Genomic DNA, 72,089 nt, shown 5'->3' on the forward strand with positions numbered 1-72,089 from the left:
TACTAGCAGTTTAGAGAGGATATTCCTTTTTAATCTAGGCTAAGTATCTGCTTGCTTGAGAAATATTTGAGGATTACGATTCAATTGGAGTCGCATCAAAGCTACCACCTAGATAAAATTGTTGTATCAATTTTCTAGATTTTCTAAAATTTAAAATCAGAAATATTTAATTAGTTTACCTAAGCTTGTTATTACTTATTAGTATGCATATTGACCCAAACTGAATAGTTTAGCTAGTTTGTTATCACATTGATATTCCGAAACATCTGATTGCTGAAATCTCTATCCCTCAAAATAAAATTGCAGAAATCTAGAATGAAATTGATAAAAGAAAATGTGTACAAAATAACAGAAGCAGATACATCAATCAAGCACTATTATTAGAAAACAATAAACCCATAATGCATATGGAGATTAATAAAGTTCACATTACCACATAATAAACCCTAATTGAAAAATCAATAAGTACAAATCTCGACATAAACCCTAATCGATCGAGCAAGTTGCTCGGTTCAATCAATGAACCAGAGAAGGCATCACCAGCCAAAATAATACTAAAATTTGTGAAATTCTTGCACAATTCAGAATTTCCCTAATTAATCAAACAATAAAATGAGATAAAAAATAAGAATCCTAGGATTCATTCATCTGTTAAAAAGCTGTCCAATTAATCTTTGAGCAATATCCACATCTCGTCCGAACGATCCTCACCAATCAAACATCTTGTAAATTAAATCAATATCTTCATCGGTAAAGCTTCCATACAAGCAGACAGAGGAGTGCAAACTGGCGGCAAATCATCCAAATTCGAAAAAAATATAATCCATATCGATTTCGGCAGGTTCCATAGAGACCAAGCAAGAAGAAGAGCTAGAAGCGTTATTAGATAATGCATCAATCTTTGTCTTCAAACCTTGTCGGAATAATTTTATCTTCTTTGCCAAACAATCCAATCCTCGACCGACTCAATATCTTCCAAATCCAAGTTTTCAAATTCAGTCCAAAATTCGCCACCTTCTTTCTCCTTCCTTTTCGTTTTCTCTGTTTCTAGGGTTTTGTTGTTTGTGACAGTCGGAAGTGGCGCCAGGACGCCATTATTAAGAAAAGCTTCCGATCTAGCTCATGTGCAATCCTCCCTCATTGAGCTAGTTTTTGGAGTTGAATTAAGACCATGAGACTTTATCAAAATTTCAAACATCATCGTGGTATCAAGTCGTGTTCTATTCTCGATGTGTGAAGATGTATTGAGTCCCTCATCGTGAATGATTCGCTCTAATTAATCATCATGGTATCTTTCTGGACTTCTTTGTGGAATTAATTACAAAAATAATTTTCGTTACGTAGACAGAATGTGTGGGAAAGAGGGGGTTGTGGAGAGAAATAAAGAGATCGGAATCTCAAAACCCGATCTTCATGTGATTAGGGGTGATTAGGGTTGACTAACGGGGTGATTAGGGAAAGAAAGTGTAAAATCGCGTTTCTATTACACGATCTCTATCATTAAGAAATGATTGTGTAATGATTAACCAAATTTTTAATCAAATTCGGGTTTTGGAGAAGAGAACTTGCGGGGAAATAAAAAAAGTAACAAAAACGCAACCCCAAAATGCGATCTTGCTTTTAAATAAAAACGCCATCCAAAAAACCCGGTCTTGCTTGCGTGTCATGGCGTGTCAGTGGGGTCGTGTCGTGTCGTGTCGTGTCGTGTCGTGTCATGGCGTGTCGTGTTAGTGGGCCACGGGGCTGCGAAGAAAGCATCCTCGCATTCTGAAAATGCGATCTTGCAATTAAAAAAATCACCCGATCTTGCATGTTGACATACGTGTCGCTCGGGGGTTTTAACAATCCAGTTTTTTGATTGCCTTTGGATAAGAAAATTCATCCTCGCATACATAAAAGCCGATCTTTGTTTGGCGGTGGTCCTCAAACACAATCTTAGTCAGTCTCCTAATTCTCTCCGTCTCTCACTGTCTCTCAAAACCTTGCTCATCTCTCTCTCCCAATTCTTTCCGTCTCTCATTGTCTCTCAAAACCTTTCTCCGAAAACTATCTCATTCAAAAAATTGGTGGTGATAATATGTAAGAAGTTTCTTTTATATTGTCCAAAAAATTTTTTCGTCTCGAAACTCAACGGATTACAAAATTTTTCGATTCTTCGTTCATCCCCGTACTATACTAATTAAGGTATATCTTTTTCTCTATTATATTTTTATTGTGATTCATATGTAGAAGTTACATGTTATATTGTTTAAGATAAGAAATGAAATTAATTTAGTTCTTATATATTTTTTTAACCGAATTTTTGGTTGATATTTATGTGTTATAATTCTATTACGGAAAATTTTGTATATGGTATTGTGTATACTGAATTTGAACAGTAATTTGATTAAATCATATTATGATTGTAATGTTGAGTGTTTGGAGTATTTAATTAATTGAGTACATAATATATTGTTTATGTAATTTTGCTCGAATGTTAAAAATCGATTCCTTATAGTTCGTAGAGTTTAAAATCAGACTTCTTATATTTTTTAAATGGTTTATGTTAATATTTCTTATTTATTATTTTGTTGTATTTTATAGACCTAATCAGAAATATTCATTCACGTTTAGGTTGTGGAGGCGTCTACGTCAGGTGGATCCCAGAGATCGTCGTGGATTTTGCAAGGACCTGAATTGCGCGATCTTCTGTGGATGTAGCCGCATCATCGCTCTGCGCATATTTTTCAAAATATATCGATGTACGACAAGGAGTTGGGAGTCAGAAGGTCGGACTGTTTGTCCCGACTACACAGTTTCAGGCGTTGCAGAGGGTGCGATGCTTCGTCGCACACTTGCTCGCCGGTGCTTGTTCTGCGATAAGAGAAGCACACATGTAGATCATTTCCTATTGACCCAGCTAGAAAACAAACATGTTTGTAGCAGGCTTAGTTGGGGTAGCACCCTTCTGGCACATACGTACCGCAGGTTGTCTGCTGCTGCTCATTTTGAGGCTAAAGATTTTGACGCATGTGGGCTCCTCATCCAGACATGGGCTTGGGAGAGGATCGGTAGGATTAGACCGTCATTTCGTCGTGAGCATGTAGCGCCAGTGGTCGGTCTTCCCATAGCTGCGAGGTAAGCTTACGATGATTTATCATTTCAATTCCATATTGAAATCATGTATTTGTTTAACGTTGTTCGTAATATAATGGATTGTCATTTTATTTCTTCATGCAGGTGCAGTCGACGCCTGAGGAAAACACAGGTGACAAGCCACAGTATTGTGGCATTCAGGGATCAGTTGTCATGGTTGGGCCCTGACGACGTAAGTTCCCAATGAATAAATCTTATATTCGTCATTTTACGTATTTCTACTTCCAAAATAATTGTTATCTTTAACTTCCATATTTAAATTACTATTCTTTCAGTTCGAGTGGACGCCCTACAACGAAAGGTACCACACACTTCCAGAGGGGTGTCGTGCGGGCCATGATATATGGGCGTCTGTCACATATCTCCACTACCACCATATCGTGGAGCCACACCAACCAGGCAGGGTAATGCGACAGTTCGGCTTGGTGCAACCTATTCTCCCGCCCCTCTTCTTGATAAAGAAACGCAAAATCGTCTCCACGCATTGAAGAGGTCATGGAAAAGTAAGAATTGGGCGGAGAAGCATGCCACATACCTTGATCATTGGAACATGCGGGCACAATACGTCGTACATGGTATTGCTACTGGGTACTTGACGATGGAGAACGACTACTACGATTGGTACAATAGGCGTACCGTCCATTTTGTTGAAGATCCCCATCGTCGACGCCATACGACGGGTTACCGTGGCCACACGTCTGTTGTACGGTCCATGGTGCATATATTCTAATTACATGAATACTATACTGATTTTGAACTGCATTCAATTATCAATAAATCTCATGTCTTGTTTTATAATTGTTTGCAGTTGGGGACGTTTGGTCGTATATTTGGAAGGAACCTCCGCCGGAATGATGACGAATCTAACTGGACTGCAAAACAAATAACAGAGACGTGTCTGGCTACTGGTACACAGATCTCCGACCCGACAGTCGGGTCGAGTCAGGGATACACACAGGTGGACCCGTCCCAAGGATACGACTTGCCCCATGCTCGGGTACGTGTGGCCCGCCGCAGGGGACAACGAGCCGTAGACGACGCTCCTCCACAGGCCGAAGCACCACCTCCAAAGGCGTTTCCTCAGTCACATGAGGAAATTCTCACCGAAATAGCAGGTAGTACATCCCAGGGGTTCTTCACAGGATTGTCATTTGATATTTTTGGAACCGGTTCAGCCACATCGGCCGCTCCATCATAATATCCGACAATTTTGAATTACCCCGCATCCCGAGATTTGTCTGTGCTCCTAGATGATCCACAATGTCTTTCACAACCAATTGAGCGGCGGTTTCTCGATATTGGGCGTCGTCATTCCACAAGCAGTGATTATCCTGGTCTAAACCTTTCTGGCCAGTTTCAATCTCCGATAATCGATGATATGAATCGTGTCAGTTTCGGTGCCCATACGAGTTCGCCTACTAGTTTAGATTTTGGAATGTATGCGGGATCATCTACACACGAGTGTTCTTCATCGCATGGGGCTCAGCCAGACGAGGATCCGATCGCTGAATTTCCTGGACACCATTATAACTTGCGTGAAAACAGAGGGAATCCCCCCATGTATCCTGGAAGTTGTAGTGGACCCATATTGGAAGGGGACATCGGAATCATTAGGTTTTTTTTAATCACAAATGTACTTGTTAACTTTTTAATAATAGCGTAACATTTTTTGTTTTAATTGAAGGAAGTTCATGGTTAGATAATCGTATTCCCAACCTACATTGGTAGAAAAAAAAATGAAGCAAAATGGAAAACCAAACAAGAACTACATGTACTACTGTAGTTATACATTGTATAAATAAAAGTGCGATCATCCATCGTTATCATGATCATCATCGGAGGATGGATTTCCATGGAGTCCGTATAGGTCGTAAACCATATTTATCGGCAATCTGTCCGATGGCGGGTGACTTTTCTTAGAGCAAGTGATGATATGATCGAAGCTGCCACATCGACTGCACGCCGGTGCTCTGCGGTCTTTCATGTTGGCGTATTCCATTGCTCTTTTTTGTCTTAGAAATCTCTTCCGACCAGGACCAGAATGGTGAATCATCCGACTGTCATCTGGTAAAAGCTGCCACTCTACATTTCGGGGCCACAAGGAATCGTCAATGGGGTTTAAATCACCACTGAATTGGTGCTTCCATCCCTCTATTTTGTAGCACGGAGCAACTAAATCCATCAGGTCGTACTCAATTGTCTCCGCAACGGCTATTGCATGCGAACATGGGATCCGATATGTCTCCCATTTTCCGCATGTGCATTTACACTGTCCGAAGCGAATCGTATGTTTATTTTCGCCGGATCCGAGACCACGTAATGTAGTTCTCACACTGTATTTAAATTCATCTGATCTGATCTTCTTCATCTTGTGCTTCCTGGCTTGCATCCTATACCTCTCAAACCGCTCCATTGTTTTCGGTGCAATGACTTTGCCCCAGTAATAACTTTTTGTTTGCTCTTCATCAAAAAATTTAATAGCTTTTTCGTGCGTTGCTTAGACGAAGGCCCTTATCGGCAAGAGACGGTCACACCACAGAACGTTGTTGTAACTCTCTGCATTATTCGATGTAGTTATGCCCCACCGGTAAAATCCGTCTTCGAATAATGTCCATTTCTCAATCGGAAGTTTATTAAGCCACGTACAAGCGGCTTCACTTTTATTTTGCAAAGCCTCCCATGCAGCACGATATTTACGCGGCTGAATCTCAGTACCGACGGCCCAACTACAAGATTTCACTCTTTTTATTTTTTTATCTTGGACAACAGATTTGCACGAATGTGCAATATATAGTACCTGTACGAATTTAGTAAATTAAAAATTACAAAATGAAATTGATAATGTAACCTAAAAATTAGGATTTTATTATTACCTGTGAACTCTCCAGCCTGGAAATTTTTCATCAAGCTTGTCGATTGCAGCCAGGATGCCCTTATGACGATCTGAAATAATACAAGTGACCCTCCGCTTCAAAACAAATTTCTTCAAGTAGTTGAGGAACTAGTACCAACTGTGTGTAGATTCCTCATCTATGATGGCATATGCGACGGGCACAATCCTTGTGTTGGCTGTCTGGACCATCGCAACAATCTCTTTTCCCTTGTATGCACCACGAAGTTGCATAGCATCGACAGTAACTACCGAGGGACTGTGGTTAAATGTCGGTCTTGTGGCTTCGAAAGACCAAAATACTTACCTGAATAAATATACATAAATAAAAAAGTATGATGTGTAAATTTCTTAGCATATAAAAAAAATATCAAAGCACGGTTCGTACTTGAAGATCTTTTTCGTCATATATACACGTCCGTCCACCTTATGGAACTTCCACTGAACCTTCGTCCCATCATTAGAGTCTTGAAGCGCTTTCATGTAATTGGATAACTCCCGAAAATTTGACTCCCAATCTCCGTACAACATATTTATCGCTATTCTCTTATCGTCCGGAGCTTTTTTCTTTCCAATTTGATCGCCGTATACTCTTTCGACGTCCTTCTGAATACTCTTTATATCGTAATTTGGACTATCTCGTATAGCGTCCGCTATGACATGGGCAACAAGACTTTGTGACACATTCATGTCGTTCCCTCTTGTATTTACTCCGTGACAATTGTGTTCAGGACACCATACAACCACTTTCTAGAAATCAGTTTCGCTATCCACCGAAATTCGGATCCTCCAGTTGCAATCAATATCGTGAGATCGCTCTTTCGAATAACCCGGCTTCCGTGTAATGCATTTTGCAACCCATATTTTCTTCTTGATCTCCATAACGTAGTGACCTCTTCTCCGTTGGGTTGACCACCTGGTTATCGCATCATCAATCTCTTTCTTGCCCTTACTAAAATTCGTTTTGATCGTTATGGAATTAGGGTCACCAGAATACTTAGTGGGTGCAGTTGTCATGCGGCGATTTGCTACGATGTACGGTCCTTCCATGTTGTTGTACACGTGATAATTAGGTGGTACATGCGTTCCAATAGGCTCGATGTAATCCTCGTCTTCAGAGGACACGTATTCTTCGTCGTCAAAAGTCTCGTATTCCTCGCAATCTTCTTCCGACTGGATCAACGGGAGTCCCGACAATTTTTCCTCGTCACTCTCTACCCCAATGTCGTCCTCATTATCACAAATGTCTACCTGAAACCGACTTGACTGTACTTCGGTATGGTATCCAAATATTTCAGCGAGATTTTGAGAGGGAGAGACAGAGATGAAGACTTCACGACTAATTGTCGGAATTCGATATATCCACGATAGTGAATCGTCGTCATGGATCACTATAGGAGCTTGCCTTTCGCTGTTGCCGTTCGTGTATACAAATTGGAGATACAACTGCACCAACTCTTCCAGACGAATACCGACATTATTATACATTAATTCTAAAAATTCATCATAACTCATGATACGATCAATTAAACATTGTGAGTCGGCCATACCGTAGCACGCTAATTTATTTCCGACCAACTGTGAATAATTCCTCCAATATAAATTTAAATAAAAAAAAGACATATTTGTGGACGAGTAATTGGAAAAAGAAACGCTTAGAAGAAAGAATGAAGAAGAAGTGAAGAAGAAATGGTTAGTGATATCGTTGTTAGAAGAAAATAAGTTTAAGAATAATTGATATAAATGATTTGTGCCGAAGATGGGAGTATTTATAGCGGTGCGATTCAACTCATTCAACGACGATTCAAGTCGTTCAACGAACATTCAACTCGCAACTACCACTATGATACTCGTAACTACCACTATCATGTGTCTATCTAAGTTTTTTTTAATATTTTTAAAACAAGATCGGTGTCATAGAACCCGAGCTTGTTAATTTTATTTTATTTTTTTCAAGATCGCATTTGGTTTACACGATCCTTGTAATTATTTTTAAGAAGATCAAGATCTCTTTCTCAGAACTCGAATTTGATAATTTTTATTTATATTTTTCAAGATCGCATTTGGTGTACACGATCCTTGTCCTTAATTTTTTAAAGATCGGGTTTGGTGTACACGATCTTATTATTTTCATGTTCGCATTTTAACTACACGAACTTCTAAATTACAATTAACATCTTCCCATTTTCAGAATCCGAAAACTCTATTCTCTCCACCTTCTCCGTTCAAACAATAAGACTGTAGCGCATTCCTTCTTTGTGGTTTCCATTATGAGAGTTCAAAAAATCAAAAACAAGCGGTTTTTTTGTTTGTTTGTAACTTGAAGACGACAACAAAACAAAGATGGAGGCAAAATAGATTTGGAGGGAACGATCAGGGTTAATATCAGTTTTGTTGTAGTTGCCATCTTTGTTGTTGCCATTGTGAGAGTTGAAAAACAAAAGCAGAGAGCTTTTTTGGAGGCAAAATAGAAATGGATGGAGGAACCTGAACTCTCGTGTATATATATAGAGAGAGATTTTTAGATTAGGGCGGCAGAAAAAATTGACTGTTGGAGACCCCATTTTCAAAATTTTAATTATACCATCATTTATTGCTACAGTTCACACGGCTCACACGACTAACTAATTACACTACAAACTAAAACTATACATATATACGGTATTTGGTGTAAAATATATAAATATGTATATGTTTTCTTCTTTTCCCCAAAATAATCATCGCAACTTTAAATACCTGTTTAGCTAAGAACCTTGATGTGAGCTTGTGAACTAGTAATCAATATGACTATTTTACAATTTTTTCTTAACAAGAAGAAATTTTTACTCAGAAGTTCAAATTTCGGAAGGATTGTAATATATTAATAGAGTGTTGAGCAGGTAAAGTCTTATTATGAAGGTACTAAGGTGGTATTTATTTATTTTATTTTATTTTAAATTAAAATATTTGAATCTTAATACATATATGAAAATTAAGATATCATTTTTGAATCTTAATTTTAATATATTAAGACTATTTGATTTTTGTAACATGTGAATACATCTAAATTATATTGTCTATTTTAAAAATATCAGTATTGAATAATTATATTATATAAAAAATAATAAAATTCTAGTAATATATGTATATAATATTATTTTCATATCAAAATACATGATGTTTATTATATATATTTTTATAAAAAATATATCATGTATTTTTGAGAAGAAGGGAGTATTTGTTAAACTACAGTATTACAGGTATATAATATTTGTTACATTACTTACGTCTTTACCTAATAATACCATTATTCAATGTTTATGTTAAACAATAAGTATTTTTTTTATACATCAATGACTAAAAAAATATTAACTTCAAAAAAGAAATTATTATTCAATGAATTTATTTTTAGTTTTAAAAAATAATTCAAAGTGAAAATACATATTGGAGTTGTTATTTAAAAATATTATTTCAAAAAAGAAAGTAAATTCATGCAGGAAAAGAAAAAGGAGTGCCCATATGGGGAATCGAAACCCACAGACTTGTGTTTGGAAGGATATGTGCTGCGCCAACATGCCACTAGCGCGCATAATTAATCTTAATTGTTTTCAGATTACTTTTAAACTCTAATTCGGTCAGAGGATTAAGAGGTATTAATAAGTGCCTAAATCTTAAATTAAACAAACACTCTTAATAGCATAAAATTTGACCCATTAAGTGCAAACAAATGACACCTAAGGAACATTTAACAGGCCAGGAAATGAAAGAAGACAGTTTACCAGCCCAGCGAGAGAGTTAAGACATAAAGACTCTTTAAAGACACACGAGAGCAAAGTTTAACAAATCAGATTCACATAACTTCAAGGAAGGAAACGACATAGAGTTCTCAAGTCATATCTATTGCATATGGTTTGTGAAAAACTAAATAACACTTGAATTCATGAAACTCGGAACACAATTCAACTAAATCTGTACTAGTATTTATTATTCTCTTTGTTGCGTGCTGCCTCACATCATGTACAAGAACAATCTATTGAAAAAGTTTACATCAATTTGCCAGGGAACTTTGTTCTACTGTGAGAGGCTCCATCGTCTCAGCTTTTCCATCTTCTTTAGGAATGATAACCCCATATCCACCAGCTTTCCTTTTGTAAATGATATTGATTTCACCTGGTGCCAAATACAGAGTGATTCAGTCAATCAAAAGACTGTAAAACATGTTACAGTTAATAAAAGGCTGGAGAACAAGTTTCAAGGAGAGCCAGTTTTTGTACCAGTTTCTTCATTTCGGAATCCATAGAAATCATGGTCCAGATTTTCCAGCTGCTCAATTGCTTCATTGACTGTCAATGGTGGCATGTCAAAGTATTTGGTTCGAACAATCTGAAAAAAGCAAGTTCAAGCAGTCAATACATTGTGCACCAGTATACCAGGAAGTTCTATATTTCTCAACAGGATTATATACGCAGCCCAATCATTTATTTTGATAACAATTTGATAAATGGAGAAAAACTTGGAAGGAAAATAATGAATCCTAAGAAATCAACCCAAGAATAAAACGCAATTAGTCAAAAGGGTATAGCAAATCTCAAAGTTCAAATGAGAACCTCCTTGATGACGACATCTTCCTCAATGGAACTATCTACATCCGGAACATCCTCTTGATCAGTATCATCCAATGGCACTAGTTCTGGTGTCACGGGCTCCCTGACCTTTGATCTGCTAAACCCTTTCATGTGACGACCATGATCAGACTCCTTCTCCTTGATCTTTCTAAGCTTCCTTTGGATGATTGAAGATACAAGATCAATACTCCCAATTGTTGTTTCTGAATCTTCCTCAGCTCGAATCACTCCATGCCTTTTTGTAAACAAAGTCACCTAGCCAAAGGAAACCCAACCATTCTTAAAACAATCACACAAACTTAAACAATCAGAAGTCATCAGTTCATCACTAGTCCTAAATGGAGTCAAAATATAACTGCATTCACTATATGGATTACTGACAACTTTGAATCAGCTGCTCATACAAACCAAAAGACTAACAATTTGGTACAACTGATCCTACAAATAATCTATCGTAACCGATTAAGTTAAGGAAAAAGCTAAAGCATTGATAGTTTCGAAAGGGCACACCTCACATCTCCGGATTTTAGCTCCTTTACCGAATTCTCCACCTCTAGCAGACAACTTAACATCAACCTCCCTCACAAGATGACTATGTTTCTGAACTGCCTTGCCTAATTTGTCTTCCACATGCTTCTTAATTGTATCAGTCAACTGTTAAACAAACAAAATTACACATACATCCACGACCAAATTGGTTTTTAATTGAATTTGAAGTAAACAAACAGGGAGCATACAATACAAGCATACCTCTAAGTTTTTGCCTTGAATAATCAATTTGACCGAAGAGAGGACGCCGTCCCATGACATTCGAACACCGCCATTTTTACGAGAAGATAAAACCAGCGGCATCAGCAAGTTGACATTGTTGTTGTTTGGTGTTAAAGGCTTCAAGAAGCTCGATTTCAGAGTCCACGAAGAAGAAGAAGACGAGGATGGTGATTTGGAGGCGAGTAAACACGTGGAAGTGTGAGATTTTTGAAAACAGGAATTCGCTAAAAGAGTAGCCGTCGCCGTCGCCGTCGCCGCCATTGATTCGAAGATTGATCGGAATCGAAGTATAGAGTAATCGGATTTTCTTCTGATGCGGATAATGGATAATAGTAGGAGAAGAGATATTTATTTATTTATTTTATACACATACATTCCCTATACTTTTCCTAAATATACGTTTTTTTCCCTGAACTGTTATTTTTGACGTTTGGTTGCCTGAAATTTAGTTCATCTATACAATTTATTTCCTGCCGTTATGGAAAGATGACGTGGAAGATAACTACAGGTAGTAACTACAGCGTCACATAAACGTCCGTCAATAACATTAACGACCCTTCTACGCCAAAATGTAATAGATGAAAGTTCAGGTGGCAATATGTAAATACGGAAATTTTTAAGGGAGTATCCGTGCAATAATCTCTATTTATTTTTATAAATGAAATTTTTTATTCTTTAGTTGATAATATAAAATGGATAAGGGCACGTGACCTGCCTGAGACTGCAAACGTGGCGCTGGATAAATGTTTGTAAGAAAATCAATAATAATGAAAAATAATTTAATGAATATAAGATATAGACTGGACAACGAGATCCACGACTTGAGGGCTTAGTCATAGAAAGCCCATTAGTGTTTTTTGTACAAGCCCATGTAGTTTTACCAAATGACGTTCAGGTCCAGTCAATTATGGACTTAGCTTAAAAACATTTCCCTAAAATTAGGTAAAAAAAGCAGTAATAACATGATTTCATGTGCAACAGACAGGTGTACGATCAGGTCTGTGTAATTTGATTAAATAACTAAAAGAATGAATGGGATGTGAAGACTTTTTTTCCATGTTTGGTTGAGTTGAGCTTCAAAAATTGGCCTCACATTCATTCAAAATGCAAGTTGGGCACATTATTAAATAGATAGATACCGATAATTCCACAACCACGCAAGTCGCCACTTTCTTTACTTTGATATTTTCTGTGAAAAAAATATCTTAGTTTCTTTAATATCTAGTACAACCATAGTTTTTTCCAGTGCGATAAAGTTACATACTCTTATCTATACACTCAAATTTGTTCCATTTTTTTTAGAGAACAACTTTCCTCCTCCAGACTTCATTGACTTGTAATTATTCTCTTATGTACAGCATGTTTACATGACAGGACACCTTCTAGGCTCTAGCAATGCTTCTGCTTTTCATTTTTCCTTTGGTATCTATCTAATTAAACTTTCTATATCAATCATGAAAGTCTCATCTTCATAACAAAAAATAACACAAATCTATTAAAAAAATTTATTTTCCATTTTTTACGTTCCTAATACAAATCTCCAAAATTTGTTCTTCGAGTGTAGAACCCTCAACCTCGAGAAGGACTAAATAACGAAACATTAAACCACTATCTCAGTATTTAAATAAACTCAAAGATAATTTTTGCCATTTTTTAAGAAATTTTATCTAATTCAACATCTCACAGTAAATCAGTATTGGTTGACCTAATGATTATTGAAGGTGAGCTTCCATGAGTATCCTTATATTGTCCAAATTGAATTAAAAGAAAAAGAAAAACACCTCACGATCAAAAATTCAAATAAATAGAGTTTACATTGAGCATCAAATAACGACTTACAAAAAAATATTTCATATCATTTCTTCTATTATTAAGATGCATATCAAGATACATTAACCCAAGACAACTTTCAATTATAACTTGTGAAAAATTGGAAAATCAACTTTCACTTGGTTTTTTTTTGGGTAACTTAACTTTCAATTATTCTTTAAATCGGTCATTTTTCGATAACAAAATTAATTTAAGTAGAGTCGCCAGGAAAAAAGATGTATTATGCTTTTCAAAGATGCCAATTACGACCACCAGCACAAGTACACTTGTTCTAATTGGATCCAATGGCGTAGAATAGCTACCCATGCCCAACCTTTCGATTTAAAAACCAACGCCATAAAATTAAATATCGCGCTACCACTACGCCACGTGTTTGGATATTATCCATTAGAGACCCACTTAAGCAGTCAGCACTACACAACACAATTTAAAAAATGTAAAAAAGTTTAAAAATATCTCTGGCACACAAAATATCTCCTCTCATGAGGGCCCCACCATCTTTGTGATCATGAAATGTCCACCACCAAAACCATCGACAACGTATTGGGCAAATGGGAATTTAGGCCTTTTTTCCGATATTTCTCAGCTGACGTGGCGTAAAAAAAACCACAGTGAGAGATATTTTTAAAGCAGGCCAAGGTATAACCCACCGTTGGATGAAGGGTCGGTAAATAGAGAAGAGAAGATCTCGACCGTCCAATTGATTTCGTGATATCTTTTTAGATATTTTTATTTGAACATAAAGGCACGATGGACAAATTTCTGAAGAGAATTAGATTTTTATTTTATTTTCTTTTCTTTTCTTTCAATCGTCTTCTTTGATTTGGGTTTTTGAGTTTTCGTCTTGCTAACGTGTCACCCTGATAGAGAGAAATCAAAAAATCGAAATGGGAGAGATGGCGTTGAGTAGTAGAGAACAAGAGCAGTTGGTTAAGACAACGGTAGAGGAGAATCGGAAAGATGACGGCGGTGGAGGCGGCGGGGATGACGGAGGAGGAGGAGGAAGAGGAGGGACTGTGAAGTGGGAGAGTTTATTCTCGAGGAAGTTTTTGAGGGTTTTGTTAGTTGAAGCTGATGATTCAACTAGGCAAATTATTGCTGCTCTTCTCAGGAAATGCAATTACAGAGGTTAGACTTGTACTTGAACTTGTTGATCTTCCTTCATTTAGTATTGTTTTGTTATCAATTTTGCTTCTTAGTGTGTGTTTATCCTTGTTAACCTAAGTTCAATCGAGTTTAATTTCATAGTTTAAGTCTCTTAGATGCATAGAACAATCAAAGATTAGTTTTTCCTCGACAAGTTAGGAGTAATACCTCGTGCAGTGGTCTCAATTTTCTTAACTTGATGTTATCAGAGGAAATTTTTTGATGGAAATTTCGATCTAGGTTTAAATTTCACTTCATTGATTGGCACGGCTAAATTTGCATTGCTCATAACATTGATTAAATAGTTGATCTAGTACTGAAAATGGTTTGTTTTATGATTAAATAGTTGTAGCTGTTACTGATGGATTGAAAGCATGGGAGTTACTGAAGGGAAAGCCTCATAACATCGATTTGATCTTGACGGAAGGGGATTTGCCAGCAATATCTGGTTTTGCTCTTCTTACGCTAATCATGGAGCACGAGATTTGCAAAAACATTCCTGTTATAAGTAAGCAATATTCTGGACTTATTTCTGGTAATTTGATTTTTCATTAAAATTGATAAACTCACTTTTTTCTTATTCCTGATGGTTTTGCAGTGATGTCTTCAGAAGATTCAATTAGCACAGTCTATAAATGCATGTTGAGAGGTGCCGCAGACTATCTTGTGAAGCCTATTAGGAGAAATGAGCTGCGGAATTTGTGGCAGCATGTATGGAGAAGACGATCTGTATGTTCCCAACTATTCTCAGATTGTATTTTGCTCTTTTAATCTCACAGTTTACCATTTTAACTGACTTATTCTTGTGTTCCTCTAGTTATCATTTGCTGGAAGTGCCCCCCAGGATGAAAGTATTGGACAACAAAAAGTTGAAGCCACGGCTGAAAATAATGCTGCTAGTGATCGTGCAAGTGGTTCAATGGATTGTATCCAGAGAAACAATGATTGCCTTGAGAAAGGGAGTGATGCTCAGGTAATTTTTTGCTCTTTGCACTTTCCAGAGCGACGTGTTATTTAAAATAATGAATTACCATTATCATCTTCAGTGAACCTAGATGCTAAATATTTAAAGTTATACTTATGCCTGTTTTTGTGTTTGCTAAGTGTAAAAAATGGATTTCTATTCTTTTTTGGGTTGGCTTCATGGATTTTGTGAAAAGACTGAGTATTCTGTCTCTTGCAGAGCTCTTGCACGAAGCCGGACATGGAAACTGAGAGTGCACCCATGGAAACCACCCAAGATTTATCTGAGACAACATGGGGCAAATCATCTCGAAATGAAACAAATTTGCAGAACTGTGAAGCAAATGCCAGTTTTCATGAAGGTGAAACTTCATTACATTTTAGAATAATTTTTTATATGTTTCGTTTTGTTAGGAGCCATCTAACATTTTGCAAATGCTTTTATTTTATAGGTTTTGCTGTGGGCTTCTCCACGGAAGTCAATAGAGCAACGAGTGAACCAAAAGTTCAAAGAAGGGACAATTTTACTGCAAATGAGGAGGCTTCTGATGTCAATTCTACTAAAACAGCTATTGACTTCATGGGCACATCAAATAACCACGTTGCTTCAAATGATGGCATGGATAAGTTTGATTTTTCCCCATCACTTGATCTTTCCCTGAGAAGATCTACCCTTACGCCTTCCGATTCATCAGCCTTCACAAGGTGAGTTTCTGTTTGGTCTTTTATAAGTGGCATAGGCATTTGCATATAGCATCTTTGGCATATATTTATTTTCAAGTGTTTCTTTGGCTAACTCATTGTAATTCCTACCATATGCAGGTATACTAATAGATCTCTTCTGCCCCAACACCCTACATTAGTTGGTAGCGATTTTGATCAACTAAAAGCATCTGGAAGCAATTCTGATAAAAATTACTCACAGTTTGTTACCGGTTACAAATCTGACGTTCCTGATCCATTGCTTAGCTCTCAAAGTGTTGTATCTTTCGTAACGGGCCATTCTGGGGTTGCAACATCATGCCCCCAACAGAAAGTACTTCCAGTTCAAGTGAAGGGTGTAAGGGTCAACGATGGCTATGGCTCTGTGCATCCAATTTTCTGTACACAATCAAATCCATCACCAACACCGACTCCAAGTCAACTTTGGCCCAGTATCCGAAAGAATACCTTTTATCAGAACAATTATGAGAACTCCGAGCTGCTGTACAATCAACTTGGTCAAAATACCGACAATTTGACCCAAAAACAGGATCATGTTATGGACTGTGTAGATCGAGGACATATATCTCCGACCACCGATCAAAGTACGAGCGGTAGTTTCTGTAATGGCGCTATAAGTCGTTTCAACAGCATAGGTGCTTATGGAAGTACTTGTGGAAGTAATGGAAATACTACTGATCAGGTTGCTGTCGGCAATAGTACTGTTGCAGAGAGCAAGAACGAAGATGGGTATTTCAGTACTAATGGGAATTCTCACAGATCAATCCAGAGAGAAGCTGCTCTGAACAAGTTCCGATTGAAACGGAAAGATAGATGCTTTGAGAAGAAGGTATACATATAATTGTTTTGTTCCCGCATTTATAAGTATATTAATTCACATTTGGATAATACTTATGCTGATTTGTTCGTTTTCCCTATCAGGTTCGATACGAGAGTAGGAAAAAGCTTGCAGAGCAGCGTCCAAGAATAAAAGGACAATTTGTTCGACAGGTACAGTCGGATGCTCCACATGTCGAAAATGGGAACAACTAGGGCAATTCATATGATAGTTAGGAGGTTAGACACTAGAATTAGTAAGTAACACAGAGGCTAGCTATTGACTGGTTTTAGCAGCGATTAGTGTTAATATCCACTTGTGACGTGTGAGAACCGATCAGAGGTTCGAAATTCGAGACAGACTGAAGATGTTTTTCTGACATTGACAGCAATAGTATTACACCTGTGGATATCAACAGGGCTGTAGTATTCTCTTGTATGTATTGTAAAATGGCATTGTAAGAGTTGACTGCTCATTTGTCTATGTATTTTCACACACTGTATCAACATAGGAGGGGGTTCCTTTGTTCCTTTGTTTATTATTAACATGTAGATTTGTTCACTCCAAAACTTTAACTCTATACATATTTTGTTAGTGGATGAAGTTTAGCAAAAGAAAGCTTGGGTTGTTCGATTTGTTAGTAAGGAAAGATTCTAGCATGCAGAAAAATACAAAAGGCTATGGTGTGCCTCGGATTTGTCTTTTTTCTCTCATCATTTTGTGAAATTCCCCATGATTAGTGCTGTGATTTGTGTCCCACTACCAGTTTTATGATCAGTATTGCTTATTTCTTACACTTATCTATCTGTAGAAAATGGGATCGTGTTGAAATTCTCTTCTGAACTTATCCTTTCCATGGTTACAACTTTTTAACCAAAAGATAAACGAGAAATTGATTCAATAATTAGGAAGAACAAAGAAATGGACAAGCATGCACTACAAATGAGAAAAATTTGTAAAAAATGACTTGGAGAGACGTATAAGACTAGAAACCAACATTAAAATTGGATAGTACCATGGAAAACAAGACCAATATTTGTCTTGGTTCTAGCTAAAAGAGAGAAACATGTCTTTGTTTTCACCTAATGATCGGTCTCGTTCAAACACTTGAATATCATCTTTATATATCACCTCGGTTTTTATTTTGATGTTTGACCGGGTCCAATACATCGCTCTGGCGATTTCACTTGAGATTTTTAACATAGAGAGCTCTTAAATAGAAGCTTCTGCAACAATTCCTTGCTCATTTTCATTTAGGAACTAGTCAGAACTTGAGGACTAGGGACTGAGTCTTTGTTGAATTGTTTTATTCCAATTACGGTCCTATACAATTTGCTAACAAAAAGCCGACCAATTAGTTTTTGGATAAAACTGATTTAAAGTCGGTTAGGTTCGGTTTTATAATTTTTGATAAACCTATAATTTTGGTCCATCCTCTCATTTTATTTTACGTAAAAATGTACATTAGTGGAATAAATTTGTACCTTACTCATAGCCACAACTATCGCTAGAAAAACGGGTTGTCCGGTCCGGCCCGGTTCAGGTCCGACCGAGTTAGGCTAGAAAACGAGTCGAGCCGAATTGAGCCTCAAAATTTTTCGATCTTTAAAATTGAGGTCCGAGTCCGGCCCGTTTTCGATATCGAGTCGAGCCGAACTGTCCATTTAAAATTAAAAAAAAAATAAAGGAAATTTTTTTTTACAAAAATCAAACAAATAAATACCAAACAATCCAAACCATGTATAAATAGTAAGCAAACTAGCAAAGTGCAAAGTAATGATCTCCCAACACTTCAAAATATGATCGAGGAGTCTATTGACGTCCTTGACTTTTAATACGGGATATATATTTTTAGCAAAATATCCCTCCGGTTTGTTTTTTCCCGTAATATAGTACCCAAATTTTGCTACTGGAATCGTAAATCAAAATCCATCTAAAATTTACAAGATAAATGTAGTGAAACAATGAAAAAAATATTGAATTTGTATAATATGCAGAACAAAAATTAATTGATATTTACCTTTTTTTTTAATAAAAGCCCGCGAGCAGCCCGGGACCGGCTCGGCCCAAGCTCGCCAAAAGCCCGGGTTCGTCGATCCCGAGCCCAAAAAAAACCCGCCTTGTAAACGATCCTTATTTTTTTGACCGGGACCGCTCATTTTTCGAGCTGATCCGAGCCGATCCCGGGCTTTAAGCCCATTTTCTCGGCCTAGCCACAACACACATGTACATTCCTAATGGGTGATTTGGGGGTTTCAATTATTCGGGCTCGATCGTGACTGAACCCAAAATTAGGCCGAAAACTTATTAATTTTAGGACCGATCAAAAGATTTAGCCGATACGTTACTAGCGTGGCATACTAGAGATATTCAAAAAAAAAAAAAAGCGTGGCATACTAGAGGAAAAAGAAATATGCACGTAATTGCATCTAGCCAGGTAATGGCTACGTTAATAATTAATTATATAATAATGGCTGCAAACAAATTACCATGCCAATTGCAATAGGTCAGTGTCAACATCATAATCATCAACCATATATAAATAAATGGATGTTCATAATCTTGTATGAGAAGAAAGATAAGGAAACAAAAAGCCTAACATCTTTTTTCATTTGTTGCAATCATCATAGACCTAATTTTGGTCCCAGAGCAATCAATTTTTGTTAGTTTGTATAATAATAGGTGATTAGATGTGAAAAATACTATCACTAAGGCCATTGCTTGATTGAATGGCTACAACTCGATTTGTTTATCTTGTACAATTTTGGGATAATCTATTTTCGTTTGCCTATTGGAATTTGGGATAACATAAATATATATATAATTGTTTGATTACAAATCGTATGATAAAAACTTATATGACGTTTTACAATATATGATATTTTGATTATCGTGTCATGTATAATTGAGACAAAAATAATAATATATAGTTGAACATATTTCTTATCATGTTGTGTAATTGAGACAAAAATAATAATATATAGTTGAACATATTTCTTGTCATGTCATGTTTGGTATGCACCGTTATCTTATCAATTATTTTTTTAGGATAGATCGAGTTGAGAGGCTCAATTGATGAATAATTAAAAAAAATGTCAAAAAAGCAAATCAAAACACTGAAAAAAACACTTTACTCTTCCTGTTTATTTTCAAAGTGTTAGCCTGGTCTCTGCTATGAATATGATCGATCCCACTATTTGAGGAGATATCCTTTTAAAGATCCCTTATTTGGGAGGGGCCCGTCACTAATTGTCCGATCATAAAAAAATCAACGGGGTAGGGCAAATCTGGTGATAAGATATGGCAATCAAACGGTTGAGATTAATCAGAGATGGGGCTTACATTGTTTTGCTCCAAATTTTAAACAAACAAGACCTTCTTTTTCATAATTTAAAAGTAACGGCTACCTTAAAGTCGTGTTAAGCCATTTGAACTTGTTTAACTATATATATATATATATATATATATATATATATTTTTTTTCTTCTTTATCTGAGGGTATGATTAAATTTTCAGATTCTTCATGTCCCCTCCTCACCTTTTGAGCAATTTTTTTAGCAGCTCCGTAAAACACCGTCTTTTTAATTTAATTAATTACTCGTATTAAGACGTAAAAAATTATAATTTGATTCATGTTTAATATATTAGTACAATTATGGTAGTCTAAATTAAAAAAAATAAAAAATTATGGTAGTCTAAGTTCTCTAGCTAGGGGCTGATTAATTAATAATTTTTTTTGATGGTCAATTAATTGATAAAATTATTCTCTAGACGCAATACAAAATCAATGTATCTAGTACTAATATTATACTACAAAAGTGTTTTACTTATAACATAACCCAATTTTATTTAATTCTTAGATATTTTATATGAGAGGCTCAGAAAATAAGCATGATTTTGATGAAATTTATCATCTACTACTTAATTTGCATAGAAAAAATTAAAGATGGAGGATAGTTTAGATGAACTTTCCCACATAAAATTTAGACATTTGATTCTTAAATTATTCAAACAACCTCTAATCATTTGGAAAAGTTTTACCTACTATATGTTTATGACAAAATTACATATATTACGAATATAACTTTGAATTACAAACCCAATTAATAAATACTCATATATATAATTCGAATATAAGGTATATAATTTATTTTTATTTTTTTTATGTTAGAATATAAGGTATATAATTAAGAATGCATGTAATTTTAAGTCCATATGCTTAGAAAATCTAGCCAAATTTTTTTCACCAAATCAAGGATCGATTTCGCTTGAAAATTTTCAATTCAAGAAATCTAGATAGTTAAAGAGAGATATGAAAGAAGCCACTAAACCGAGCACCGATATAACAAATAGAAAAGGCTAAGTATGAGCTTTTTCTTGCTCCTTTTAGAAATCAAAAGTCTCTTTAAGTTGCAATAATTCTAAAAGCAAAATTTCCTCTCTGATTACGGCCAGAAATAAAATTAATCCCATATATTAGTCCCCTCTTACCTTCAATCATTAATCATGTTACAAGTAGATATTATATCTTCTCTTATATAATTGAAGGGATTAGTGAAAATCATTCGAAAGCATGTTTGCATGGCGTAATTAGCTTGACAATAATACAAAGTATATTTGTATATTCATATGAACCATACTATGTTGGATTGTAGGACCCCAACGCTTTATGATCCCTTTGCGAATTGTTGAGAATTTAGAGTCTTGTACGATAAGCATCAATCAATGTTGGGAATACAGAAATCATCAAGTGTTGGGGACATTTAAAACTTTAATAAACAAAATTATGTTCGTTATTCAAAAATCTTTGCATTTTTTTTCTTGGAAGGGGTTTGAAGATTGCATTTGCTATATATAACAGTATATGATCAGCTAAGTATGAATCACCTATAAATCGTCGCATATAATTTCCGGAACCGTGACGATACAGTATATTGGTTTCGTTCTTGGTTCACAATCTCACATACATATACATATATATGTAGTAATGTAATACATCTCTCGTGGACCCAAAAAATTATGTGGCAAAGGTGATTTCACATGTCTAGTTAATATGATGGTGTACACAGACGTGTAGTAGAGCTCTTAATTTGTCCTCAATTTGAATTATAATTAATAATTTTATACTAATTACTCTTGGATATTTAATGTTAAAACTTCAATTTTATAGTAATTTTATATATCTTGAGGTTTTCCTTTGAAGCATATCGATCCGTAAATGTGTGGACAGACATATACATTATAATAGTAAGAATTTTATTTCTATTATTATACGAGATGATTTCAGCACAATGCTAGACAAAACAGTAATATCTTCAATTTGCTGCGGTAACTCTAGTCGGAACACTTTGTTTTGTGATTTGCAGTTTTCACTTTTCAGGTAAAAAATCATTCTATATATTTGATCGGATACAGCTTCATATATACAATTTTTTTTTCCCGAAATTCATATATACAATTTAAAGTAATAGATAGTCAAAGAATAAACCTGGCATACACCATCATGATTCAGTTTCTCAAAGAATCCCACTTTAATTAAGTCTTCCACTTTTTTCTCGGTAATTAACATTAGACCTCGACTTATGCAGTTTATATATTAAAGTTAAGTAAAAATTCTAAAAGGCCTCAGGGGAAAAAAGTGTATGTAAACATGGAACCTTGTAATTCAATTTCTTCAACATGAGTAGTTGTTTGACAAATTCATAGCCAAGTAAATTTTAAATCCCGATCATTATTAACTTTAAATAACAATGCTCTAGCCTCCGGGATCGAAGCTTTAAAATTGTGTTCCATAATCCACATATGTATATATTGTTAACAGTGTATGAAAATTACTAGTAGTAATATACAAGATATTGAGTATTCAGGATTATTGTTTCATGAGGAAGTATTTAAAGAATAAATACTCTTTCCGTCTCAAATTAGATGCTAATATTTGTGATTTCATACAAATTAAGAAAACCACAACATAAGCTCATTTTCCAACATAATTATGATTGTATATACTAAAAAACTCTTAAAATTACAACTAATAACCAAATGCATGAGGAGAGTGCATGGGGACATGATGGTGAAGTTAGTGAGAATCTAATGGATAAACATAACTGATGTTCCTTAAACTTGTCAAAATTTACATCTAATTTGAAATAAAAATTATGTTTATATTTGCATCTAATTTGGGACAGAGGGAGTATATCAAAGCTCGTGGTAATTTAAAGAAATGTTCAACTGTAATTTGAACCTTTATCAGTACCATTGGTTTGAACTAGTACTCGTGATCGTTAGGCGATCGGAAAGTCGACCTCCATTACAATTGGTCTCGCGTGCTGCGTGATTTTCCGCACATTACAAATAAAACCTAGCTACAAATTAGAAGTGAGGGTGCAGGACCACGACACTCCTACATCAAGGACCCAATCGTCGTCATATGAGGAGGGGGTTACATACACCAACACACATGCAGCGCCATAGCAAAAATGTAGATATTTCAGACAAGGAGGCGCTATAGAGGGCGCGATGTCACGTCGCCATCTTGCTTGTTGGTTGCTTCTTCCCGTATAAGAGCCAGAACAAGATAGACCTTTTCCTACTGCAGCTCCTAGAAGACCCAAAGAATTGCGGTCAGTTGAGCTGGGGTAGTGCCGTTCTTGCATACACCTACCGCACATTGTGCAATTCTGCCCGTTCAGGAGAGCATTACACTAACATGTGCGGGCTACTCGTGCAGTCCTGGGCATGGTCGAAGATTCTTAAGGTCAGACCAAGATTTGGTCGAGGACATGTGGCGCCGATCGGTTTGTCATTTGCTGCACAGTAAGTTCATGACTCTGTTGAAGTTATAACTAAATTCATTGATTTATGGCGTACAAATTACCGTACGATTTTTCTACGCAGGTGGACGAGACCTTTGTCTAGAACAAATATTACGAGTCACGTCCTTCTGGCTTACAGGGATCAGCTGTCCATGATGATTTCGTCGCAGGTATTTTGTCATCTAAGTTCCCGTTGACCTTTAAATTTTTTTAGCACAATTTTTCCAAAACATAAATTTATTTTTAACAATTAATTTTGTCATTCTGTTTTAGTTCCTATGGACACCCTACGTTGACCACATGCACACTCTATCAGATGGATGCCGTCAGGGTGAGAACATTTGGAGGTCCATGACATACCTCCACTACTACTACATTATGGAGGGACACTACCCCGACAGGGTGATGCGACAGTTTGGATGCCTGCAAGTTGTTCCGGACGATCCTCTGAATGAGACTGAGACTCAGAGATTACACAGAGTAAAGAGGTCGTCACACTATAGGAATTAGGAACGAGATCATGCTATTTACGTTCAAGAGTGGCACGAACGAGCTAACTGTGTCGTGGAGGGTACCCCTACAACTTACCCGGAGGCGGAGCCTCCTTATAGATCTTGGTACCGTAGTAAGACCGTCCAGTTTATCCAGGATCCCAATCATCAGCCACCCGTAGCAGGTTACCATGGCCTTATAGATTCAATGCATGCCCTGTTATGTACAAATTATTTCTTATTAGTCTGACGTTCGGCGATCTCTATTGAAAAATATTAATTCAGTGATTATGTTCCTGCGTATTGAATTGCAGAGCGAGGAGTTGAGCCAACTTATGCAGTGGACGTGCAACCTACAGGAGGTGTACAACGGTAATGAGTATCATTCCCAGCATGCGCAAAATTATGGGGAAATATCAACCAGGATCAGGGACTTGCTGGAGGCCACCGGTTTGCCAATCCAGAACCCGACCCTAGTCCCGACTCATGGAATCGTACATGAGGATCCCAGTCAGGATTACGTACCTCCACAGTCCAGATCACTGTTGCGGCGGCTAGGGAGTCGGGTGTTGAGAAGCGGTAGACGAGCCAGAGGGCCCCCGCCCGAAGTACCTCCTCCTACAGCACAAGCGGGACCCTCTCGTCTAGCTGTTTCTGGTCGTCATTCAATTTCGGATCGTCCTGTTGGATCTGGTCCCTCTCGTCCTGCTGTATCTGGTCATCGTTCCGCATCAGACCATCCTGCTGTATCCGATCGTTCTATATCCTCCCACCATCCACGATCTATAGTGCCAGAGGTACAGATATTGGGGAGCGATGATTTGTTTTCAGCACAAATCAACCTTAGGTTCCTTGACATGATGACCACCTAGACGTTTACTGGCAATGAATTGGCAGATGCAACTTCTCCATTTCAGCAGTTAGCACCTCCGGTCGCGTCGGATGTTGCAGGGTCCTCCATGGCTGTAGATCATACCGGTCTTACACATCCTGTAGAGTATAGCTTCGACAGTCTTTGGTCTGGTGTACTGCAGCAGCAACAGCCGACCACGAATGACCCTCCTCGTCACTCACATTCTGGAGATGTTCATATGGGCTTAGGCATCGGGTCCAGTTCTTAGGGCGTTCACTCACAATCTGGAGATGATCCCAAACCAGCTACGGAGGAGACAGAGTTGCAGCGACATGATCGCATAGGTCGTGGTCAGATGAAGAGGAGGGACAGTTGGTTCTACGGATAAGGTCGTCTTTCGTAATTTTGCGAGTAGGTTGTATATATATAGTTGTAAGGAATAATATTTTATTAATATTTTTTCAAATTCGTCACTTGATAAAAAATAAATAAATGATTATTCATCATACTCATTATCATCACCGTCATCGTCATCATCATCATCATCATCATCCGTATCCTCATCCTCATCATCTTCATGAGAGTCATCATCATCATCATCATCATCCGCATCCTCATCCTCATCATCTTCATGAGAGTCATCCTCATTGTTGTCACCATCTTCATAATCATCATTGTACTCGTCATCATCGAGAGGCGCGTTTCCATGAAGTCCGTATGGGTCGCGTAACATGTTCAACGACAATCTATTCGCCGGTGTATGAGTGAACGAGCATTTCCTCCTGTCGTGGTCTCTAGCGTTGCAATTGCTACACCCTCGTGGTTTTCGACCTGTTCTGTTCGCGTAATCCCTCGCGCCCATCAATCGTCTGTTAATTCTTTTGCGACCCCGACCGGTATGATGAACCATCCGACTGTCATCCGGTAGGAGCAAAAACTCGGATTCGGGCAAGTTATTCGGCAGGGGTGACATACACCACTGAATTGTTGTCTCCAACCATTCCATGTGTAGCAACGTTGAACCAGATCTAGACGATGGATGTTGAGTACCTTCGCAACGACCATTGCATGAGAACAAGGAATCTTGTAGGTGTTCCAATGTAAACATGTGCATGACCCATGTCAAATCAGACAATATGTTCACTGCCCGCAACTCCGAGACGCAACGACGAAGATCTCACACTGAACGTACGTCCGGGAGCATTTGGATATAACAAGACTTCGTACCGTCTGGCGCGCATCTTGTTGCCATTGAATGTTTCAGACGGTATCGGTTCAAGCGCAGATCTATACCTATTAATTTTCGCCATCTCGTCTGCAAAAATCGCCATAGCTTTTGCGTGTGTGGCCTGGACGAACGTCCTTATCGGCAAGAAGCGATCGCCTCTAAGAATGTTATTGTAACTTTCCACGTCGTTGGAAGTAGTTACGCCCCATCTGTAGAATCCGTCTAGGAACAATGTCCACTTCTCTAGGGGAATACGTTGCAGATATGTAGCTGCATACTGACTCATTTCTATAAGATCTGCCCACGCCTTCATATATTTAACCTCATCCAACTCGGTACCCATGGCCTAACATAACGCATATAATCCTTTCTTCTTCGGGACGCTTGTCATCATATTGGCACGGATGTGCTCCATGCAGTACCTGTGCAGAGGCAATGTTTAAGTGATGGATTAATTTGAATTTAAAATTACAATTAAATTGCTATAATCATCACCTGTGAACTCCCCAGTTTGGAAATTTTCTATCCAGCTTCACGACAGCAGAAAGGATGCCCGAATGACGATCAGAGATGATGCAAGTGAACGTATCTCGTAGAACGTATTTTTTTAGGTATTTTAAGAACCAATACTAGCTGTCGTTCGACTCCTCGTCTATGATGGCATATGCGACTGACACGACTCTGTTGTTAACAGTCTTCACAATCACTATGACCGCCTTACCCTTGTACGCCCCTTGAAGATGCGTTGCGTCAACGGTAACTACAGGGTGACTGTGTTGAAATGTGTGTTTCGTAGCACCAAAATGCCAAAATACGTACCTGAATAAATAACCAAAATCGGTATATAGTGCAAAATTCATATTATCGTGCACAGTAAACATTTGTCCGTACCTGAAAATCTTCTTCCGGCTATGTACAACCCCGTCCTCCTTCTTGAACTTCCACTGCACTTTCGTCCCATCGTTGTAGTGTTCAAGAGCTCTCATGTAACTAGGCAGTTGGTGAAAATTTGTCTCCCAATCTCCATATAACTGGTTCATCGCCACTCGCTTACCATCCCAAGCTTTTTTCTTCCCAATTTTACAGTCGAATGCTGATTCGCAATCGAAAACAATGGACTTGATTAGGTAATTTGGACGGTCGCGAATCTTATCATTTATGACGTGGGCAACATGATTTTGCGAAATATTCCTGTCTTCCCGTTCATTGTTTGCTCTGTCATAATTGTGCCCATCACACCAGGCTGTCATTTGCTACGTGCGATATTCGCTCTTAAACGAAGCATGGATCTTCCACTTGCATATAATACCGTGATAAGGCTTCTTAGTACGTTTGTTTGGACGATTTATGCATTTTGCAGCCCATCTCATCTGATCTGACACCGTCACGCGATACTCTGCTCCCCGCCTAGTTGACCATATGGCTATCGCACCCTGAAGCTCTTCCCTATTCGAAAAATGCGTTCTCAGCTTTATGGTGCTAGGGTCACCATTGTATAACTCTGAACGAGTAGGAATGCGGCGGTTTGTTACCTCATCAGGTCCATCCATATTGTTGAACACATGATAATCTCTTGCGCGAGGAACAATGTAATCCTCGTCGGAGGGGCCGTAACCTCGTCGTCCGCGAGGCCTACTACTCGACTCTCCCTCGGCATTGAATCTTGTTGTTCGACCCGAATTATAAATCGGATGGTAGCTTATGAACAAGTCACGACTTCAAGAATGATGTTGATACATCAATGATAATGTAGCATCATCACTTCCCCCTTTGAATCCCTTCGCGCATTCCCCCGGATATGGCTAGAGAGCAAGATGGAGGCTTGCTTAAGACTTGGCATTTGAAGTGGGATAGGATGGATCTCCTTCACCTGAGGGCAATCTGTCCCTGAGCTGCTTTGGCGATGTCCATCATCATTAATAACGATACATTGTTTTTCACCGTTATCATTCACGTATACATAGATTAGCCTCAATTGTAGCCCTTCTCTTTCAATGCCGGCATAATTGCACATTATTTGGGAAAAATCATCATAACTCAACATATCTTTGATCAAATACGTTGCGTCGGGAACACTACCTACCACGACCTTGCCATCAACATATTGTACAGAACTCCTACAATATAAATTTAAATATGAAGACATATTGAATAATATTTTAAAAAATAATACGAAGAAAAAACTAGGATTTTCAAAAATATTAAGAAAGATGAAGAAAGATTGTGAAAATGAATCTCGTGCGGTGTGAAATTTATAGGCAAAAACTTTGCCGGAAGTGGAATTTCCGGACTTTTAAACCCGTGAATGACAATTACGGATTAAAGCTTCCCGTAAACTTCATTTCCGGGGCAATAGTAATCCCCGTAAACTACAATTCCGGATCAAGCGCAGCCGGATTTCCCATTTCCGGGACTAAAGAAGTCCCGGATTTCCCATAAACGAAATCAACAATTCCAGATCAAGCATCAACCGCATTTCCCATTTTCGGGACAAAACAAGTCCCGGATTTCCTATTTCCGGACTTGGCAATAATTAATTTTTTTTTATAAACTTCTCTCGGAAACAACAATTACGGGTCAAGCCTTAATTAATCACAATTAGCATTCCCGAAAATCTGATTTTCAGAAATAGTTATTCATATCCACCTTTTAGGGCTCAGTTGCACAAAAGTACCGCACCCGGAAGAAGGGCGTGAACTAGGATTTTCTTGATCGAGAGAACTTTCTCTGTCCTAAACTAAACTAAGAGAGAGGAAAAGATAGAATATTTCATAAAGGTTAATTAACATGAAGAAAAAAGTATGTGTTTCTTTCTTTTACGTTTTCATAATACTCCCTCCGTCCCAAATTAGATGCTAATATAAACATAATTTTTTGTCTCAAATTAGATGGAAATTTTGACAAGTTTAAGGAACATTAATTATGTTTTTCCATTATACCCTCACCACCTTCACCATCTTCACTCTCATGTCCTCCATATATTCTCTCTCACCAACTTCACCATCTTCACACACATATTTCTATGAGGATTTTTTAGTTCATACAATCACAATTATGTTGAAAAATTAACTAAAAAATATGTTTTATTAATTTGTGTGAAATTTCCTAAATTAACATCTAATTTGGGAAGGAGGGAGTACTAGCTTTTTACGGTAAAGGTTAAGCTTGTCCAAATACCATTCATTCAAGTTCACCATTTTTAATTTCTTTTCTAAATGACATTATTATGTATAACATGAAATTTGTGTATATATGAAGGGCTGAGATTAATTCATATTCAACTAAACTGATTAATTATTTACTTTACAGTTCCATTTATATATAAAAGTGAAATCCAGAAGGGTACAAGTAAAAATCTCCAACTACACAAGCGTGAGTAGCGGCCAGTCAAAAGCAATGAAACTAAGAAATAATAATTGGCTTTCCCTTTTTTCTTTTAGCTCAACAATAGATTATTGTTGTTTTTTTTTTTTTTTTTTGTAAAAATAGATTATTGTTGTTGTTTCTTGCATACATTCTTAAATAAATGTAGTAATATTCTTCTTCTCTAATTATTTATCATTTTTTTTTTAAAACAAGTAATCATTAATTAAACTTCTCCACATAATCTTTCAGCTTGATCAAGTTAAAATAAGATTTTACACACTTTTTATGCTTAGGATCAAGTTAAAATAAGATTCTACACACTCTTTTTTATGCTTAGGATCAACTTGAAATAAGTGGTCAGTTCCCTATCGTTTCGCGCGCTGACAGTTATAACGAGCGATTAGTTTCAGTACTGTCGGCGGTGAGATACTCGAAGAGACTAAAAAAGTAAATAAATGTCTCCATAGGTGTACAATGGTTTTTAATTTTATCATTTGATTTTTAAAGAGTAAACATTATAGGAAGCAATTTCTAGTTTGGAGTAGGACCACCTCCCCACAAAACAAGATTGTGATTATAGAATTTTTGTTTCCTAGCGCCTTAGCCTCTCTATATAATTTAGGTTTACATTGCCTCTCCTTCCTTAGCCTTGTAAACTTCCTAAACATTTCTCTCTCTCTATCTTTCTCTGCTGCAAATGTCTAGACTTGAAATTCAATCACCCAAACACTGTGCCAAGAAAGGACTAAACTTTGAAACAAAAAATTACAAAAAACTCATTTTTTTACTCTCAACATTTTTCACCACATTCCTAGCCATAATCTTCCTATTCTGGCTCATCCTACACCCATCCAAGCCTCAATTCTCCCTCCAAGAAGCTGATATCTATCAGCTAAACCTCTCAGGTCCGACTACTAGCCTCCTGAATTCCTCAATCCAATTCACTCTACTCTCGAAAAACCCTAATCAGAAAGTTAGCATCTACTACGACGAGATACAAGCTTATGCAGCTTACAAAGGTGAACAGATAACCTCATACACTTCTCTCATTCCTTTCTACCAGGATCATCAGGAAAGTAATCTCCTTTCGGCTTCGTTAGTCGGAACTGGCCTACCCGTATCGGCTTCATTCGGGTATGAAGTCGGACGTGATCGGACGGTAGGAAAGCTTGTACTTAATCTGAAAGTGAATGGAAAGTTAAGGTGGAAAATCGGAACTTGGGTTTCGGGTCGATACAGGTTTACCGTTAATTGTATCTCTGTTATGGCTTTTGGTCCTAATATCCCGACAGGTCCTCTATCTACAAGACAGGGGAGTCAGTGTTCTGTTTCTATTTAAAAACTTAGTCTAACATAAATTTTGTGTTTATTTGAATTACTCAGCTTGGTTATTAGTTCTCCTGTCTTGCTGCATTGATTTGTTTTCATCTGTAATTATAAGAAATACTTGTTTAGAGGTATAAGTTTGATGCTTTTTGATTGTCTTAATTTCCATTGTCTTCTCATTTTCTTGTAATATAGCATTACTGAATACTAATTTGGTTTGATTATGTTATATTATCTCCTCCGCTTGCAATATTTTGCTGGATATTGCATGTGATGCTAAAAGAAGGGTGTTGTTGCTTTGGATTCAAAGGAAGATGAATAGAAAAGAGAAGAGTTTGATGCTGAGTGAGGATAGAGATTCTAAAGAGAGAAAAAAGGGTTAATTTAACAAAAGGAGGATAACAAATTAACTTTGTGTAAGGAATCATTCATTTATTCATTGATATGAATTTTCCATGTCAATATGTCGTCTTTCTTTTAGTGTAGTAATCATATATTGATAGATAAATGAAATAAATTTAGGGCCTCAACTTGCTTGCTGCTGCCACTGATTGGGTCCCTTTTTTCCCACTATGTTACCCTTTTGCTCTGCCCTTCTACATGTCTGTTTGAATGATCACATTCACTTATATAGTTAATTGTGGATTTGGAATTTGAATTGAATATACTTATTTATACCAAGGAATCATGTAGCAGGGAGCTATGATCCCTAATAAAACTCTTGGACCTTACCGATGATCAAAACTGTTGAAAAAAATGGATCATACGATTATCTATTACTCCTTCCGTCCCAAATTAGATGCAAATATTTGGATTTTTACGTAAATCAAGGAAACAAAGATGAAAGTAGTAATGTAAAATGCAGTTCAGTTTCTTTTCTCTGCGTTGACGGTTGAACATTTTACCAAATGCCAAACCTTGAAAAGATTTACATATACATAGTGCAAGTGATAGTAATGTATTAGGAAATTCCCATTAAAAAAGATTTCGAGATTCTTCCCTAAGTTATGGTTAGGGAAGACAAAGATGCAAGTGGGCACTAGCAAATAAGCAAATGCCAAATGATTCCTTTCATCTTTTTCTTTCTTCATTGAGAGCCAGCCAATAAGAGAGCAGTTGACGCAGTCATTTCTAGCCAGCATTTCATAGTGCAAGTAAAATCAAATAGTTTATCTGATGAAAGACAAAAAATGGTTCAACCTCTCGAAAACGAAAACATGAAATATTCAAAAGCAATCTAGCTTTTTCAAGATTTACAAAACAAAACTGGTGAAGGGTGACTTCCTTTTTATAGGGTTGAATATTTTACCTGATGTCCCCACTCATAAGCTGGGAAAAAATCACATAACAGCAATTTCTCATGCTACCCATTATATTTATCTATAGGCCATAGCTAAGACTTTTGAGTCTTGTAAAGTTTGGTTTGTACATTTTTTTTCCTGAGTGGATTCACAATCACGTTCACATTTGCCTGCTCTGATATGATCTGATGCCAAGCAAAAATGTCTATCATTGCAGATCGATTGAACATTCAGATTAAGGAAAGTGATCAGAGAAGAGAGGGAAATAAGATAACCCCACATAAAGTATAATGTTGTTCATAATTTCTTTTTCCTCTTGTTTTATTCAAGGGAAATGGAAAGATAAAATCATAATGGAAGTAGCAGCACATATTGCTAGACTTTTCTTGGCCATAGTGACAATCACAGAACATATCCATTCATCTGAATGTTAATGATATACATACTCAGAATACTTTCTTTTATGTATGTGTTTCTCAGAATTGCCAAGTCTTTAATGGAGCTTTCTATGTGGATCATCTCTGCTTGTCTATATTTATAATTTTGTATCCTGACCATAAAAAATAAGATCACTTGCTCCCTCACGAGCAAGATTCAGAATTTTGGAAAATAGATTATACTTGGGCTTGGTTGATATGCAAAATTTGCTAGGCAAAATTTTGATAACCCTAAGCGAAAAGGTGTCTTTTTAGATGGTAATCAGATGCATCCTTTTGAATGGATTATGCATTCTAATTATTGAAGTTTACATGTGCAAGAATTGGAGTTGTGGTAAGTCTACTCTAAATTACAGGAAGTAAACAGCCTATTGTTTCACATTGCTAGCTTTTGTATCAAAACTCCACATGCTTATCAATATTATTATATCCGATTAGCACTCGCTGCAATTCAGACCAGTTTTCCTATCTTACACATGAATTTCCTAGCTTTATTAACATGTTGCTTCGACCCCTATTACATAACCTCCAACGAAAAGCCTCTAATACTGAAACATACCGTAGCTATGCGATTACCAGAGATCAACCACACAAGCAGTGCAGAAAATTGAGAAAGGAAACAATAAACTGACAGTGACACGAAGCTCAATACTTGAACCTATAAGTTAACAGCTAGAAAAACATAAACTTTTATGAAATACAGATATCAAAAATGAAACTTTGACATTGTAAATAAATAGCAAAACAAGATTAGTATTGTGATGACTCAGTAGCTAGAAGCATATGACTATGATTTGAAAAATAAACAAAACCTATAATTGTATAAGATTGTACTATCCATCAATTCTACATCAAATAACTCATAATGAACTAACCCAATTCCAGTAATGTCTCCGGACGGAGACAGCTCTGTTCAGAGCATCCCCATATTTACTTGAATTCTGATACTCTTCCTTCTCATCGGTGCTAAAATCGTCATCCGGCAAACCTTCAACAATGGCATCCACAGAATGCAACACGTATCGAGCCGGCAATCCAGGATAAGACAATGAATTCCTCTCCTCCATCTTCATCCGACTTGAACCAGGCAAAATCCTAGCCTCATAGGAAGAGCCCAGTTCTTCTTTTACGGCACGAGCCACTGCCTCTTCCGGAGATTCATCAGGTTTCATTTTCTCCGACAAGGGTCTAGAACGTTCCCTCACACTGCCATCTGATAATTCTTGATGGGATTCGACCAGAACCCGATTATCCTTCCCTAGAATTCTGACGGTGACAACATTAACTGTACGAATTGGAGGAATTGAGTCGGCGAGCGAGGTTTCCCCTTCGGATAGCTCGAGCCAGAGGTTATGTACGTTTTTGGTCCCGGGTTTGACTCCCCAAGTTGCGAATGAATCGGACGGCAGCCGGGGCTTCAACCAATCGGAAAGAGATTGGGGCGAGGCGAAACGATGGTGGTTGTTTGGCGGCGGGGGAGGGAAGGAGCCAGACATGGTTGGGATTTTGGGGAATCTACGACGAGGGTTCAATTTCAATGGGCAAAAAGGAATTCCGGTGAATTGAATAGCGGAATTGGTGGCGGCGGTGTGTGATTTTGCGGAAGAGAAGAGGAAGAAAAGAGAGACGGCGGTGAGGACGAGATCAGGAACGGCAGATGACGGTGGCTTGTTATGGGAGTTGATTATACGGAAGTTTTTGGTGTTCGGGTTTGTGATCGGCCGTGATGGTTGTGACGACGGTGATGGTGGTGGTGGTGTTGCTGACATGTCAATTTGAATGAGATTGCAGTAATTGTGTGGATGATTTGAAGAAGAGCATTGCCATGTTTTGATTTGTTGTTGGAGGAAGGAAGGAGTAGATAGATAGATAGATAGATAGATGGTTGAGAGGTGGCGATTGGAGGAAAGGTCGACTGAGAGATACTTTATCAGATATTTGCTTCCCAGCTCGATGCGATGACGTAAAGCTCTATATACTGTATATGTGTGGCTCCCAACCTAAAACGAACAAAAATATTCCTATGTCAATTAACATTGGGATTTAACTTATGGTCGCTAAAGTTCTCCAATTGAGATCCTTTGACTTCGTGTATTTATAGATGGATCCTTTGACTTAGGTAAAATTTTAAATTTTGTGAGGAACTCTTTGAGTTGAAGGGATCTCTAAATTAAGAGCCTAGACTAGACTACGGCCAGTAAGAAAGGTGTCTAGTCTTGCCACCCTAGGCATGGGAGGGGATAGAGAGAATATACTTGAGTGGTGCACGTATATATTTCTCCATAAAAATACGTATGAAAAATATCATGTATTTTGAGACGGATAAAAAATATCATACATTTTAAGAGGATATAATATTTTCTTAGACCTTTTGTTAAGACGCCATAGAACATTCAAATTAATGACAATCTCATATAGCTAGAACATTCCAAGTTTGATTGGTAGTCGATATGGGATATATATATATAAATATAATACTACCATCTTGATGAACGGTCGCGTCGATGTGGGGTATAACCATATATCTAATACACGCTACACACGTGGGTGGAGACACTCATTTTCTTCATGCTCAATTCGCAACAGTTTGGATGCAAAGAGTGTTCTGCATCCTGGGCATACGGCTCACCAAGTTATGCTTTGCCTTCAAATCTCAGTGGACCATCTTGTTGTGGTTGTCGATATCACTCCGATCGTCAAACCTCCTCGGACACGTGTAGCAATGTAAGGTTCAATTCCACTCCAACCTATGTGACAACAGACTCAACTTTTAAATAAAGTAATAAAATGCAATCGAATAGATGGATAGAAATGAACGAACTAATATACATATGCAATAGTATAAAATAAATATGCAAATAGGTAACACTTTTATTTTAAATTTGAAGCAACACGCTACCTAGATAAGTTTCCTCATCCGCCGGACCTACAACATATTTTCTCACGACTTGAGCAATGTGGTCGGCATATGCCTGGTAGGGAATGCCATCCTGGAGTTCTCCCAAAATGACAACGTCATCATAAATGTAATATTCATTTTGATTAAGTAACAATTAGAATGATGATATTTAAAAACGTCATATCATTGCACTAATTAATCAAGAATAAAATAGGACGATAACATTTACGTGCTTCATGGAATATCCATTGGTAATCATCATATCCTTATCAATTTGTCTATTGATAGTCTGACATCTAATTGAATCTTTCATTAACAAGCATTAGTCATATTCATCATCATGAGCAATTCGTGTTCTTCGTTCGCGATTCTAACCTTAATCGTCTTTTGTTTTTTGATGGATGACCTTAATCGTAGATATCATGATTTATGCTAACACTTCTATCCTCCGACTAGTGGTGAGGACTGAAGAGGAATAAGTGTTCACAAGATAACAATTAATTACATCGACAGTCCATTTGATTTTGATACCATGATAACATTTTGAAAGTATATCTATATTGAAATGATTGATTTTCTTCGGATATTATTCCGAGACCTAGTGTTCTCTCATCTTCTCCATGAGCTATGTCACCTTGTGAACCATTAGCGATGATGTGGAATGTGTTGTCATCTTCGAAAGCAGTGTATGTAGCTGACTTATGAAACTCCTTCTCAACCTCATTTGCTTCGAATCAGTCCTTGAGAAATTGAATTGGGACTTCAGGCGTGTTGTTTATGTTCCAATATTTCCAGAAACCATTATATGCTGCAAGTGAAATGTTTCTTCGAGTTCTTGCTTCTTTGTGAGAGAGTATATGGGCAACTTGTTCAGTGATATCTTCGAAGTTGTCGAATTGTTTTGCCTTCATACAAGATTGTAGTTCATTCTCTTGCTGTTGAAGGAGTAATTAAATTTCTTGAATTTTTTGAACAACAGCATTGTCATGGTTGTTGAATAACCTTGAAGAAAATCTAAATTGATGAGTGAATGTTATTTATATTGAAATGTTAAGTTTAAATATAGTGTTTTCGATTTAAAAGCCCGTCCAATTTTTAATCTTCTTCAATTGATGTCAAAACAAATCAATTTCAATTGGGCATGCCACATATATCCTTCCACATCTTCCGATGACTTCAACTGTACATTTCTTGAGGTAAAATCAAATCAATTTTGTCAATGCACATACAAAATTAATTCATTACTACCCAGTCAAAAGAGAGGGACGAAAAAAAAAATTACATACCAAACCACAATAATCAAAAAGATTTATCTATCCTAATTGCATTAAAGGCTTGGCTTACATATATTTTTTACAGATACTTTATAAGAAAATCTTTCTTATATTAAATGATTGTATATTTATCTATATTCCTTTTATTATTATAACTCAAGAAGTACAATCAATTTAGATAAAAAAAAAGACATAAAATACCTATGAAAATGTATCCAATTTTTTTCCCTATATTAAGGTTGTGCATAAACTGAAAAAGCAACCATCCTCTCTGTTATTTGATAAACCTAATACAATAATCTACCCACCCAAAATTTGTTCGGTTGCTCTCCCAAGAATCGAACCCATAACCTCCCGAGGGAGGAAACGCCTTAATCATTAAGCCACGCTCTGGTTGGCAACTAATACTAACTTTTAATTTAGAATAACATGTAAAATACATGGAAGAAATTGGAAACAAGGGAATAAATCAATACTCATTATAGCATGGCATGGAGAACATTCATTAGTCATTTCCTACTTGTAAAATTCAGAAAATGTATGAATCAACATACATTGACTGAACTAGGCTACCTGAGTCCGTATTCATAATTTTACTAGGCTATTTTCCGGAAAACCATGACTGTGGATCTCCTCCAATCATGTTAAGTTTCTGGATTTCACGAATACCAGAAGGAAGACATGAATTTTCATTGCTGCTAAACCCTACAAGCCTATTCAACTCATCCAAGCGCACAACGTCATCTCTCCATGACACTCTTGATATTGTACAGTGATTCACTCAACCTCAAATGGAATTGATGAAAATGAGAAGGTATTACGCACTGAATTACTAGTGTAAATAAGAGCAATATCGTGACTAATGAGAACAATAAGCAATTCTCTTTTACCATTTATTCTAATGCCAACTACAAACCAACCAACTGACCAAGCGTAACAACAAAGAGACTATTTCTTGATCCATGCTTCAAAGCAAGCTCAAGCTTGCATCCACCAGAGGTGTGAGGAAGGCGTTAAGAGATCACAAAGGACTTGAACCAATCAAAACATAGCATGCTCAAACTTGTACCAAGTGCGTGCACTGCCACTGAGGATGAAGATTTGCGATATATTGACCACCTAATCTCTCCGTTGCTACCATGACTTGTTTTCTGAGAAAATTAAGATAAACTTGTACTAAAATATTAGCAACCTCACTGATTAGGTACCTAAAATAAATGAACGATATTTTTGTTTCCTAGAAAGGCGTTGTTAATATAAGTACTGTAGGCGGAAACAAATATAAAATCGAGTTGTATCTGAAGAATAGCATAATTGGAGCATAAGAAAATGAACTTGAAGTGATCAGTTTATGCATATTTCTGAAATTTCATACTCAATTCACCGAATTTTAAATACAATTCATTGTTCGAAGTTCCAATTCAAGCACCGAAGTGAACAAGGATAACAAAAATAGCTGTATTGTGTAGAAACTAGTCATAGAGAGTAATTATATAATTTAATTGAAAACTTTAACTATATAGTTTTACAAATATATATAGTTGTTTTAATTAGGGAGAATAGAGTCTGAAAAAAAAAAGATATGATGAAATTTTGATATAAAAGAGTTTCAAGTACTTACCTCTTGATGTGTTATATAGATTTTAATTTGTTCTTAATCGCAGAATTATTATACACTTTTCGGCAAAACTATACCTTTCTCATGACATGTGGGACTTAGGAAGCTAGTGGGAAGAACTACACCAGATAAGTAGCTTTGTTGGATGGAGGTGGTATTAGCTTGACATTGGATTGGGCTTTAACAATAAGAGAATGGTGCGAGTGGGCTTTGTATGATCTCTTACTCTAAAATGGAATAAATAACAAATCATCCTAAACTATCCCTTACTGCATTGTTTGGCAACATCTTCTCCTTCCACAATCAGCGGTTCTGCGTAATACAAAAACGAGAAACATGGTAACTAACTAAGCTGGAAAAAGGGCGAGCAAAAATAAAGAGATAAAGCATCAAGTAAATCCACTATCATCAATATTTTCCCTCCCCAGATTTCCAAACTTGTGCTATTTTTAAATTGACTAGTAGTAGGAACAATAAACAAGTTTAACATAACAAGGAACGAGAAAATCAATTGAAGTAAAACATAAAAGGTTACTCTTTCAGATGAGAAAGAATCCCAGTCAGGAGCTATAGTAAGAACTATGCATTTAGGTAAAGCACATTCAACGTTAACCAAACTTACAAGGAGACTTAGTAAAAACCACAGCATTAATGAAAGTGACTCGATGAATCAATTACAAGGAGAGTTAGTAAAATAGTCAAGGTAAAGGGAAAAAGAGGTTGATGATGAAAATGCATCATGCAAAATGGTCAGTAGGATAACCAAGGCAAAAACTAAGAAAGTGCACTTTATGTTACAAGGAGGAAAAAAAAGATAAGATTCATGCAACAAAGAGTAACTTAACCTTAAAGAGGTCAATGTGGACAAAACAGAAGGCAATGTGCAGTCAGATTATGTAAAAGCAAAAATTCACTTTGGCTACTAAACAAAATGATTGACTTGATTGATCATCAAATTTAGTCTAAAGGAACATCTACTGCGGTCAAGAGTGCAAATAAATCCAGTTAACATACAAAAGCTAAAGAAAACAAGTTGTAACTTCTAAGCGCATCAGAGTATCGCCACATCTCAGTAAATTGATCACAAAGGATAAACAATGACAAGTACCCTTAAGTGTTACAGAGCAGATATGCAATATCCAAAACGCATTGAAATATAAAGTGTCATCATCACAATTAAGTAAATGAATCATCAAATACCCACCTCAAACCTTGAGAAGCTGCAATTTATTGGTAAATGCAATCGCAATCCAATCAGGCTGTGCTAGGGACCACTGAAGCTGGTTAATCTCCGAGCCAGCGGAGTACATAGACATTGGATCGATTCCATTAGGTCCAGCTATAGCAGGCAACTCCCAGATAAGTGCCTGAGCATCATCCCCAGCCGAGCAAATATGCCTGTAACTCTGAGGCGCCCAAGCAATGGCATTCACACTAGCTCGATGCCTCTCCAACTCAGCTACTGGCGTTGTAGGATTCCTAATGTCCAAAATCACAACTTTATTACTATCCATCAAGATTGTAGCCATGTACCTCAAATCCTGCTTGTTCCATGCAAGTCTAAGCAAAGGGGCGTCTGGTTGTTGACTTTCGTAGATTATCGTGGAGTGCTCTTTATCCCTCAAATCGAAAATCCGAACCGACCCATCAGCAGAAACCGATGCGAAAACCCTAGCTTCTCCCCAAGCAATGTCGTAAACTTCTTTATCATGAGCAATTAGCTGTGTTTCGACGACACCCTTTTCGATATCCCAAATCGTACAAGTCGTGTCAATGCTACAAGTCCCGATTCTCTTAGGCTCAATCTCGTTCCAATCGAAAGAAGTCAAAGGCGCGCAGAATTCGCTAGTCTTGCTGTTGTTCAACACCGATACTGGTTCAATTGAATTCTCACGTACCTCCCACAGACGGAGGTAGTCGCCAGATGAAGCGAGGAGTTCCGTCGATTTACGGAGGAGTGCGGAGTTGTTGGAAGGGTGAAACATGAGCTTCGTAGGCGGATAAGGGTGTTCGAACGAGAGACAAGGCTGAGAATTCTTTATGGAGAGGGTTTCTGGGTCGAAAGAGAGTATATCTACACGATTACTGTAGTCTTCAATGAAACTTCCGACGGCGATACGGTGGTTGTGGGCGGCGGAGGGAGAGACGGACATGGCGTAAATTGGGTGAGGAGATTCATAGGTAACGGAGTTTTCAGATCTGAGGTGGGATTCCAGAGTCGAATTCTCCATTTTTCTTTGTGTGGGTGTTGGAAATGAGAATCGATCGATCGAAAGTAAAGCCAAAATTTATTGAATATACGGTAGGTGGGGTTTGTGAATTTTCCAGGAAAATGAAATATAGTGGAGTGGTCAAATGTGAAATGGAGAAGAGTAGTGGTGGTGGGACTGAAGAATGAGTGAATTGTTGGGAAACTCCATAAACAGTTTCGTCTCGATCTTAAATTCTTAATTACAAGATGATGATGACGACGACACAACACATTTGAATTGAGGACAGTAATGAGATTGATTGGTTAGATTCGTCCTCCTAATTATTATTATATTTATTACAACTATTTAAGTCCGGTCTTGGTATCGTGCATGTCTGATTGACTTGAATTCTCTTGTTTGTTTCTGTACCTGAAAAATTAGGTAGCTTCAATCAAACCACAAAACTAACTACTTTTGTTGTTTCATGAGTTCATTTAGCATGTCTCTTCTTATATAACTACTTTTGTTGACCTGACCATACAAAACTAAAATTCTTTTTTTTTTTTTTATGAATAAACTAAAATTCTTTTATATAAAACGAAACTTTCTGATTATTTTGAACATACGAAACTTTCTGATTATTATGAAATAGTAAAAATTTTGAATTCGAGCATGAACTCTTTTTTTTGGACTAAGGTATAATTGGCCAACAATGATCACAAACAGGTTTAATAAAATCAAAGATGTCTTTATGCGAAAGAAGAAACCGTGAATTGGGATGGGAAGCACAATCCAGTGAAAGCTAATTCAACACACGTGAAGCCCAATATCGAATGTGATTCAATTTCTTTTTAAGTCAGCCCATATAAATTTACTCTGAAATCCAGCCCATATATTTATGTTTATTAGTATAAGGTTATGCAATTCTTAGTTTTTTGAAGTAAGGTTATGTAATTCTTAGTTTTCAATGTACTCCACATGCCGTTGATCATATAACTAGGAGGAAACGTGCCACATTAGAGGTCAACGATCCGTCTTTAAATAAATGAATCTAAATGGATCTAAAATGTCAAAAATACATATATTCAAAGATAGATGTAGCATTTATAGATCAACTATTTTTTTTTATAACCTTCACAAAAGATATTTTTGTAAAACCATGCACAAAAAAAAATACTCCCTTTCATGACCCATATATTAGTACTACAGAAAATATATACAGTAGTATAATATGATAATCAGACCTCTCATAAAATTTATAGGTCCATTGAATTCAAGTCCCAGAAGTCTGACTTTAAAAAAGAAAAAAAAAATCCCAGAAGTCTCACAAACCCAAGCCCATTCGACCAAACACTTGATCTGCCAAGGCAAAGTGCCACACAACACGATGGTCATAAAATTCCCCTGGTATAAATAGTTCAATTATTGACAAGCAAATGTACGAATACATTACCATTAAAAAAAATAAAAATGTACGAATAGACAAAACTATTTTAGCACCAATTCCCATTTTAATGAAATATCACTATTCCTTTCGAAGGACATAATTTAAGGTCAATATACAATGCTTAAGTGCAATATCACTATTCCTTGATAGTACAACAATAAGTAATAAAATAAGTAATTTATTATGTGAATATTACATATAATCAAAATTATGTTATTCTATGATTCGTTGACTATTTCTTTTGAATTCCATAGATCTCGAGTTAGGGCAGGAAATTTTATGCCCTTATATGCACAGCCCCTGGTTTAGACCTAATTTCTAATCACCATTCACCACTCGATAACCATAGGGAAAAAAATTGATCAAACCAGCCGTGCTCTACCCAAATGACATGATGTCGTAATTAATTTTTTTTTTTTTTTTTTTTTGTAGTAGTAGTTGTAAACTTGTAAGAACCTTTGCAAACGGTGCAAAAAATTTATGACAAGAATAACAATGAACAAATATATACTTCACCAAATGCGTTGGTAGAAGGATCTATATCATGTAATAAATAATAAAAGTATATTTTGTCTATGGTAATTGTTATTTTTTTCTAATTTTTATATCTTGGGATGCCTTTAGTATATAACTTTTTGAATAGTTTGATTAATAACTCTAATATAATATAAAAAAATAATAGGAAAAATATATATTTTTATTTAACATTATATACGTCTAATTAGATGAATTGGTTAACATTAGCGAAAACAATTAGAAGAAAAACTATGTACGAAACAAAAATAAAAGAAGAATTGTCACATGTTAATTTTTTTAATTGTTTACGTGATATCAGAGGCTCTCTTGCTAAGTTTTTGCTCAGGAAGTTAAGTACCAAAAAACGAAAAAATCATTTCAAATTAGAAAATCTTTTTACATAAGGGTGTTTTTTAATTTTTTATCCGGAGCAAGAAAAAAATGTTTCAAGCATAAAACCAGCACAGTCTAATAATCTTTATGTGAGCTTATATATAGTCCATATAATAAGATATTAAAAAAATACCATATAATAAAATGATGTCACCTAGCATGTAAACTAATGATGGAGATAAATTATGGAATGAAATCCCATAGACATGTAATACAAAATAAGTAGAAAGGATCGAGTTTCTGAGTATATTTTTTTCTCTCTTTCTTTTGAGCCAAAAAAAAACATTTATGATCTGTATGTGTACAACCTGGCCGGTTTCAATTCATGGTGCATGTCGTCACTCGATGACGAACAATTTTTGCGCTAGCCATGACGTCTACTATTAATTAGGTCTTTAAATATTTCGTTAACATCCATTGACAAACTTCTAAAATCATTTAATATTAAAATAGATGATAACAAATTTGACAACTTCACGATCCCTGTTGGAAATTAAGGTAAGTCCGACGAGATTTGTAACTTTTTTTAGGTGCTAGGTGCTTCATACTTAAATAAGTAATCATATAATGAGTGATCATATGTGAAGTTTTTTGAAAACAAAGTAAGCGAGGATAAAAATATAAACTGATGATGCCGATGAAAGCAAGAAAATGGTAATGGGTCTGGGCGGGGCCATTGGCGTTATGAAATTCATTCAATTATAAACTGACGGGGGCCATTGGCGTTATGAAATTCATTCAATTGTAAGCAAGAAAACAGATACTCTTTGCTTGTTACTAATTTTTGACAGCATACAAAACTGACAGCATACTAATTTTTGGCTTATGTGATTTTTTTTTCCAATACTAGCTATGTACCAGCTCATTTGCTCTCATTTACTGAATCCAATATTAAATTGACTGGTGGATACATTCGAAGACAAATTGATTAAAAGAAAGGTAGGAGACTCGAGGAGGCCCAACACTCCAATTTTCTCCATTCTCAACCACTGCTTGAAAAAAATTGCAGAAACATTTAACAATTCAATATATATTAGTCCCTTAAGTCTTAACTGTAACAAAGCATCCAATTATTACCTGAGGCATCCAGTTTTTCTTCCTTGTCGCGCACCAGATCTCCCAGTTGACATTTATCTATCACCTGCATAATTTTGCTGGGATCAATTGCCAATTTTTACTTTTACCTGCCATGTTTGACTAAAAATTTTATTTTTACCTGCCATATTTCACTGTCTGAGTATTGCTGTAGAGGGTCAAGGTTTTCTCTAACTGTTCCTTCAAACATGGAAGGGTCCTGTGGGATGATACTAAGTCGTGATCTTAAGTCATAAAGGCCTATCTTGGAAATATCAACATCATCAATAAGTATGCTTCCTTGTCTAGGTTCAACAACCCTGAAAATTGCTTGTATAAGGGTGGATTTCCCGCTCCCTGTCCTTCCGACCACACCCACTTTTTTCCCTCCTGGAAATGTGCAACTTATGTTGTTCAGAACCGTTGGAAGATGTTCAGCATAGCGGATCTGTAGGAAATTGAATCATATAGTTTCCACAAGTATGTTCGGAACTTATCAACCACTTCAGGTATGTTTACTTGTGGAAAATCTGAAACATAAAAAAAGAAAAAGAAAAAGAAAAAATACAGCTAAATGGGGTTTCGTGTATTTTGTGTTCGATGCTTACCTGTAAGTTTTTGAAGCTAATTGTTCCGACCTCTGGCCAGTTATTAGGTGGTCTGGAGTCTTCAATAATGAGTTAACGAGTGGCGCTTCGCTTGGAAGGTTTGAGTACTGAAGAATCCTCTCTACTGAGATCATTTTATTTTCCGCATTGCAAATATTCCATATAACTTTTCTAGTGTAACATTCAACTTATGCCATATGTTACTGCCAAACCAGCAATGCCTATACCGAAAAACAAAACAGAAGTGAATATAAATTCAATGTTCTTATTGTTTATTTGGCATAATGTATTTATTTATTTATACTTACTTGGATCAATTACTCCTTCAGGTAGCACCACAAGGATTACCAGAGACAAAGCAAATACGAAATTGGAGAGTATATTAAGCCTGAATGAAAGCCATTCCATTGCAGACACATTATGAAACCATGGCCTTGAGTGACCATCTATTAGCCTAAGGTTTGCATCCGTAAAACGATCTCCTTGATGGAAGGCACGGATTGTTGCTGCCCCAGCTAGGGATTCTGCAAAATGATGCAGAACTGAGCTCTTTGTAATCCCTCCAATCGAGCCAGCTCTCTTGCTGTAGGGAGATAATATCGCTGGTGGAACAAAAATACAGTAGTCCTCCATGAGGAAATTATCTAAACTGGAGAGAATTGTCTGTGCTTTGGATTCTATAGTCAACACGTAGAATTTCTGGTTTGTTTTTTTCTCTTTAAATTAGAATGAAATATTTATAGAAATTGGACAAACAAACCAGAAATTCTAACATGAAGATCAATGAACTAGAACGGATAAGAATCGAAACACATAATATCCCTTTTGATAAACATCTATACTGAAAAAACTGAAGGCAAAAAAATGCATGCTTACCTGGTACCAAATGCAAATAGCCATTACTGGAATGAAGATGAGAAAGACTTCCAGGTGACCTGCGACATCACTGCAATGATCCCTAATAGTTGAATAAAATTTTGAGCACAGTACCCTAATCTCAATGCCGTTTCTAAGTCCACCACACTCTGATCCGTGGAAGCCTGCAAGCATGAAATAAGTTAATGTCTAGTCTTTTAATGAATAAATTTTTTGAAAATGCACCCTTACAACAGATATTCTTAACTAACCCGATTTAGAATTCTTCCAGTGGGCGTTGAATCAAAAAACGACATAGGAGCACGAAGTATGCTTTGCAACATGTTTGTGAAGAGCTTATGAGCAGTCCAAAGTCCGGTCAGAACAATAAGAATTGCTCGCACCAGCACGCAAAAGGAACTTCAATAGCAAGCAGCGAATAGACTAGTAAAATGGCATACGTGCTCAATGCTGACTTGGAATCGTCATCAGTAGTAGTGGGAGAAGCCCATGCCATCCAGTAATTACTAGCTATCTGCAATACTTGGAAAGAAGACAGCGCGAGGATAATGATTGGAACTAAGACTCCACCTTTAAAAAGAGTGAGGTACTTCCAGTAAACATCTTTCCCGATGCTTCCTTTTTCTCTTTCTTCTGCCTGGACCAGTTTTCCACCTTTTTCTGTTTTCTCTTGAGGGGTGTCAGGCTTTGAGTCCACACGTGCTTTTTTGGAAGATGAAGGGGATGAATTCAATTTCAGAAATGGGGTCATTGGAGATATTCCTGCTTGAATTTTCGACTGTCACAATTGATTCTAGCGCTTGGCTATGGGCACCAACTAATAGCTCGAATCCTGTATTCTGTTTCAAAATATCATCAAATCTTCCAGCTTGGGCTATTCTTCCATTTTGCATTACCTGTACAAATTTGTAGGAAGAATTACTGTTTGTTTAATCATAGAAAAATTGACCTGGAAAATTAAGAAAAGATGTTTAGGTGAAATTTATCATTTTTCTTACCAGAATAAGATCTGCTGCAGGAAGAAACTCAACTTGATGTGTGACATAAAGTACAGTCTTCTCTTTTAGCATTCCCATTAGGCATTCCTGCAAAAAAAGAAAGAAAATTTTCGTTGACAAGTGAAAAACCATCAAACAAAGAAATAGATACATAATAACAGTTCCAAAGTTTTGTGGAAAAAGAACCTGAAAGAGTTGAGTTCCAGTGTGAGCATCCACAGCGCTGAAAGGGTCATCAAGTAAATATATATCAGCATCCTGGTATACTGCTCGAGCAATTTGAATTCTCTGCTTCTGTCCTCCACTCATGTTAATTCCTCTTTCTCCGATTTCTGTAAGGTCTCCACTAGAAAACAGTTCAAAGTCCTTTACAAGAGCACATGCTTTAACAGTTTTTTCATATTTGGTACTCTGATACGGTTTTCCAAATAGAATATTCTCCCTTATAGTTCCTGTCAGGATCCATGGCGACTGAGGAACATAAGCTTTAGAACCACTTATCTTCACAGATCCGGACAACTTTTCCATTTCTCCTAGAATAGATGAAAGGAAGCTAGATATTTCCCCGATCCTACAGTTCCACAAATAGCTACTTTCATCCCCCTCTTCACTTTTAAGTTTATTGAATGAAGATTTGGGGTAATCATTTCTGAATCCCAACCAAATGTCCCATCTTCAATATCTAAATCGACTTCTGTTCGATCTCTGGAAACATACACAACGGAATCCTTCTGAATTTCTTCTTCCTGGAGGTAGGAAGCAACTCTATCTGCTGAAACTTTTGCTTGTGCGACAACAGATAATAAATCAGGCAAAGCAAAGATTGGATCTTGCAGCATCCTGAAAGTGGCTAGAGCAGCCAAGACTCTGCCAGCTGTCAATTCTATGCCGATGAGAACGCACGTGCCAAATGTTACAACGGAGATAAATGTAGGCGTGCTCCAGAATACAAAAGCTGAAGTAGCAGACAATCTCAGCGATTTCCATATCCAATTATGCTCTTTCTGCCTTAAAGATTGAAGCTTGTGAAGGTACTGATCATCCCATGCCTGGAGTTTTATTGTCTTAATGTTTTTGAGAATTTCTGAGGTGGCTTTCATTCTTGCATCCTTGGCTGCCATGATCTTAGACTGGTATCTTTTCTGAAACCTTGTAATTGGTATATTGCAAGTCATTGCAATTAAAGTTGCTCCCAATGCAGCAAATGATCCTAACCCAAGATTTCTATGGAGGACATATATTGCCAAGAAGATTTGTACAGGTAACATCCAAATTGTGTTTACATACCAAATGAAATCGGCAATTCTCTGTACGTCGACGCTCATATAGTTTATAATCTCTCCGCTTGTATGGCTTTGTCTGGATCTGCTAGACAAAACTAAGCCCTTCTTGTAAATGTGAGACATTAAAACTGCTCTGAGGCGAAGTCCAAGCTGGCGAGCTCCAAAGATCCATTGCCTCTGAGTTGCTGTCTCTATCAACTTAGCTCCTAAGAATGCTAAAGCAAGGAGGTAGCCTTCTTGTAATTTCCTCTCTTTCTTTAGGGCTAGGAAATTTACAAAGTCGTCAATAAGATATGGGCCCACATAGGAAACTGCTGCACTAATTACAGCAAGAATTGCATTAATTGCTGCTTTCCTCCTGATGAACAGATACATTGCCTTGTAAATTGAAGGGTTTGCCACTTTATCCTTTTTTTTGACTTGATTCAGGCAGTCGTCAAATGATGGGGATAGGAATTCTGCAGAATCCCCGGAGTAAACATATGGGATATCATCCTGTTCAAGAGGCTTTTTGACGCCTACAGCAAATAATTCATTGAGCCAAGAGAACGTAATAAGCTGGATAGGAGAAGCTTTCCCATATGGAGAAGAATTTATATCGGTTTTTTCACCGTTGAGAAGAGGTTCAGTGAATCCATTCGAGGAAATAGAAATTAGACCAGTCTTTCCATGGATTGAAACCCCCATTAAGAACGTAGATGCCACTAAACCGAGAAATTCTGCATAATTCCGAGCTTTGAATCTCTCATGGCTTATTACAATGGTTACATAGGTATGCAAAGAGGTACATATAACAGACAGAAAGAAATTGCATATCCACCAAGCTCGTAGAATCCAAGGAAATTGCATACTCACAATTCTGCAAATTGCAACCAACGATATAAACCATGACAAAGTTTGCATAATCTCAGATGTAATCCCTTGAAGATGTGAAGTGCAGTATGTTTGATCGCCATTCAGCAGCAACATGAGAATCAGGAAATGAGCACCCAATAGCAAAGCGGAAGATACTATGCTGGCTGTGTAGGGCCCAGCCCTTCCTAATCCTATTAGACCATACATATCCTTGCCATGATTTGAGACCACAGTTTCTGTTCTTGGTTGACAGCATTTCTTCATAATAATATATATCAATAAAATTCCGAAAAATCCCAGATGTACTGAGATGCTTATATTCTCCCATAAGCATGGAGACTTGAGCAGCTCCTCTGGCCATTTCTTCAGAAATACAAGAAGATTCAACCCTGTAAAGAGAATGCTTAAGATCAGTGGCTTGATGGTGGATTATTATATCAAAGAATCAAAATTTTCTGTAAGAAAATATAGAGACAAATTGAACCTAAAATCATCTCTTGGATATAATCTTAAAACCAGTCGCAGTATGCACTATGCAGTATGATTCTAACAAAACGCAAAAAACATAAACTGATATAAATCATCAGAAGTGCATTTTGTGTTATATCCCGGCTAGCTACTCTAAGAACGTCTGTAAGATTTCTCAATTGAAAATCCTCCCATCATCTATAGTAGTATTAGATAACCCAAAGCTTCAATTACGCAGTTTCAGAATAACCATTACCGTTTTGAAGCTACATTTGGAAGAAGATAGAGAATAAAAGAGTGAACTTACCGGCGGCCATAATAATTGAATTAAGCAACAAAGTAGCTCTTTTGCTTCGATTTTCAAATTCCCAACTTAAAATGATTCATATAATCCATGCCGGGAGGGGAGATAGAGAAAGAGATCTATAAATGAGAAAAGACAAAAACAAAGCCGAGACACAGAGAGAGCCAAAATTCAAATATATTTTATGTTGTAAAATGAAAAATGAACATATTCCCTCCATTCATTCATTCATCACTATTAAATACTAATAAATCAGAAAAATGTGGTGTTGAAGAAAGGCATCTCACTCGCCAATATTTTAATCATCGATCCAATAGTCCCGTGGATAGTTTTTTTTTTGAGTTACAATCGTTTTTTGCGCAGACAGCGCGACTCGAAACCTTAACCTGAGGAATACTTCCATGGGAATATAGTCCCTTGATAGTTGGATTCAAAAGAAACGGAACGAGAATAGTACTTATATTTTAATCCAAACGAGGACAAAAACAATATCACCACCGTACGATCCTCGAAATGCTGCTCGTTATTATCAAATTAAAGGTAAAATGCCAAAACTACACTATTACTCCTATTTAAAAAAATATATTATGTTTTTAATAAAATTACTAAACTATTTCTTTTTGGTATTTCTTCCCTTCTCCTCTCTTTCCTTGTGATTCTCTCCTTTGAATCTAATGCCTGCTTCCCTAAATCTAATTCGTCATCATTTTTTCATCACCAAACTTCACACATAATTAAGTTCAATTAATTAAGCAATATTTGAAGTCATGTCTCCTTCTCGAAATGCTGCTCGTTATTATTAAATTAAAGGTAAAATGCCTAAACTACACTATTACTCCTATTTAAAAAAACTAGTGGATGACGTTTAGTTAGATCACGTTACTCCATTCTCCATCGATTAGCGATAATTTGTAATTGAGACATTCTTTGATTTGTCGTCGTAATTTTTGGGACAGACGTCTCTCCATACAAGATCGACGACTTTGATGGCTGAAATCGTAAAGCTAATAACCAAAAAGGTACTTGCATGGCGCATGTTATATTTGAGCGATATAGTTGAATAGATGATGTATAGGGCAATCGCCATCCTGAAACCGGCATGCACTCAATAAACAGTTGGCAGCCATGCTACTATCTGAATTATGGTGAAATTGTTTTTTTTTTCAAAAAATACCGAATTATATATTTTCTTAAATTTTAAGGATCTTATAATAAATAATTGATCACAGGATTTAAAGTAAAACAAAATTAATCCTAAAAATTTGACCCGTTAGTTTTGTATACAAATCACATAAAAAAATATGATAATTTGTAGCGAGTGTGTTATGATAATTTATGGCCATTATATAATGATTAATGACTGATAACTCATAACTATAAACATGGACAGGATTGTTGGAGTAAGTCATCTGAAGGTGCTTGAAGTCATTGAAGCACATGCCGCAGCTGGAAAGAAGGAAAAGAAGAAATTGAAGGTTGAAGATAACTTCCAACAAAAGTCATCTAACTTGAAGAAGAAGCAGTCAATAGAAAACAAGCCCGTCTTCGACAATTTGATCGTGGAAAGCTTCTACAAGATGCTAGTGGAGTTTTCGAAGAAGATGGAAGCAAAACAGTGTACTGGAAGGTCGAACAGTTTTGAAGAAAAGTGTTTCTGCAGAAAGGACGAAACGGCACATCGTCAGAAACAGGAGGACTTGGCAGTACCTGCTGGAAAACTCGGGGACTCGGGTGGAGTTTCAGAAAAGCTCTCGACGAAATTCACTGCAAACGATCTGCGGACCGGCCGGAGCAAAGTCGGAGGTTGTGGCATATGTCAAAACGCTCAGGAAGGTGTCGCCTACAACGCTTCTAAGAGCAATTGTCCAGCAATTCCCTAAATCGAAAAGCCCCAAATCGGTTAGGGTTCTATCTTTAATTTTCAGTCCAAGTCGTTAATTTCTGCAGTTTTCAATAAATTAGTTAAATGGGTAGCTTCGTCTTGATGAAACGAAGAAGTTGGTATGCTCAATTTTGTCTGGGATAGACTGGAAGTCGTAATGTAAGTTCGAGTTGTTCTGTGAAGAACGGAAATCAAGCATTGTCAGTTAAAGGCATGACAGCTGTGTTTATTGACGGAAAAATGTTGAGAACACCCCATTGAAGGAGATTGAAGGTTCAAACTGAAGTTCTAAGGCGATCGAAAAATGGGTATGTAGCTAAAAGAAAGCTTGGCCGTCAAGTAAACGGCGAAATTCAAATTTTAGTGTTATTTCCTTTAAAGTTGAAGTTCAATGAAGTTGTTAGTAGTAGGTAGATGAAGTTCAGAAGAAGATTCAGCTCGGAACAAAAGTCAACCCAAAAGTCAACAAAAATGGTGTTTTTCGCAAGGAAGAAGACGAAGTGCAGTCTGCTTGTTTTACTGTTTTACAGTGAGGGATTTACTCGAATATGCTTTATGATCAAGTCAAAAGGTTAATTTACAGTTGTATTGGGAAGAGAGAAACGAAATCGTGCAAGAAGGATACCACTTTTAGTTTTTCTTTTTACTGTTAATGGTTTCTAGTTTTCCAAAAATCCAGGCTGTAATTTGCTTTCCTTTCAATTAGAACGACGAGCATGTTCGACTATATATATAGGACTTTCTGTCATTTACAATATGCGATGCGATAAAGTTAAGAAAATCAATAGAAAGCAAAATTCAAAAATCGCCATTTTAATCTTTTTCTTAGTTTCAAAAGTTTGGTTGCATTGGTGAGTGAAAACCTTAGAATACCCAGAAACCAAAATTAGTTTTCTAGGATCCAAACAATTTAGATACCAACGTTAAACCTTAGTTTTAGTTTTAGCATCAAATCGCTTTCACAAATGGATATGATTACAATTCTATTTTAGTTTAAGTTTTCTTAATTTTCGTCTTCTTCATCTCGTTTTTCTGGGCTATTTCTAGTTGCTGTGTTTCTTTGCCTGTGAGTACAGTTTCATCTGTTTTGTTTTACTGAGCTGTGATTGGCAGTGTCTTTGTCCTGTGGTCATGGTTCAAGAAAGTTTCCAACAGCGGTTCAGAGCCTTTCCAACAGCGCTATCAGAGCCACGGCGACCTGCGATTACAGGTTATCCAACAGTGGCATCAAGAGCTTTGGGTAGATTTGAGGACCTGTGTAAGCATGAATCTCAACATCTCAAGTAATAATTATGGGGTTTTTAAATTTGCTGAGGAAGATTATGATTTATGGTCTGTGATGGCTGGTGAAGTTCTTAATGATTTAGGTTGGACTGAGGTTGTGGTAAATGGAGTTGGAGATTTACCGATTGGGGTTAGAATGGAGGATTTAGGTGAGGATGATAGGAGGAGAAGAAAACAGTTGGTAGAAAAAGATAGGAAAGCCAAAGCATGGCTGAAAAGTTCTGTAGAAAGGGTTGTGTTGAGAAAAATTATAGGCTGTGTTAGTGCCAAGAAGATATGGGAGTTGTTAAAACTGGAATATGAAGAGAGTGACCTGACTAGGAAAATCAAAGGGAAGAAGGTTGAAAAGATGTTTAGAGAGTTCAAAATAAAGGATGAGGAGTCTGTGGTAGAGGCTAGGTTTAGGTATATGGAGATTCTGCAGAAGATGAAAACATATAGCATAGTTGTTAGCAAGGAGAGCAGGTAGAAAAACTGTTTGAGGATATGCCATTGAGGTTTGAGGCAACAGTAGCACCATTGAATAGGGAATTTCAGAAAATTCTGGTTCGGTTAGTCTAGAGGAGGTGTTTAATGCTCTAGAGATTCATGAGAATATATATGGTGTTAAGGAGGAGAAGGAGGAAGTAGTTGCTGCTTTTAGAGGAGGAAGGTTTAGACACTAGCAGATTCCACATTGCTGAGTTCACAGAATCAGTTTCTGGAAGGTGTGGAAACAGGTACAGGCAACACACAGCCTGGAAATCAAGCACAGGTGCAAACAATACATCCTCAGGACAACACAGGACAGCATATGTACCAGCAACTGTCTCAGCAACAGTACATGCCTCAGAATCAGCAGGTGCGGAATCAGGCCTATCAGGTTATTCCTTATATGCAGAAGCCACAGTTCCACAATCATCAGCAAGGAATGCCTCAGAATCAATCTTTTCAGTCCTGGAGATCAAGAAACAATGGTGGCAGGGGATTCAACAATCAGGCAGCAAGAAATCCAAACTGGGGTAATTTTCCAGTGTGCAAGCACTGCAAGAAGAACAACCACCCTGAGGCAGGATGTTTCTGGCATGAGGCAGCCATCTGTAACTATTGCAGGAAGAAAGGGCTTGTTGATACTGTGTGTTACAGCAGGTGGTGTGATGACCAACAGAATCCAATGAGCAGAGGATATGGAAAAAGCCCACCTGTGCATCCTATGCTGAGACAAAACAGCAACAGCTATCAACATCCAAGTCAGAATGCAAATTTCACCCCCTTGGGAGCTTCTCAGAATCAATTTGAGTGTAGCAACAGTACCAGGCAAACTATGCCTCTGGATCAATGAATTCTCAGGCAAATCAGTGGCAGGGACCTGGAAATTACCTGTGTGCATAGCCTACTATGAACTACAATCAGATGCCTCAGATTGCCTATCATCAGCAGAATCAGCTCAATCCAGGATCTGCTTCAGTTGCTGCTTCAACACAGTCCAACAACTCTCATTCAGTGAGTTCACCAGTACAGAATCACAACAGCCCACAGTCAGGACAATGTTCTGTTAACACAGGAGGTGTGAACACAGGAGGAGTAGAAGAAAGTGCCTTCACAGTTGAGGTATGTTCTGCTGTTAGAAATGATGAAAAGGATAATGTGTGGATTGTAGACAGTGGCTGCTCTAATCACATGACTAGGAATGTTGAAGTTTTTGTTGAAAAGTCTAGTGGAGGTATAGATGCTGTTGTTAGGTTTGGAAATGGTGAAACAGTAGCTGTTGAAGGGAAAGGTGTTGTAGAATTGGAGACAAAATCTGAAAAATCAGTGTTGGAGGATGTGTATTTTATCCCTGAATTAGATCAAAATTTAATTAGTATAAGGCAGCTATTGGAGAAGAGATATGCTGTTTACTTTGAGGATGAGGAGTGTCTGATTTTTAATGAGCAGAAGGTGCTGGTACACAGAATACCACAGGTGAACAGAATGTTCAAGCTGAGAATGGAAGATGTTGAAGGGGCATTCTACACTGCTATTCTATCAGAAACAACAAAACTGTGGCATATGAGGCTTGGTCACTCAAATCTGGATAACATAATTGCAATGCAGAGAAAAGAAGTTGTGAAGGGTTTGCCTAAGCTATGTGCAAAAATGAAATATGTGTGTGAGCCCTGTGCTAAGAGTAAAAGCCATAGGTCTAGCTTTCCTTCAAGCTAATGGAAGACAACTGAGAAGCTGCAGTTAGTGCACACTGATGTCTGTGGGCCAATTGAAGTAGAGTCAACAGCTGGCAACAAATACTATGTGGAGTTTATTGATGACTTTACCAGGTACTCATGGATCTTCTTTATGAAAACAAAAGATCAATTGTTTGGGTTGTTTAAGAAGTGGAAGGTTCAGGCAGAATCAGAAACAGGCTGTAGAGTGAGATGCTTGAGAAGTGATAAAGGAGGAGAGTATATCTCCAGGGAGATGAATGAGTACTGTGAAAGAGAAGGCATATTCCAACAGAAGACAGTGCCTTACTGTCCTGAACAGAATGGGGTCTCAGAAAGGAGAAACAGAACCATTGTGGAAATGGCTAAATCCATGATGTTTGCAAAGAAAGTTCCCAGGAAATACTGGACAGAGGCATGTTTTGTTGCTGTCTACATTCAAAACAGGCTGCAGATCAAAGCACTGAAAGACAGAACTCCTTTTGAAGCTCTTTTTGGATACAAGCCAACTGTGCATCATCTTAGGGTGTTTGGAAGCATTGCATATGTCCATATACCAGAACAGAGAAGGAAGAAAATGTCTGAGAAGGCAATTAAAGGTGTGATGATGGGGTACAGTTCTGGAGAATTCAAAGGTTACAGAATACTTGATCCTGTTACAGGAAAAATAATCATATCCACTAGTGTTAGGTTTGACGAATTAGGTGAGTGGAATTGGGAGGAACCTACTGTGAGTACACCAGGAAAAACACTATATGAGATACCAATACAACCTATTATTTTTGAGGTACTGAGTGAAAACTCATCAAATGATGAGGGATCACCAGTGTCTCCTAATATGTTTGTCCATTTTGATGCAGGGAATCCAAACAATGCTGGCTCAATCTCAGGAGGAGTACCTGTGAGCACAAAACCTGTGAACACAACCCCTGTGAGCACAGGAAGCACTGCAAGCACAGGAAGCAATGATGAGATTGATCACACCCCACCTAGAGGAAGGAGGAGTCTGCAGTCAATATATGACAGAGCTCCACCAGCACCTGTACCTGATCTGACAGAATTTTTAAGCACAGCTGAAGAAGTGATGACTGCAAGCATTGAGCCAAGGACTTACAAACAGGCAGAAAAGTCTCCAGAGTGGATACAGGCCATGAAAGAGGAGTGGAAGGCAATCATTGATAATGAAATCTGGTTTCTGATTGACAAGCCAGAAAATACCAAGGTAATTGATACAAAGTGGGTCTTTAGAGTCAAATTGAATGCTGATGGCTTTGTTAATAGGCATAAAGCTAGACTGGTGGTTAGAGGTTATAAACAGGAGTATGGCATAGATTATGAAGAGACTTTTGCACATGTGGCAAGACTAGACACAGTAAGGATGCTGTTAGCACTAGCTGCAAACTATGGCTGGAAAGTTCATCAAATGGATGTCAAATCAGCTTTTCTGAATGGGTACTTGGAGGAAGAAGTCTATGTTCAACAGCCTGAAGGTTTTATTGTGTTAGGAGAAGAAGAGAAGGTGTACAAGCTAGTGAAAGCTCTCTATGGACTGAAACAGGCTCCTAGAGCTTGGTATGCCAGAATCAATGCCTACCTGCTGCAGAATGGTTTTGTGAAGAGTGAGAGTGAGCCAAAACTCTACATCAGGAATCAAGGAGGAGCAAAGCTCATACTGTCACTTTATGTTGATGATTTGCTTATCATTGGAACTGATACAGGTGTGGTGGACAGTTTCAAACAGATGATGAAGGAAGAATTCCAAATGACTGACCTGGGAGAAATGAAGTATTTCCTGGGTTTGGAGATTGAGCAGAGGGAAACATGCATCTTCATCCATCAAAAGAAGTATGCCATAGAGATGTTAAAGAAATACAAGATGGATGACTGCAATGGGATAGCAACTCCCATGGAAAATCAACTGAAGCTGGATTCAACAAAGGTTGGTGAGCAGTTTGATTCTTCACAGTACAAAAGCATGATTGGATCACTGATGTACCTGTGTGCTTCAAGACCAGATATAGCTTGCTCAGTCAACATAATGGCAAGTTACTGTGCCAACCCCTCCAAGACACATGCAGTATACTTGAAGAGAATTCTCAGGTATGTTAAACACAGTTTAAACTTTGGCATTTGGTTTAAAACTGGTGGAAATGGAGAACTGCTTGTGTTTAGTGATGCTAGCTATGCAATGAGTGAAAACTGTAGAAGCAGGAGTGGCTACTGCTGCAGTTTTGGCAGTGGTATATTCAGCTGGAGTTCAAGGAATCAAACTGTGGTGGCACAGTCTACTGCTGAAGCAGAATTCATATCTGTCAATCATGCTGCAAGGCAAGCAGTCTGGCTCAAAAAGATTCTGTCCGACATTGGGGAGTTGAAAGAGAACTGTGTCAAGATATTTTATGACTCAAGTTCAGCTATTGCCATGGCAGAAAATCCTGACAACCACTCCAGATCAAAACACATCTTGGTAAAGTACAACTATGTCAGAGAGTTGGTGGAGAACTGAGAAGTGAAGATGGTGTTTTGCAGGACACAGTTTCAGCTAGCAGACATTTTCACCAAGCCCTTGCAAAAATGGAGGTTTGATGCTTTGACAGAAATGATAGGGATGACTCAAGCACCTTTCAATGAAGGAGGAGCTGTTGGAGTAGGTCATCTCAAGGTGCTTGAAGTCATTGAAGCACATGCTGCAGCTGGGAAGAAGGAAAAGAAGAAATTGAAGGTTGAAGATAACTTCCAGCAAAAGTCATCTAACTTGAAGAAGAAGCAGTCGACAAAAAACAAGCCCGTCTTCAACAATTTGATCGTGGAAAGCTTCTACAAGATGCTAGTGGAGTTTTCGAAGAAGATGGAAGCAAAACAGTGTACTGGAAGGTCGAACAGTTTTGAAGAAAAGTGTTTCTGCAGAAAGGACGAAACGGCACATCGTCAGAAACAGGAGGACTTGACAGTACCTGCTGGAAAACTCGGGGACTCGGGTGGAGTTTCAGAAAAGCTCTCGACGAAATTCACTGCAAACGATCTGCGGACCGGCCGGAGCAAAGTCGGAGGTTGTGGCATATGTCAAAACGCTCAGGAAGGTGTCGCCTACAACGCTTCTAAGAGCAATTGTCCAGCAATTCCCTAAATCGAAAAGCCCCAAATCGGTTAGGGTTCTATCTTTAATTTTCAGTCCAAGTCGTTAATTTCTGCAGTTTTCAATAAATTAGTTAAATGGGTAGCTTCGTCTTGATGAAACGAAGAAGTTGGTATGCTCAATTTTGTCTGGGATAGACTGGAAGTCGTAATGTAAGTTCGAGTTGTTCTGTGAAGAACGGAAATCAAGCATTGTCAGTTAAAGGCATGGCAGCTGTGTTTGTTGACGGAAAAATGTTGAGAACACTCCATTGAATGAGACTGAAGGTTCAAACTGAAGTTCTAAGGCGATCGAAAAATGGGTATGTAGCTAAAAGAAAGCTTGGCCGTCAAGTAAACGGCGAAATTCAAATTTTAGTGTTATTTCCTTTAAAGTTGAAGTTCAGTGAAGTTGTTAGTAGTAGGTAGATGAAGTTCAGAAGAAGATTCAGCTCGGAACAAAAGTCAACCCAAAAGTCAACAAAAATGGTGTTTTTCGCAAGGAAGAAGACGAAGTGCAGTCTGCTTGTTTTACTGTTTTACAGTGAGGGATTTACTCGAATATGCTTTATGATCAAGTCAAAAGGTTAATTTACAGTTGTATTGGGAAGAGAGAAACGAAATCGTGCAAGGAGGATACCACTTTTAGTTTTTCTTTTTACTGTTAATGGTTTCTTGTTTTCCAAAAATCCAGGCTGTAATTTGCTTTCCTTTCAATTAGAACGACGAGCATGTTCGACTATATATATAGGACTTTCTGTCATTTACAATATGCAATGCGATAAAGTTAAGAAAATCAATAGAAAGCAAAATTCAAAAATCGCCATTTTTATATTTTTCTTAGTTTCAAAAGCTTGGTTGCATTAGTGAGTGAAAACTTTAGAATACCAGAAATCAAAATTAGTTTCAAAAGCTTGCTTTCTCCAAAACAGGATCACCATCATCATCAATTACGTAATATGTTTTCAGAATTTTTAAAATAGGGATTAGAATCAAAGTAAAACTCCAGCTTGAACCCTTTAGGATCTTCGAGCCTATGCCGTTTAATATCTTTTAGAAATTTGAGAGGTCGTTCGTCACGTTCTGTGACGTACCTCAGGCAAAAGCAAATCATTAATCTACAGACACATATGAAAACTACTCAGAAAAATAACTGATGCAATCTGTTTACCTCCTCTGCCACTATGTCATTGTTTTTTATTGCAGTTAGCCAAAATTCAGGCACTCCTTTCTCTGCATAACAGATGAACTCATTGACTAAACACCAACTACGATAATAATTCATAGCTGAAAGAAGCTTAAATAGTTGAGAAGCATCACCTGTATTTTCATCCCCTTCTTGGTCATCATTAGTAATTCCTTCAACTTCAACGACACCATTCACAATTTCATATCTTTGCAATCCTAAGCGCATCAGGTCAACAAAAGAATGCAAGAATGTAACTTCAACACAAGGACACTATCCAATAAGAGTGTCAACCATGCTAAACTTGACATTCTAGAAAATTCGATGATGTGCATATATAATTCTAATTATCTGATTGAGCATATACCATGCAACTAATGCCATAGAATATCATCCATATCTTGGTGTTTAGGGTTTAGGTTTAGGGTTTAGGCTCACGAACTCAACCAACAATTAATAGAATATAAAATCGGAACAGTGACCCAGGCTAACATGAAATCAAAAATCAGAACCCAGCCAACAATTCATTATGGTTAACACGAAATCAAAACCCAGACCTCGCCAAAGAGAAAGCAAACAACAGCTCAACATAAAACCCAAACAAAAAAAAGACAATGAGCAGAGAAAGCAATTACCTGCCTCAAATCGAGCGGACAAAACTCGAAGAAAGCAGATGAACTCTGCAAAACAAAAGAGAGGGAAAACAATAAAATTCAGATTGGAGCTCAACTTAAAGAACAAACAACATGCTGAGAAGAAATTACATGCTTTACAACCGACCAAGCAAAGCTCAAAGAATTGGGAAAACAGTGGAGACCTTCGCTGAATACAAACACACTTACCGGCAGAGACAAAGTGCTTCGGATTAGAACTACGAACAATACAGAACCTAAAAAAATTTAAGAGAGAAAGACGAAGACCTGTAAAGCTATTGAGTTTGATATTGGCTTGAGCGCAGTCAGCGAAGAGTCCGGCGTTGTTAGAAGTTAATTGAAGGGCCTGAGTGTATAGATCGACGGCGAGTTCGAATTGGTCATCGATGGAGACAACGGAAGTGAAATAGCGACGGCTGCAGAGCATCAGAATGAATGAGAGGAAGAGAACGGCGAAGAAGAGTGTAGACGATGAAGAAGGGCGTAGAAAACGGAAGAGTGTGGAAGAGTGTAGAGAAACAGAGTTCAGGTAGAGGTAATTGTAGTATGTGGGTGAGGCCACAATAAGCTTAATAGGCCCAAAAAAACTGGTGCACAAGATGTGCCAGAGCACGAAATCGTGCGGTGGAGGTTTGGGCACTATTCATTCCCTATTCACTCACGATCCAACACTGGTGATTGTGTGTTGAATGAATCAAACGGCTGTGATTGAATTACTATAACTAGACTATTCATGAAGCTCACCTCAAATTAGTATTTTCATGCTGGTATTACATGCTTTACAACCGACCAAGCAAAGCTCAAAAAATTGGGAAAACAGTGGAGACCTTCGCTGAATACAAACACACTTACCGGCAGAGACAAAGTGCTTCGGATTAGAACTACGAACAATACAGAACCTAAAAAAATTTAAGAGAGAAAGACGAAGACCTGTAAAGCTATTGAGTTTGATATTGGCTTGAGCGCAGTCAGCGAAGAGTCCGGCGTTGTTAGAAGTTAATTGAAGAGCCTGAGTGTATAGATCGACGGCGAGTTCGAATTGGTCATCGATGGAGACAACGGAAGTGAAATAGCGACGGCTGCAGAGCATCAGAATGAATGAGAGGAAGAGAACGACGAAGAAGAGTGTAGACGATGAAGAAGGGCGTAGAAAACGGAAGAGTGTGGAAGAGTGTAGAGAAACAGAGTTCAGGTAGAGGTAATTGTAGTATGTGGGTGAGGCCACAATAAGCTTAATAGGCCCAAAAAAACTGGTGCACAAGATGTGCCAGAGCACGAAATCGTGCGGTGGAGGTTTGGGCACTATTCATTCCCTATTCACTCACGATCCAACACTGGTGATTGTGTGTTGAATGAATCAAACGGCTGTGATTGAATTACTATAACTAGACTATTCATGAAGCTCACCTCAAATTAGTATTTTCATGCTGGTATTACATGCTTTACAACCGACCAAGCAAAGCTCAAAAAATTGGGAAAACAGTGGAGACCTTCGCTGAATACAAACACACTTACCGGCAGAGACAAAGTGCTTCGGATTAGAACTACGAACAATACAGAACCTAAAAAAATTTAAGAGAGAAAGACGAAGACCTGTAAAGCTATTGAGTTTGATATTGGCTTGAGCGCAGTCAGCGAAGAGTCCGGCGTTGTTAGAAGTTAATTGAAGGGCCTGATTGTATAGATCTACGGCGAGTTCGAATTGGTCATCGATGGAGACAACGGAAGTGAAATAGCGACGGCTGCAGAGCATCAGAATGAATGAGAGGAAGAGAACGACGAAGAAGAGTGTAGACGATGAAGAAGGGCGTAGAAAACGGAAGAGTGTGGAAGAGTGTAGAGAAACAGAGTTCAGGTAGAGGTAATTGTAGTATGTGGGTGAGGCCACAATAAGCTTAATAGGCCCAAAAAAACTGGTGCACAAGATGTGCCAGAGCACGAAATCGTGCGGTGGAGGTTTGGGCACTATTCATTCCCTATTCACTCACGATCCAACACTGGTGATTGTGTGTTGAATGAATCAAACGGCTGTGATTGAATTACTATAACTAGACTATTCATGAAGCTCACCTCAAATTAGTATTTTCATGCTGGTAATATTATATTGTAAATGAAAGAAAACATTCCCATACATATCTTACCTACTGTTTTTAATAAAATTACTAAATTATTTTTTTTGGTGTTTCTTCCCGTTTCTTCTCTTTCCTTGTGATTCTCTCATTTGAATCTAATGACTGTTTCCCTAAATTTAATTTGTCATCATTTTTTCATCACCAAACTTCACACATAATTAAGCTCAATTAATTAAGCAATATTGAAATCATGTCTCTTTCTCATCACAATAATTTTGATTTATATAGATAAATCAAAAGATCAATCTTAGAAAAATTATATCTAAAATCAACAAAATCCAAAAAAATCATTGTTGGATCCTCTGTAATTGAAACGGCTATGCATTGTGGTCATGGTTGAAGTGGCGGTCAAACGGTGAGCCACAATTGGGAATGAGTATCCAAGTCGGAATCAAAGTTTGTTTATTTTATAAAAATATAAAAATTTATTCTTTTCTAATCTGGATATCAAGTGTTAATGTCGATTTTGTTGAATACCTGATCTGGATATTTTGAATTTGTCAAATACAACCTCCACACAAGATGAACCGCCCATAACCAAACACCATTTCCTCCACCATAATAAATTGTTTCTGCCTTATTTTGCTAGGAAACACAACTTTGTTTCTTCATTTAATCCTAATTTAACAATAAAACCAAATTTATCATTTAACTAATAAATAAAATTCCGGTGACTCATGAGTCATGAGGATTGAGGTGATATATAGAGTTTGATTTTGGATATATTTGATTAATTGGTTTCTGGGTTAATTATTTTAAAATAATCGATGATCACTAGAGCGGTTTGTGTTATTGAATATTGAGTTTATGAACCGAGGAGGAAGCTATTGAGAGTTAAATTCAACTTTTCTATTAATTCAATTGAAAAATTACAAGTTGTGTTTCTTTCTTTTACAACGAAAAAGCTAATCTAAGTTAGAGTTATTTAATTATATCAAGTAAAAAAAAAATCTAGTCTAATATATCTTTTAATGATAATCTAAATCATCTATTGGAGTGGTTAAGAGTAGAGGAAAGTCTTGTGATGTCATGAATATTCCTATACAGTGTTTGCTTGTGGTGGAAAAAGCTTGACTTGTCCTGCAATCAATTGAAAGGAAGAAGAAGCAGTTGTTGGGCTTTAGAGAAGACGAGGCCCATATGGGCCGAGATGCATCGAAAGCCCAAAATGGAAACGGAAGCCAGATTGACTTAAACGCAAAGGAAGCTGTCGTCTTTTCTAAACGGGAGAGATCAAAACGACAGTCTTACTCCTCAATTCGAATTGAAATCCCCCTAAGCACTGTTCATCGTCTCCTTCATCATCACACACACAATTTCAACATTCAATGGAACTTTAGGAGATCATGGAGAGCAAGTCAAAAAAGAGAGAAATGAGAAGAGACGAACGACGCAAATTGTGAGAGAAGTGAGGGTAGTTTAAATATTTTAAAATTTTAGGTGATTGAGCTGGCTTCCAAGTCACACAACAAAATTACAATCGTCAATCTTTAAATGAAAGAACAGTAGGTAAAGTATGCATTAAAATAGATGTAAATTTTCTCCACGTAAATGTGATGCTAAAAGTTTCAACTTTCAAGGAAGGAACTAAAGAAAAGGAAGGCATATCATATCGCCGGTCAATATTTAAATGAAAGAACAGTAGGTAAAGTATGCATTAAAATAGATGTAAATTTTCTCCACGTAAATGTGATGCTAAAAGTTTCAACTTTCAAAGAAGGAACTAAAGAAAAGGAAGGCATATCATATCGCCGATCACGTTTAAAGAAAGAAAGGTAAAAGTAGGAAATAAAATAATAAGAAGTGGACAAATTATTTTTTATCATTTCTTTCTTGGTGGGTTGGAATTTTTTTTATTCAGCGCTGATAACTAATTCTGCAAGCAAACATAAATAAATAAAGTTATATGAATTCATGGCACGTGAATATTTTTCATGGAATCAAAAAATATATATATATATATATATATTGGTGAATGGTGGTGAATTCATCCATGCTGCGATTGTGTAACATTAATAAAAAATTTAGTCCCTGGCTTATGTAAGTAAGAAGTTATTTTTAGCATGTTCACATTGTGTTTAATTACTGCCTCTAGTGATCCAAAACGTATTGATTTCACTTAATTATTTTAATTATTATTCTTTTTTTTTTGGATTTTATGACACTCTGACTAATGTCTTGTTAATACTAGTTATGAATCATTCGTCCTGGCTGGTGGCTGCCATTTTGAGTATATAAAAGAAAGAAAGAATTAAAAAAATAGGCATGAATTATCACTTAATTTTCCAGTCCCGGAAAATGATCAGAGCCGATTGTTGTCGAGCTCTTGTAATCAAGAAATAATTTTTTTTTGGTTCAATGTTTGAATAAACAAAATACTAAAAAAAATAAAGGTTGAAGGTTTGTCAAGCTGTTGAAGTTATTTGAGCTCCTAGAATACTCCTTTTATCAGTCTTGAGAAGGATGAATCCTCTCTTTCTAGCAGCTTAGTTGGTGTGTCAAACTCTGCTACTCTCCCTGTTTCAAATAGACAAACCCCATTTGTTTAAGCTTTCCTTTCGATGATCATATCTAAATATGTTGTTAATTTGTAAAATGAAATAAATTAATTTATCGTCGCTAAGTACCAAAACAAGATCACTGTCTTAAAAATCTAAGGAGCAAAGAAATCATATTCATGATTTTAGTTAATGCATATCTTAGTTTTACGACAAGACAAAAATAAGATTTCAATTTTTTTTTTTTTTGGTAAAATTTCGTCTTTCTTAAAAATCTAACGAACTGAAAGCAATTAAATTATTTTATTTCTTTAGCTTCAACAATATGTATACTATATCTTTATTAAAACACGTAGGATATCATGTCTTGTCGTTATCGTTGTATTATTAGTTATAAGCATGATAAAAAGGCTCGAAACATGATTTAAGGGATGAGTGCTATAAATGTGGGGAAAAAGAAAACCATTTTTTTTTTTTGTATTTTCAATGGAAATATACATTTTATTATGTGGTGTAATATCAGTTTGATCATGAAATCTGAGGGAATTAATTGTTTTTTATCATAAACATATTGTTCAAAATATATCAAATTATCATAATTATGTGATATTAAATCTTCTAGAAATGATGATATGAAGTCCTGATATATTGTTCAAAATATAAGAGGACTAAATTTGTAAATGATGATAAAAAACCCTAATTAATATGTTTTGAAGAAAACCCTAAATAAACTGGATTTTATATATAAATAAATAAGAGTGAGCTGCCTCCATTTTGTTATGTTAACATTCATCTACCTCTTTACTACTTTGTTTCAATTATTTATCTAGCTACTACATTAAATCTACAAGCACGTGGACATCTTGATGGAAAGATTTAAATATAGATTGATCGAAAGAGTGAGAAAATAAATATTTTTAGAATATTCTAATTGAATCAACAATTTACCGGAACAGGTATATATTTTTTCCATTTCGTATATATCATATAGACTTGTTTATAGGCTACACTGGAAACTAATTTCGAATTTTTTATATATTAATTATAAACTTGTTTTTGGATGATAATCAGGATTTACAGGCGGCATGTTCAGAAATTTGTCATGTCGATTCATCCAACTATGAGGATCCCTCATATAGTTGTTCATCGGGACAGAAGTGTCAGAACCGACGTAGTCACGAGGATTAAAAACTGCATTTAGATTAACAGTGAGATTCGGATTGGGCCCAGGTAAACATGGCTTTGTGTTTCGCTCTAAGCTCGACATGAGCTGCAAACCAAGATGTCCTGGCTTTGTGTTTCTTCGTGTTAAAATTTAGTTACTCTGCCAACCTAAAATTGAATATACTTACTTGTTTAATTAACAGGATCATATTGGGCCAGCAATTTTGCACAAGTTGGAAAAGTTTCTTGTACATTCTATTAGGCTTCCATTTCTTCTTGCTGATCCAAGTGCAAAGCCCCTGAGGAAGCATTGGTTCATATATTTGGTGAAGCAAGGAGAACAACACCATCAATACTTTATGTACCACACTTCAACCTTTGGTTCATATATCTGTGTACATATCTATTCTAAATTTGCTGCAGATTATGGTTTCTTCTCTGACGTAAAGAAAATATAAGAAATGCTTCTGTCCTTTAGTTCGATTCCAAAGAACTATTTTTTATTAATTGTTGTTTCACTTGCTAATAATCTAAGTATTTGATATTGCTGAATCAATAAGGATAAAATTTCAGACCAAGCAGGTGGATGCATAGAATTTGATATTGTAGAAATGTAACATGTGAGACTATGATTAAATCATGACAAAATTTCAAGCTCCCAAATGTTCACAGATTCACAACAAAAGCGAAAAATGGTCGAGCTTCCCATCAGTGGATCAGCAAAATACAAAATAGCCATCACCCAATAAAGTCAAAGATTTGGCATTTTCTTGGGAAACAAGTAAACCCATTGCAGCTAAAGCGTTTTCAAGACACATAAAAGCAAGATATTTAACAAATTAAGGTGTAAACGTAAGAGAAGCCCAACTTTAACACTCAAAGTAGTGTAGGGGTACAATGCGATTTTACTAATATACTGAAATAGTAATTTAAGATATTTAAGTTGATGTAAAATTTTATTGATTGAAGTGATTGTTTATGTAAAGAAAGGTTATTCTTTAATTATAACAATTCTATATTAACTAGTAAATAAAATAAAGCTTCAATAATGAAGCAATTACACATTTTTACTTAACAAATCAATAAACTAAACTAATTAGATCGAGATAAGTGAAGATAGGCGGAATTTGTGTTGATAACGTTGTTCAAACAATCTACTCTTTCTCTAAAAAAAATACTTTGCGATATTTTGCAACCTATAAGATTTCATGTTCAATCACACCAAGCAATTCGTGAAACCTTCTTCGTGAGTGGACTGGTATGCAAACTCCATAGACCGGCATCTCTATTTGATGATATGCTAAAAGTTGATACATCGCCGTATCTAAGATTGCGTCACCCACACTCTTATCAGGCCTTATTACTCTCTAGGTTAAAGGACTATTTGAGCTTTAGCAATGTCTTCTAAATCTCTTCTATAGTACATCTATCTAATTGGCATACAATCAATTATACACCTTCTTTTCACTCAACCATTGCTCATAAAAATTGATTATTTGTCTTACTCAATTTTTCCAAACTTAGTTTGGTTGGGCAACAAAGACAAGAGTTTTTTTCGTGAGATTTTCAATATGTGTTTTCTCTAATTCTTTTGTACACTTTCGAAAAGAGAATATTTATTTATAGGCAAACATTCAAGGCTTATCACCTTGATCCTACAGTCCATGTTTGCTCGGGGAAGACTCGATCCTTAATCAAAGATAGGATAAGATATGGGCTGATGTGAGTAAGTTAAGGATAAAAAGATTGTCCTTATAGAGCACTCGCTCATTTTAGTGTCGCCACAATTCAACTTATAAACTCAATAATTTAAGTAAACGAAAAGTTGGACCTCCTAATCTTACTTATTATTTATAATAGAAACAATTTATTTTTTTACAAGTTAAAGATGGAGAAAGAGCAAAGAAATCATATTCATGATTTTATTTAATGCATATCTTAGTTTTACGACATGATAAAAATGAAGATTTAATTTAATTTTATTTTTTGTAAATTCCGTCTTCCTTAAAAATCTAAAGACATGCAGAAAGCTATTACATTATTTTATTTAAAAATAATTCTTTAGCTGTGAAAATAAGTATACTATATCCCTATTAACACATATAGGATGGCACGTCTTATCGTCGTATTATTAGTTATTACCATGATAAAACGGCTCGCATCATGATATAAGAGATGGGTGCTATAAATGTCGGGAAAACGAAATGTTGTTTGTTGTATTTTCAACGGAAATATACATTTTATTCTGTGGTGTAATATCACTTTTATCATGAAACGTGAGGGACTTAATTGTGTTTATATCATAAACATATTGTTTAAAATATATGAGCTTATCATGATTATGTCATATTAAGTCTTCTAGAAATGATGATAAGAAACCCTAATATATTGTTCAAAATATAAGAGAACTAAATTTGTAAATGATGATAAAAACCCTAATTATATGTTTCAAAAGAAACCCTAATTAAACTGTATTATATATATATAAGAGAGCTTCCTCCATTTTGTTATGTTAACATTCATCTAGCTCTCTACTACTTTATTTTAATTTTTTATCTAGCTACTAGATTAAATCTACAAGTAAGAGTGGGCATCTTGATGAAAAGAGTGAGGAAAAAACTTTCCCTTATCATTCAAATCGAATCAACGATTTACCAGAATATTATATTTTTTTCCCTTCAAATATATCATATAAACTTGATTATAGTTTACACTGAAAGTTAATTTCATTTTTTGTTATATATTATAAACTTTTTTTACAAATTAAAATGGGATTTATATTTCTTGTAAACTGGTATTTACTAATTTATGTTTTGGACAGATTTAGTGCTACCATATCATTGAAGATGAATCTGCCATATAAAAAAATGGCGAAGGCCTACAAAGATACCGAGTCCTTTGGTTTTCCGGAAGATATAGTAAAGGAAGCATTGATGGAGCTTTTAGGAGTCTATGACAACTACAGATCATATTATAGACAAAAGAGATGAAACTTTAATTGACCACATATTGAGAAAAATCACCAAAGATGAGATCCGCCCACAGGTTAGTGTTCTACTAGCAAATTTTCCGTTCTTGTTTGCATATGCAAGTATGGAGTAACAAATATGTTTGTGAAACTTGTTTGATATGGTGGTTTCAATTTTCAAAATGTGGTAGAATAGCATGAAATGCGTGAAATCACATTGTTTGGTTTATTTGTTACCGTATTATATATGGCAGGAAGGAACTTCTATGGGAGAGAACCCATTGTTGCATCACAAATCTGAAATAAGTGAAACTCCATCCAAAAGAATGCGTTCGGGTCAGGAAGAAGAAGAAACTCCAATCTTTATGGATAAGTTAATGCGTTATTAGTAATATACTGAAATAGAAATTAAGATATTTAAGCGGATGCAAAATTTTATTGATAGAAATGAATGTTTATGCAAAGAAAGGTTATTCTTTAATTTTAATAATCGCATATTTACGAATAATATTAAAATAAAATAAAGCTTCAATAATGAAGCAATTGTTAAATAATCAGCATCAATATATATAGATATAGAAAAGTCTAGATAAACTTAGACTAGACTAGACTATAAGTTAAAAAGAAAAAAATTAAAATAATAAAAAAGAAAAGTCTAGAGAGGAGTAGTGTAGAATTATCTAGAGTAGAGAATGGTGATGTCGGTGATATCCACCGACTTAGGAGTAGTATAAATATGTGTATGGAGTGTGACATGGAAAGTAAGAAGAGAGAAAAAGAGAGAAAGAAAAACAAGTAAAAGCTAAGAGATAGTGAGTGAGTGGCGTGGAAAAATATTTGTAGAATAGGAAGTGTTTAATTAGTGGTGTTATCTTGAGTGTATATTGTCAATATCATTTGACAATAATATTAAAAGTATACTTTGATAGTATAGTCGAGTTATCGCGATCTCAACAATTTGGTATCAGAGACAAGTCGATTATTTAGCGGAGGCGCTGTCGAAATTATTATTGATAGTTCAACTATCAATTGAGGTGACCCTTATAAGTGGAGGTTTTTCCCGTCGATCGAAAAGCAAATTAAGATGGCGGAGATTGGAAGTGCAGGCAGCATGAAGAGGCTAAATAATCATAATTATAGTACGTGGAGTACGTGTTTGGAGTCCTACTTGCAAGGACACGATCTGTGGGAGATCGTGGATGGGAACGAGTCGACACCACCGACGGAGCAAGATGTTGCGGCTTTGAAGAGATGGAAGATCAAAGCTGGGAAGGCGATGTTCGCGATAAAGACCACTATCGAGGAGGATATGTTGGAGCATATCAGGTACGCCACCACACCTAAAGAAGTTTGGGATATATTGGCCTCTAAATTTTCAAGAAAAAATGATGTGCGGCTCCAGTTATTAGAAAACGAGTTAATGTCAACTATGCAAAATGATATGTCCATAAATGATTACTTCACTAAGATTAAATCGTTATGCCGAAAAATCTCTGAATTAGAACCGGCATCTAAAATTAGTGAAGAGAAAATGAGAAGAAAAATCATTCATGGACTAAGGCCGGAATATAGAGGGTTTATCACGGCTGTTCAAGGATAGCCAACACCCCCATCCTTGGAGATCTTGGAGAGTTTGCTAGCCAATCAAGAGACATTGGCCAAGCAAATGGTTGGAGTGACGCGCGAGGCTAAAGAGGAGGAAGCACTCTTCAGTGGAAGAAGAGATTATCGGCAAATGCGAAACGTTGCCGAAACTAAGAGAGGAGGTCCTAAAAGTGAACGTGATAGCTCTAAAATAGGGGGAGCTTCAGAAGAAAAATGTCAAAATTGGAAGCAATCGAAGGGACCTCATCGGAGGACAATTGAATGTTTCAACTGTGGGAAAAGAGGCCATTATGCAAGAGACTGTTGGTCAAAGCGTAAAGGTACAGAAGGAAATGCTGCAATGTCGAGAATATCCCAGCAAAATATGAATAGTGAAGATGAGTGGGATCTAATAACCTCCTTGGCTTTAGAATATGGAGGTGAAAAGAAGAATCTAGATCCATATCAGAGGAATGGTGTCCCCATCTCATAACAAAGAAGAAACGGTGCTAAGGTATGTCAAAAAGGATCCATTATGAAGAGAGAAAGAATGGGTTCGGCTTATACTACGACAGTTGAAGCAGACGTCAAGAAGACGCGAAATGATGAGACGACAAACCTATGGCACGAGAGACTTGGGCATATAAACTACCATGACTTCAGAATGATAACAAAGAAGTCAAAGATAAAAGGTCTCCCTCAGCTAGACGTTCGAGAAGATGCGGTGTGTGCTATATGTCAACAAGGAAAGGCACACGAGGTACCATATAAGGAGCCGAAGAGTAAAACAAGGAGACCATTGGAGCTTGTGCACTCGGCAATACTTGGACCAGTGAGGCAACCATCGGCTAGAGGAGCTAAGTATATGATCAGCTTTATTGACGATTTCTCCCGATACGTTTGGATATATTTTATGAAAGATAAATCAGAAGTGCTGGGAAAGTTCAAGCAATTTAGAAATGAAGTAGAGCACAAGCTAGGTGTCAAGACGAAATGCCTACGTACGAGTGATGGGGGAGCATTCGTATCCAAAAATTTTTGTGATTATCTACGAGATAACAAGATACGAAGGCAGCTGAATTTTGGATACAGTTTACAGCAAGACAAGGTAGCTGAGATGATTAATAATCATCTGATGGAGATTTCTAGAAATATGCTTCAAGTAAAGAATGTGCCAGGAAAATATTGGGACGAAGCTATGAAGACTGTAACATACACTTTCAATAGGCTACTAAAGAAGGAGATGGAATTCATTTCACCATTCGAGAAGTTGTGGAAAAAGAAGCCTTCAGTCAGACACTTCAAGATATTCGGAAGCACGTGTTATGTGCAAGATGTGAAGGTAAAAATAAAATGCATCTTCATCGGATACGATACTAAGAAGAAAGGATGGAGATGTTGTGATCTTAGGACTGGAAGACGCTATGTGTCTCGTGACGTGGTGTTCAATGAAGGATCAAAACGCCAACAATTAGAAGAGGAGAATTCTCTCAAGATACAAGAGGACACACATAGTGAGGTTATTGAAGATGGTAATACAGAAAAGTTAGACGACACGATGGGCATTGGACAAATGCCAACGGATACGAGTTTCGTCGAATATGATCAAGAATCGGAAGAAAGAGTATAACGTATGAGAATTGATGCTGAGGGGGAGTGTTAAATAATCAGCATCAATATATATATATATATATAGATATAGAAAAGTCTAGATAAACCTAGACTAGACTAGACTATAAGTTAAAAAGGAAAAAATTAAAATAATAAAAAAGAGAAGTCTAGAGAGGAGTAGTGTAGAATTATCTAGAGTAGAGAATGGTGATGTCGGTGATATCCACCGACTTAGGAGTAGTATAAATATGTGTATGGAGTGTGACATGGAAAGTAAGAAGAGAGAAAAAGAGAGAAAGAAAAACAAGTAAAAGCTAAGAGATAGTGAGTGA

At 36.8% G+C, this 72,089-nt stretch overlaps 7 protein-coding genes across 7 annotated transcripts in view; 3 read left to right on the forward strand and 4 right to left on the reverse strand.

Annotated features, from left to right (window-relative positions):
• The window catches only part of LOC139881172 (uncharacterized), a 4,957-nt gene extending 2,937 nt beyond the window's left edge, over window positions 1–2,020 (reverse strand). The window contains exons 1-3 of the mRNA XM_071865689.1: window positions 1,982–2,020; window positions 470–592; window positions 343–374 (exon numbers count right to left, since the gene is read on the reverse strand). Coding sequence (XP_071721790.1) covers window positions 343–374; window positions 470–592; window positions 1,982–2,020 — 194 coding nt within the window. The remainder of the gene's footprint in view (window positions 1–342; window positions 375–469; window positions 593–1,981) is intronic.
• A 12,097-nt stretch (window positions 2,021–14,117) lies between these two features.
• LOC139881173 (two-component response regulator-like APRR5) lies at window positions 14,118–17,094 on the forward strand. Its single transcript, XM_071865690.1, has 8 exons — window positions 14,118–14,358; window positions 14,723–14,884; window positions 14,975–15,105; window positions 15,194–15,349; window positions 15,560–15,701; window positions 15,792–16,044; window positions 16,162–16,891; window positions 16,984–17,094. Exons 1-8 carry the CDS (start codon window positions 14,118–14,120, stop codon window positions 17,092–17,094), a joined length of 1,926 nt encoding a protein of 641 aa, XP_071721791.1.
• A 13,232-nt stretch (window positions 17,095–30,326) lies between these two features.
• LOC139881168 (NDR1/HIN1-like protein 26) lies at window positions 30,327–30,968 on the forward strand. The gene has a single exon (XM_071865683.1). The coding sequence runs from the start codon at window positions 30,327–30,329 to the stop codon at window positions 30,966–30,968; it is 642 nt and encodes a 213-aa protein (XP_071721784.1).
• Window positions 30,969–31,481: 513 nt separating this feature from the next.
• On the reverse strand, window positions 31,482–34,462 carry LOC139881174 (uncharacterized). Its single transcript, XM_071865691.1, has 6 exons — window positions 33,569–34,462; window positions 33,253–33,351; window positions 32,385–32,441; window positions 32,265–32,284; window positions 31,996–32,086; window positions 31,482–31,559 (listed from the first exon to the last, which is right to left on the reverse strand). The coding sequence occupies exons 1-6, from the start codon at window positions 34,460–34,462 to the stop codon at window positions 31,482–31,484; spliced, it is 1,239 nt and encodes a 412-aa protein (XP_071721792.1).
• A 5,227-nt stretch (window positions 34,463–39,689) lies between these two features.
• LOC139881170 (protein TRANSPARENT TESTA GLABRA 1-like) lies at window positions 39,690–40,715 on the reverse strand. The gene has a single exon (XM_071865685.1). The coding sequence runs from the start codon at window positions 40,713–40,715 to the stop codon at window positions 39,690–39,692; it is 1,026 nt and encodes a 341-aa protein (XP_071721786.1).
• Window positions 40,716–43,923: 3,208 nt separating this feature from the next.
• On the reverse strand, window positions 43,924–49,511 carry LOC139881175 (putative ABC transporter C family member 15). The gene is given in 17 exon segments (XM_071865692.1): window positions 43,924–44,021; window positions 44,110–44,173; window positions 44,249–44,554; window positions 44,715–44,780; window positions 44,783–44,903; window positions 44,905–44,935; window positions 45,023–45,259; window positions 45,262–45,316; window positions 45,591–45,640; window positions 45,643–45,754; window positions 45,842–45,993; window positions 45,996–46,314; window positions 46,316–46,486; window positions 46,589–46,675; window positions 46,775–47,146; window positions 47,149–49,115; window positions 49,502–49,511. Coding segments are annotated over 17 exon segments (4,218 nt in total).
• A 20,135-nt stretch (window positions 49,512–69,646) lies between these two features.
• On the forward strand, window positions 69,647–70,162 carry LOC139881176 (uncharacterized). The gene has a single exon (XM_071865693.1). It carries the CDS (start codon window positions 69,647–69,649, stop codon window positions 70,160–70,162), a length of 516 nt encoding a protein of 171 aa, XP_071721794.1.
• Window positions 70,163–72,089: the final 1,927 nt, after the last annotated feature.

The sequence above is a fragment of the Rutidosis leptorrhynchoides genome, unplaced genomic scaffold (assembly GCF_046630445.1).
Source record: "Rutidosis leptorrhynchoides isolate AG116_Rl617_1_P2 unplaced genomic scaffold, CSIRO_AGI_Rlap_v1 contig122, whole genome shotgun sequence".
NCBI classification, from domain to species: Eukaryota; Viridiplantae; Streptophyta; class Magnoliopsida; order Asterales; family Asteraceae; genus Rutidosis; species Rutidosis leptorrhynchoides.

Excerpts from the sequence above, each read along its gene's own strand:
- LOC139881173 (XM_071865690.1), top strand. The coding sequence starts at position 14,118 with ATGGGAGAGATGGCGTTGAGTAGTAGAGAACAAGAGCAGTTGGTTAAG. Across the intron at positions 15,350-15,559 it reads AGAAAGGGAGTGATGCTCAG|AGCTCTTGCACGAAGCCGGA; the intron begins GTAATTTTTTGC and ends TGTCTCTTGCAG. Across the intron at positions 16,045-16,161 it reads GATTCATCAGCCTTCACAAG|GTATACTAATAGATCTCTTC; the intron begins GTGAGTTTCTGT and ends TACCATATGCAG.
- LOC139881168 (XM_071865683.1), top strand. The coding sequence starts at position 30,327 with ATGTCTAGACTTGAAATTCAATCACCCAAACACTGTGCCAAGAAAGGA.
- LOC139881174 (XM_071865691.1), bottom strand. The coding sequence starts at position 34,462 with ATGTCAGCAACACCACCACCACCATCACCGTCGTCACAACCATCACGG. Across the intron at positions 32,442-33,252 it reads CTGGTAATCGCATAGCTACG|ATCATATCAGAGCAGGCAAA; the intron begins GTATGTTTCAGT and ends GCTTGGCATCAG. Across the intron at positions 32,285-32,384 it reads ATCCACTCAGGAAAAAAAAT|CTTATGAGTGGGGACATCAG; the intron begins GTACAAACCAAA and ends ATTTTTTCCCAG.
- LOC139881170 (XM_071865685.1), bottom strand. The coding sequence starts at position 40,715 with ATGGAGAATTCGACTCTGGAATCCCACCTCAGATCTGAAAACTCCGTT.
- LOC139881176 (XM_071865693.1), top strand. The coding sequence starts at position 69,647 with ATGGCGGAGATTGGAAGTGCAGGCAGCATGAAGAGGCTAAATAATCAT.